The sequence below is a fragment of the Pelmatolapia mariae genome, linkage group LG16_19 (genome assembly GCF_036321145.2).
Source record: "Pelmatolapia mariae isolate MD_Pm_ZW linkage group LG16_19, Pm_UMD_F_2, whole genome shotgun sequence".
In the NCBI taxonomy this organism is placed as follows: Eukaryota; Metazoa; Chordata; class Actinopteri; order Cichliformes; family Cichlidae; genus Pelmatolapia; species Pelmatolapia mariae.
Window position 1 is genome coordinate 28,310,143 of NC_086241.1, and position 72,089 is coordinate 28,382,231.

At 39.7% G+C, this 72,089-nt stretch overlaps 9 protein-coding genes across 9 annotated transcripts; 6 read left to right on the plus strand and 3 right to left on the minus strand.

Annotated features, from left to right (window-relative positions):
• The first annotated feature begins 1,789 nt into the window (after positions 1 to 1,789).
• LOC134644500 (olfactory receptor 6N2-like) lies at positions 1,790 to 2,710 on the plus strand. Its single transcript, XM_063497586.1, has one exon. The coding sequence runs from the start codon at positions 1,790 to 1,792 to the stop codon at positions 2,708 to 2,710; it is 921 nt and encodes a 306-aa protein (XP_063353656.1).
• Positions 2,711 to 10,052: 7,342 nt separating this feature from the next.
• LOC134644501 (olfactory receptor 6N2-like) lies at positions 10,053 to 10,970 on the plus strand. Its single transcript, XM_063497587.1, has one exon. The coding sequence runs from the start codon at positions 10,053 to 10,055 to the stop codon at positions 10,968 to 10,970; it is 918 nt and encodes a 305-aa protein (XP_063353657.1).
• Positions 10,971 to 18,684: 7,714 nt separating this feature from the next.
• LOC134644502 (olfactory receptor-like protein OLF4) lies at positions 18,685 to 19,656 on the minus strand. The gene has a single exon (XM_063497588.1). The coding sequence runs from the start codon at positions 19,639 to 19,641 to the stop codon at positions 18,685 to 18,687; it is 957 nt and encodes a 318-aa protein (XP_063353658.1). The 5' UTR covers positions 19,642 to 19,656.
• A 4,546-nt stretch (positions 19,657 to 24,202) lies between these two features.
• On the plus strand, positions 24,203 to 25,123 carry LOC134644503 (olfactory receptor 11A1-like). The gene has a single exon (XM_063497590.1). It carries the CDS (start codon positions 24,203 to 24,205, stop codon positions 25,121 to 25,123), a length of 921 nt encoding a protein of 306 aa, XP_063353660.1.
• Positions 25,124 to 28,617: 3,494 nt separating this feature from the next.
• Positions 28,618 to 29,532, minus strand: LOC134645812 (olfactory receptor 6N2-like). Its single transcript, XM_063499410.1, has one exon. It carries the CDS (start codon positions 29,515 to 29,517, stop codon positions 28,618 to 28,620), a length of 900 nt encoding a protein of 299 aa, XP_063355480.1. The 5' UTR covers positions 29,518 to 29,532.
• Positions 29,533 to 35,079: 5,547 nt separating this feature from the next.
• LOC134645722 (olfactory receptor 6N2-like) lies at positions 35,080 to 35,994 on the plus strand. Its single transcript, XM_063499277.1, has one exon. The coding sequence runs from the start codon at positions 35,095 to 35,097 to the stop codon at positions 35,992 to 35,994; it is 900 nt and encodes a 299-aa protein (XP_063355347.1). The 5' UTR covers positions 35,080 to 35,094.
• Positions 35,995 to 44,213: 8,219 nt separating this feature from the next.
• Positions 44,214 to 45,062, minus strand: LOC134646374 (olfactory receptor 4E1-like). Its single transcript, XM_063500253.1, has one exon. The coding sequence runs from the start codon at positions 45,060 to 45,062 to the stop codon at positions 44,214 to 44,216; it is 849 nt and encodes a 282-aa protein (XP_063356323.1).
• Positions 45,063 to 53,239: 8,177 nt separating this feature from the next.
• LOC134644504 (olfactory receptor 13C2-like) lies at positions 53,240 to 54,187 on the plus strand. Its single transcript, XM_063497591.1, has one exon. It carries the CDS (start codon positions 53,240 to 53,242, stop codon positions 54,185 to 54,187), a length of 948 nt encoding a protein of 315 aa, XP_063353661.1.
• Positions 54,188 to 63,206: 9,019 nt separating this feature from the next.
• On the plus strand, positions 63,207 to 64,127 carry LOC134646390 (olfactory receptor 6N2-like). The gene has a single exon (XM_063500274.1). It carries the CDS (start codon positions 63,207 to 63,209, stop codon positions 64,125 to 64,127), a length of 921 nt encoding a protein of 306 aa, XP_063356344.1.
• The last annotated feature ends 7,962 nt before the right edge of the window (positions 64,128 to 72,089 follow it).

Below are 72,089 nucleotides of genomic sequence, written 5' to 3' on the forward strand. Positions count from 1 at the left end.
GTGGCGCGGCTGCCCCTCTGTTGGTCTTCCTTGGTCTCTTGTGTTCTGGGGGCCTCTGGATGTCTGGAGTTTTGATCTCCTCCACACCTGCTTCATGCCCTGGAGGACGGGGCAGTGGCCCCCCCACACCCTCTAGCAGATCATTACATGAAGGAACCTTTTAAAAAAATCAAGCGCGTCCATGTCCACAGGTGTACACACGGGTGATCACACACACAAACTACACCCTTTTTGGCTCCTACCTCAAAGCACACTGTGCGCTGTCGATCTTACGTGCTGCACAACAATGTTTAACATTTAATATTTACTGCCATATTCCCATATATCATTGTGATGTTGTTTATGCTATTACTCTTGTTTTCTTCTGCTTGTTTTCTTTTTTCTTTCTCAACAGGTGATCCAGGTGGTCAATATGTATTTTTTTTGTCTGCTTATTCTGTTGGTTTTTGTTTTTTTGCCCTTTTTCCCCGTCCTTCTTCCCAGCTGTTTTTCTTTCCCTCTTTCTTTCTCCCCTTTCTTTCCCCCAGTAAAGTCTGTCCCGCATACAACAAGTAAAAATAAAATAAACAATTAAAGGTGAATCAAATAGACCATTACGGCAAGGCTGGGATGGTCCATTTGGTAAAGTAAATCCGTTGGGCATCTTTCTTCGCCTTTAGACAATAATTCTGATGGCAAAAGATCCAAACGGGACAGGCAAAAAAAAAAAAAGAAAAAAAAAAAAAAAAAAGAAAGATCAAAAGAATGTTTAACCATGTAAGTTTAATCCTACACCTTTCTAAGTGATAGCAGAGCTGTACGTTTTAATTTTTTCAGAAATCTCTCAGTCAGAACATGCTATATCATGTTTTGGTGGAAAGTAGCGAGATAACTTAATGCTAATTTCTAACTCTGTTAAATTTAATAAATTCTGTTTTCATGAATGCCTGGATGTTAAACTTAATTGTTACACTTAAAGCAGAACACTCATTTTATTAAAGATGAAATAATTTAGACAGTTTTTAACTCTCAGTGATGCTGCAGTGTTCATTTGACTTTGAGACCTAAAGCGGACGGAGTTTTGGACCTGTGCTAAGACATTTTTTCACAGATTTTTGAGCGCTGTGTACCACATAAAATTGGTTCAAGGTCAGTATGCACAGCCAGAATTCATACATAAGGCGCACTGTTGATTTTTGTGAAAATTAGAGGATTTTAAGTGCACCTTTATAATAAAAAAAATACAGTAATGTAATGGTCTTCTAACAGGTATCATTCAGAAAGCATTAAATTGACTGTAGATCGTGCAAAATACAGCAGCTAGACATCTTCTAAAAACTAAGAATAATTAACATATTGCATTATGTTTAGAATTGATTTTAAGATTTCACTAATTACCTGTCCTTCATGGCCTGGGCTCAGAATATACACTAGAAGTGCTTCTCCTGTACCAGCAAGCACTTTGGTTTTGGAAAGTTATATACAAATAATAATAATAATATTTTATTATTATTTTATCTACACTACTAAGTCTACCCACATCTGTATGATGTATGATGATAGATCATACAGACAAAAATATCAACTGATAAAGTTTGGTGAAGTTGTTTACATGTTCTTGAAGAACTTAATGAGTCCCATTGAGAATGGGAAGTTTTCTGATAAAACAAAGCCACAGAGCCAATTACTTCTTAGTTCCGTGCTGGAAAAGTATTACTACAATACATTAAGACTTGTCTTTTCATTTGTTTTTTAATGTATACCATTTATGTCATCTAGTTGTATAGTAAATAACATTTTTGTTCATTCAATGGATGTTGAATTAAATGTAACATTGTTAACTCTTGGTGGGTTTGCAGAATTGCACAAATACAGATATCTTTATTTTGTGGTTATATTTACACTTTATATTCTGATTCTCTGCTGTAATTCCACTATAGTGTGCCTTATTTGGACTCACAAAAACCTTCACGAGCCAATGTACATTTTTATTGCAGCTTTGTTAATCAACTCTGTTCTTTACAGCATGATTATCTATCCGAAGCTCTTATCTGATGTTTTGTCTGAAAAACAGATGATATCATATCCACTCTGTCTTTTCCAAGGTTTATCATATTACACCTCGGTTGGTTCAGAATTTTTACTGTTGGCAGCAATGGCATATGACAGGTATGTGTCTATATGCAAACCCCTGCAATATCCAGTTATTATGAATAGAATAATGATATATATCTGTCTGATTTTAGCTTGGCTTATACCTGCTTTTGAAGCCTTGATGTTAGGTGTGTTGTATTCTAATGTCAAACTCTGTAGCTTTACTCTGACAGGAATTTTTTGTAATAATTCAGTTCACAAGCTTCAGTGTGTGCCGTCAGTAGCAATATCTATATATGGTGTGGTCATGTTGATAAACATTGCCCTTCTACCTCTGCTTTTCATACTTTTTTCATACATCAAGATTCTTAGAATATCTTACCAAAGGTGTAGAGAAGTAAGAAAAAAAGCTGTAAAGACATGTTTACCCCACTTGCTGGTTTTAATTCACTTTTCTTGTTTTATTTTCATTGATATAATTATAGTTAGACTGGAAACTGACTTATCAAAAACTCTCCGTTTGATATTGACCTTTGAGTTGATTTTATTTCATCCTCTTTTAAATCCAATTATATATGGACTCAAAATGAATGAAATTTCTAAACATCTCAAGATATTGTTGTGTCTAGTTAAATAACACTGAAATGACTGAACTATTATTTATGGCATTTATGTAAGTGTTCATGTCTATTCTCTTATTGCTGACACATGTAATGGTCATAAAGCAAAGATATTTAACTTTTTAAACTGATGCTGGTAATGCTTAAAGTCTAAACATATTTGGATTTCAGGTTTTTCCTTCTTTTCCATTTATCACACATTATTAATCACTGTTATGAAAATGATTTAGTAAAAAGAGTCAAATTCCGCTGGCCTTGTGTGTGTGTGTGTGTGTGTGGTTCTTACTTTGTGGGGACCAAAGTCTGTAATTTACTACACCAAATCAATATATTATAATAGAATCATCACATGCCAATTACATCTATCCATATATATGTATACAGACACACAGACACACACACACACACACACACACACACACACATATATATATATATATATATATATATATATATATATGACCCCAGTAGGCACCCCCACACTCTGCAACCCACCAGGGAAAAGGGGCCCAGGCCCATCCGGACCGGGGCCCAGTTCAGCAGCGCCGCCCGGCCTCACCACAGAGAAAACTGCACCCACCCCGTCATCCACTTATCTTCCAGACTACACAAGACAATAGACACCCAGGCTGAGTTCTTCCTCCACCTCTCCTATATCTCTCCCCACCTGCAGAGTCAGTTCCTGGAGAGAGGAGACCTCCTGCAAGATGTAACAGCCTCCCCCACCAGTTGAAGAGCCCCCCAGGTGGCTCGATACACCGGCGGCATCCTGCGCCAGGGCTGAGCCCCCATACATCCACCCGCCCACAACCCTGGCGACACACCAACCAGGACCCAAGCTCCCAAGGCCCAGTCAGGGCCCCAGCCCGGAGACGGAACTTAGACATTCACATTACTCACACTCTCATTACACATACATATAGGATCTTGGGGGTGGGCACGCTACACGTCATCCAGAAGACCATCAGGGTGTACGACCTCACCCCTGGTGCCGTTGCCCACCTCTCAATTTTAAATACCTGTATACATTGAGGGCTATCAGGAGGCGCTATGCACTTACCTGCTGCTCTCTGGCAGGTAGCTCCATGCCCTCCTGGGTTTTAAATGCACCTTAGAACACACATGCATCAACACTACATATGAGCGGGCGGAGGGAGGTTTGGAGTTGGCCGTCCGATTGGGGTCTGGAATGTGGGGCCTCCCCGCTGCTGCGGAGTCGGGGCGGTCTGCTTCTCTCCACCCCAGGGAAAAGGGTAACACTACCTGGGTCTGGGTGCAGTTTCCCCCTCCAGGGGGAAGGGTACCTAGACCTGGGGTATAGAGTAGGCTTGGGGAGTGTGATTGTGTGTACAGTGTCTATTTATGTATGCCTCCATGTTGGGTGAGTGCTGAGTAATTGCATATGAGAGCATGAGGTTGGGAATGGATGTTTGTATCTGTGTGTGCCTGTTTGTCTGTGTCTATATGTCAGGTTGGGTATTAGACGCCACCTCTCTAGGGACATCTCAGGCCCTCCAGGGTATGGAGGCCTATCTCCCCCCACCACTCCCCCTGCCAGTGGCAGACGCCCTCAGACATCGGTGCGTTGGTGGTTCTTTGTGTCCGGGAATGGGCGTCCAGGTCCCCAGCGGCTCACTCCTGGTGGCTGCTTGTCAGGGCCTGGGGCTCGCTCGGGCTCCTTCGGGGGTGGGGTGCCCTCGGCCTCTTGGCCTGGGGCTCGGTCACTCTAGCACAGCTGGCTGCCGGCGGAGCTCACGGGCACGTCACTGCAACCCCCCCTGGCTTCTGCTCCGCGGCTGTTGAGTGACCCCTCATCTGGGACTCTCCTCAGCTCTTTCTGGGACAGTGGCGCGGCTGCCCCTCTGTTGGTCTTCCTTGGTCTCCTTTGCTCTTGGGGCCTCTGAATGTCTGGAGCCTTGATCTCCTCCATACCTGCTTCATGCCCTTCATGGCTCCCCACACCCTCTAGCAGATCATTACATGAAGGAACCTTTTAAATACAAGCGCGCTCATGCTCACAGGTGTACACACGGGTGCTCACAGACACAAACTACACCCTTTTTGGCTGCTACCTCAAAGCACACTGTGCACTGTCGATCCTACGTGCTGCACAATAATATTCATAATTTAGTATTTACTGTTATATTCACATAGATCAACGCGATGATGTTGTTTATTATATTGCTCTCTTTTTTTGCTTGTTTTCTCTTTTTTCTTTCTCAACAGGTGATCCAGGTGATTGATATATGTATTTTTTGTCTGTTTGTTTTGTTGTTTTTTGCCCTTTATCACCGTCCCTCTTCCCCGCTCTTTTTCTTTCCCTCTTTCTTTCTCCCTTTTCTTTCCCCAGTCATGTTCAGCAAATGAAAATAAAATAAACAATAAAAGCAAAGGCGAATCAAATAGACCAATATGGCAAGGCTGGGATGGTCCATTTGGTAAAGTAAATCCTTTGGGCATCTTTCTTTGCCTTTAGACAACAATTCTGAATTATATGAGGAGTAGGATTTTGAATTCAATTCTGGAATTAACGGGAAGCCAATGAAGGGAAGGCAATATAACGGTGCATTCACACCGAACGCGATAGACGTGACTAAAAAGCGCCAGACGCCCCTAGCTGGTCGCGTGCACATTCGCACCTAGAAGATCGTCCAACGCGAACTGGTCGCGCTTCAAAATATGCAATTTTCACGCGCGTGAAGCGGAAATGTGGGAGAAAGTATTGCCAGACGGTATGTTTGCAAGATGGCAGCTGTCGATCTAGTGTTTGAAGAGAGAGTCTCCCTTCTCTATTTACTGTGGAGAGCAGAGCATAAAAGGCGTAAAGGACGTCCTCGCCGTACCTGGGTCCATCTGGTCCTCCAGAAGCGTGAGCAGTTTGGGTATTAGACGCCTGGATGATGGCCGCTTTCAGCGGTACCACCGTCTTTCCCTCGCCCAGTCTGAGGAGCTGCTGTCCCGCGTCGGTCCAAGCATCGCCCTCCTAGACACCAACTACAGGCGCTCAATCCCACCTGCAGGTGGGATTTTACTGCCTGCGGTTAGTAAAAATGTTTAATACGGTAGTCCTTTATTGATACCTGTGCTAATATATGCTAAACTATCAGTTTATACACTGATAACATGGATGTGGTAGCTATCAGTGAATGCCGTCGGTGTTTACTGTTAGCAAACTGTCGTATGGAGATGACTGTTTATAATATTTCTAGTGATACTCAAAAGGTCTGATCAAGTCCTGATTTAATTCGATTTATGCTAAGTTATCAGTGTTTGCAATGATAGCATGGCTGTGGTGTCATATCAATGTATGCTCTCGGTGTTTGCTGATATCAAACTGTGGTATGACGACCACTGTTGGTAATCTTTGTAGTGATATTCAGAAGGTCTATCTTATAAAGTCCTTATTTTGCTTTATTTAGATCTGGTTTAATTCTGGCCGTTGCAAGGCCTGGGTTGTGTAGCAGCCAACAACTCCTCCAGAGAGGCTGTCCTGGTGAGGGAGAAGTTCATGGCCCACTTCTCGGCGGAGGGAACAGTGTCTTGGCAGCCAAAAGAATAGCCTATTTGAAGTCCCAGTGACTTCCCCACAACGGCTCTTTTAAGAGCCACCCACAAACCTCCAAAGAGCATTCCTGCCTTTTTAAAAATTTTCTTAATAAATTCTCTCGTCTGAGGTGGCATGCTCTCCAGAACAGGAAAAAGACTGAGGAGGAAATGCTCAGTTGGAGACTGGTGTGGCCTCTTCAGGGACTCCAGGATGGCCAGCTCCACCGCCGATGGACTGTCCTGGGACCCGTCCCTTCTCCGCCTCGGAGCTGTCCTCCTCTGTGGGCCTGTAAAACAAAGCACAAAACAACACAGAAATGAGAAGGCTGCTACTAGATTTTCCTTTTCAACATTGAAAAAAACAGGATATAATCAGGTTGGTTGTAGATATTTAGTAAAGCTAATCACAAGGGAATTCAAGCGAGTAAAAAGCTATCAGTGCTTGCTGTACATCTGTTGCTACAGTTACATACCTGTGAGTGCAGCAGCAGGAGCGGAGGGACCAGGGACTGGGGAGCCAGGAGAAGCAACAGGGGATGGCTCTGCTGCTGAATCAGTTGGCTCTGTCAAGACAATATTAAATGTTAACAGGTTGAAAACAATAGTCATAGAGAAAGTATATACTGTCATGGTCCTGGGTCGTGTGACCCAGTGTTTAAGTTTTTATGTATCTTTTGTATTCATTTATGCTCTAGGTTAGTTCGTCTAGTTAATTTCTAGGTTGCTGTTTAGTCCTTTGTTTCTTAGTTCTTTCTGTCATCCCCCCCTATACTCAGTCTCCCTGGTTCGTGCGTCTTCCTGTCATGCTTCATGTCTGTGTGGTTATGTTAAGTTCATGTTGTGTCTAATCTCCATGTTTCCTGTTTTACTTTGAAAGAGTCCAGTGTTCCTTGTTCATCGTATGTAGTTTCACTTTCCCTGTCCTGTCATTAGGTTCATGAGTATCAGCTGTTCCCCCTCATGTGTTTCCACTTCCCTTAAGCATCCTTGTGGGTATTTAGTCTCAGTGTTTCATGCAGTCCGTGTCGCATCGTCTGTGTTCCCACCCTCCATGTTTTCACGGCCAGTCTTTGTATTCATAGTCATGGTTTTCTGTGTCTTCATAGTTTATCATAGTATCAGTTTCCCAGTTTAGTTATAGTTTAGTTTCGTCACTGTGCTTCTGCCTTGTTTGAACTCCATGTCATCAGCCATAATAAAGGCTCGCTTTGCGTTCGAACTTAGTTTTGTGTCCTCGCCTGTGTCTGCACTGGAGTCCTCCACACACTCTCCACATGGTCTGCCACTGCGGACCGTGACAATATACAGTGGTCCCTCATTTATTGCAGCAGGGGTTCTCACGATAACTAGCCCCTCGCCACGCACTTTATGCACTTTTTTTCACACACACATGAACATTACTCAATGTTCTCACAAGTTGATTCTCAAAGTGCAAACCTTTGTAGATTTTAAAACGTAAAAGTATTATTATGCTGCGTTTATTCTTCGTCTGCGCGCCACTTTTGTGCGCTTTTTTCCCTCCCGGTGCAGGTGTCTATTTTCAAATGAGGGTCATAGTTATGGGTGTTTTTGTGCTGTTTTTTCTATTGGACGTGATAGTTATCAAAACCAAACATAATAAATTTGGCAAGTGGAGGAGACATGACACGGAGGAGATTTGTCAATCAGGCTGCAGAATGCAATGCGCATTGTTGACAGTTGTACTGTGCAATAAAAAAATCTCCGAAAAAGCGAGGCAGTGAAGGATGGACAGCGGGACCACTGTGTGCTGTTTATTAATAATCAATAACATATATTCCTATATGACAACATGCATAAATTAACTGCCTACATTAATTCATTGTAAACATACCTTCTGACTGGGACTCCCCTGCTGCCTCTTCGGGCTGTCCCTGGTCCTCGGGGGGGATGTTCTCCACGGTCCGCACCATATTGCCGCTAGTCTCCCGCGGGGTGAGGAAGGGGTCCAGAAACCCCATGCCAGCGAAGAACTTCCATCTCCTCCCTGATCCTGCTGCAGACCCACTCCTCTTCTCCTTCTCCATTCTCTTCTCCTTGGAGTATGTGTCCCTGAGGCTCTTCCACTTTCTCCTGCAGATGTCCTCTGAATAAGCACATTATCTTGTTAGTGGAAAGGTATTTGTACATCAGTAGGAAAATAGCGGGACAGTAGGCAGGCTTGCTAGCTTTTGCGTGGCTTCCCCGGGTCAGTCAAAAATTTCAAAAGAGAAATGAATGAACTTACCAGGTTGCCCGATCTCTTCACACATCTTCCTCCAAGCTCGGTCCTTTTCATTCCTGGCAGCTGGTGTCGGACAGCTCCAGGTGGTTTGTTACGGCGTTGATGAGCCTTTCCTCCATATTGAATGAAGATTAAATGGCTTTGGCTGGACCTGCCCCTTTGAACTAGGGTCAGAGCATCACGTCACCAGGCTCCTGATTGGTTGTCGCGGCGCGGCTTGAAGCTGGAGTTCAGATTTTTCCAACTCGAGCGGTAGACGCAATATGCGCGAATGCACAAAATGCACCACACAAACTGCCGCACGTACTTTTATTCATGCTTCAAACGTTTTCGCGACGCAAATCTGCTTCTGAATTTTCGCGGGACCCCCAGTCGCGCTTCATCGCGTTCCTCCATTGACTTTACATGTAAACCTGACGCTCTGGTCGCGTCTATCGCATTTGGTGTGAACACATCGTAAGAGAAATATGCACTCTCTTTCTAGGCCCTGTCAGTACTCAGTTAGATTGGATAAGTGTAGTCGGATAATAACGACGAGAGGGCAGGTAGTCAGAACTGAGGGATCGAACTACCAGAAGCCAACATTGCAAGCATCGAGGACAGCCACAAGTACCTGGGGATCACGCAGGCAAATGGGAACCACAAAGAGGCCACTCGGAAAGCTGCAACCACTAAGTACCTGCAGAGGTTCAGGCAAATCCTGAGAAGTCAGCTGAATGGTAAGAACAAGATCTGGGCTATAAACACCTACGCCCTGCCTGTGATCAGGTACCCTGCTGGCATAAAAGGCTGACAAAAAAGGCTGGCAAAAGGAGGAGATAGAAGCCAGTGACATCAAGACAAGAAGGCTCCTGACCATGCATTATCATAGTCCAGGATGAGACAACAAACATCCACGAATACATCAGGAAAATGGCCCCAACAGACCGTGTGCTTAGTGAATACCTCAGGCAGCAGAAACCCAAGTGTAAGAATGAAGTTACCTGAAGTGCCTCAATTCTATGCTTTATATTAACTAAAGTGTTATATAGTCATATAACTTGAGAAAATGTAGAGGGTCACGGCAACAGCGGTTTCTATGTTAATTGGGGCACTCGGGGAAATGATCTGATACCGATACAACATCCGAGATCTCTGTCCGGAAACCCAGAGAGATATGTCCATTCACATATGGAAAACAGAAAAAGAAAATGTTTCCTTTTTAAGAGGTTTCTTTAGCCTTTTTTCATACACTCTAATTTTTGCGTATATAGTAAGCCTATACTAGTTCAATGATTTAAAAACAATGCATGGGCAAATTCAGTGAATTGCACAGTGATATAAACATCAGATCAGATGTTTATAGGTCAGATTTCCTGAAGTTGTTTACATGTTAGTGGAGAACCTAATGAGTCCCATAGAGGATGGAAGGTTTCTAATAAAACAAAGCCATATAGTCAGTCACTTACTTTCTTAGTTTAGAGCTGAAAATATATTATTTCAATACAGTAACAGTTGCCTTTTCATTTGTTATTCTTGAATACCATTTATGTAATATAGTTCCATAGTCAGTAACATTTTTGTTTTTGTCAATGGATGTTGAAATAAATGTAACACTGGTAACTTTTGGTGGGTTTGCAGAATTGCACAAATACAGGTATCTCTATTTTGTGGTTATATTCACGTTATATATTCTGATACTCTGCTTTAATTCCACTATAGTGTGCCTTATTTGGACTCACAAAAACCTTCATGAGCCAATGTACATTTTTATTGCAGCTTTGTTAATCAACTCTGTTTTTTACAGCATGATTATCTATCCGAAGCTCTTATCTGATGTTTTGTCTGAAAAACAGACTATATCATATCCACTCTGTCTTTTCCAAGGATTTTTATATTACACCTCAGCTGGGTCAGAATTTTTACTGTTGGCAGCAATGGCATATGACAGGTATGTGTCTATATGTAAACCCCTGCAATATCCAGTTATTATGAATAGAATAACTATATATGTATGTCTGATTTTAGCTTGGCTTATACCTGCTTTTGAAACCTCAGTGCTGGGTGTGTTGTATTCTAATGTCAAACTCTGTAGCTTTACTCTGACAGGAATATTTTGTAACAATTCAGTTCACAAGCTTCAGTGTGTGACCTCAGTCGCAATATCTATATATGGTGTGGTCATGTTGATAAACATTGCATTTCTACCTTTGCTTTTCATACTTTTTACATACATCAGGATTCTTAGAATATCTTACCATTGTTGTAGAGAAGTGAGGAAAAAAGCTGTAAAGACATGTTTACCCCACCTGCTGGTGTTAATCAACTTTTCCTGTTTTATTTTCTTTGATGTAATTATAGTTCGACTGGATTCTGATCTATCCAAAACTCTTCGTTTGACATTGACGTTTCAGTCAATTTTATTCCATCCTCTTTTAAATCCAATCATATATGGACTCAAAATGAATGAAATTTTTAAACATATCAAAATATTGTTGTGTCAAGTTTAATAACACTGGTATTACTGCCCTATTATCAAATGTATGGCATATCATTTGCAATTGTAATGCAAACTAGATAATGGAGTACCTTATCTCTGATTTTACATACAAGACAGAGGAAAAGACATCAAATTTATAGAAATGTCATGACATTTATGTAAATGTTGATTTCTGTTCTTATATTGATGACAACAAAATGGTCATAAAACAAAGACAAACAATTTCTTAAACTGTTTCTGGTAATGTTTAAATTCTAAACAGCTTATATGCCTGCATTTCACATTTTCCCTTCTTTATTGTCATAGATTATTATTTACTATTGTATATTCACATAAAAATAATTTAGTAGAATGAATCAATTAGTAGAAGTCTCTCTTTGATGCTGACAAGCATGTGAATATTCATCACAGTGTCTTCTGTTTTCTCAGTTATATATATTTATGCAGCTAAATAAGCTGTATATAACGATTAAAATTTACACTTCTCTGGGTAAAAATTTAGATTTTTCTGTTGATCCTATCATCAGAACATTGTGAAGCCTTTAATTTGTCTATCTATCCATTTGGTGTATCTCTTCATGTAATGTGGTAGTATTTGTAGAGGAACGATAGACAGTCACTGACACACGCTCACGTTGTGACTTGTGATGGTCGACGGCTGACCACATGACCATTTGCAAAATCACCTCCATCAGCTACATGAAGTTTACAATACTTAAAAAAATTAGTTTTTTTAATGAAAAATTCTTCTGAACTTTCCATAACTCATTATTTATAAACGTAATATAGTTAAAAATCTTAACAAATGATAAATGGACTGGTACTTTTATAGCACCCTTCTATGCACTCAAAGCACTTTCCACAAGAAGTCTTATTCACAAAATAACATCCATATTCATACAGCACTTTTACCATGACTAAGTGCTTTTTAAAATGTTTTTATGGTTAAAATCTATTGTCAACAAACGTGTTACTGCTAGGAATTTTTTACCCATACCTTAAAAAATTTCACTTGATGACTGCAAATCTGAAAACCATTTTCATCTGAGCATGTCCTGTTTTTTGATTGTGATGTTCGAATTATTGGACAAGTATGACTGGACAGAAATTGTCATGCATTTTCAGCAATTAAGAAATTAAGTTTGTGACGTAACCCTTCGGCAGCGATGCCAGCATAGTTTCTAGCTCTTCAAGAACAACAAAAGTCCCTCAATGCAATAGTTGCCTCGGCAGTCAGAGAAGCTATGGACTCTATCTTGGTCCCTGCTTTACACGACTTATGCACAGAGCTTCAAAAGACCAATGTATTGGTAAATGATGTTAGCGGCGAACTCGAGAGAGTGGCTACAATGGCTAAGTGTACTCAAGACCGAGTGGATTCAGTGCAAGCAGCTGCATGAGAGGACAGACGATTGACTATCAATCTAAAGAAACAACTTGACCAACTCGCTACAAAGCTCACAGATCTGGAGTCCAGGGGTCGCAGGAATAACATCGGACTAGCTGGTTTACCAGAAATGACAGAGGGCTGTTGGCTACATCAAGGCTAATCTCCCTAATGCTGGGCATACACTGTGCGATTTTTGGCTCATTTTGAGACGATTTTTCAGTCGTACAACCATTTTGGTGATCGGCCCGAGTTTCGCCTTCATCGTGTGTCGTGCATCGTGTAGTATACGTGGGGTAACGAGAAGCGATTAACACCTCACGACCAGCTCCCGATCATCAATCGTTTGGTCGTAAGAAAATCAAACCTGTTTGAAATCCTGTCGGCCGTTGTGAGGGTGTCAACGCAGTCTCTCACACTGCGCACGCGCAAACACAGAAATGAAAGTGAAAAGACGGGGCAGCACAGCAGTGCAGCGTGTGATCTGGACACAAGCGATGGAGGCACAACTTGTAGAACTTTGGCAAGCTCATCCGAGCCTTTTCGATGTGGCCTCACAAAATTATCAGGACCACAACAACCGTGAAGATAGTTGGATGGACACTGCTACTCAATCACAGCTGCCTGATCAACGTTTTTCATTAGCAATTTAGCAAAGTTGATGGTGGCGGTGTGCGTGTCTATGTGAGTGAAAGACAGAGAGGGAGAGAGAGGGAGAGCGAGCTACAGATTTTCTTCATGTTATGGACGCACAGTGTGAGCACTCAGGTCACATCAGAGCATCGGGCTGTATAGTGTGAGACCCTGCATCGTGACCTACGAACTTCAAACCCCTGCGGGTCAATCGTGCAGTTTGAGTAGAAGCTGGATAACGCGACTGAAAAAAATCACACAGTGTATGCCCAGCTTAAGTGGATTCCATTGCTGGAGGGCACTTTGACATCGAACGGACACATTGGATGTACGACAGACGCTAACACCAAGAAGCTATGTACCCTTATCTTCAGAGTGCTACGGTGGCAGGACAGATCAGCTATTCTCAAAGGTGCACACAAAGTATATCCAGTGAAGCATTCCACCAACACCATGCTTCTATTCTTCCCTGACTTCAACCCGACTACAACAGCAAAGAGAAAGAGTCCTGTCATGAAGAAGGCTACAGCTATGTGCCTGGAAGCATTCCTCATCTATCCCGCTGTGATGAAGTTAGAGCATGGTGGTAAGAAAATGGCATTCGAAATCCCTTAACTTGCTGAGGATTTCATCAACTCCCTGCTGTGAAAGCTGAATCCTGCAATACTGCAGAGTGATGATGCTCTTCCTCCTGGTCTAAACACCGAGGCCAACTATAATGGTAATCAACATGCAAGAGAAGGCAATACAGTGGACATGAATGAGTGAATGCTAGTTAGCAGTTCTGTCTTCGACAAAAATGACCTCAACTAGGTTAAGCGCAGGATGACTTGCATGGGTTAATGTTGGATAATTTAGTGGCTTGTTTTCCCCCCTCCCCTGGGTTTTTTTTTTCTTTTCTAAGCATCTCATGGTCCAACATTTAATTGCTATTATATTTTATATTTTTTATATTTCATTTTATATAAGATAGTTTTACTCAACTGTGATTGTGAAGGATAAACTCACCCAGTTCATTTTTGTTGACGATGTGTGCACGTCTGACACTGTAGTTATGTGTTGGAGTGGAAGGATCGGTCACGAATCAATCAGAAGTTTGGGTTCTTGTGTAACAGGGTCATAAATTACATATTGTTATAATTACACAAAATGTGTTCTAGACCCCAAAACGTTCCTTTTATACCTGACTTTTAGGACCTCCAGGGCTGTAGTTATGTTCATTATCAGTTAGAGCCCCTCCTCATTCTTCTTCTTCTTCTTTGGTGCAACCCTATAAATACGGAGTACCCCTTTGGCCTCTACCCTTTTCTACAATTCCCCTGTGGGAGAGATTGGTGTCATTTTTTCCCAACACTGTACAAAACACATATAATGTATATTTAGCCATTCTGATGTTACTGATTGTGTGGTTTTTTTAGTTCAATTATTGTCATCATTGCGCCTGTCTTTGCTAGATGCTGTAAATGTGTAATACGTGTGTGCCACATATGTGTTATAGGCACAGTCTATGCGCGTTCCTTTTCATCTCAATACGGATGTATTGTAATTGGTCCAGCCCAGAGTCCATCATGACCAACTGGCAAATCCACCACCTTTCATTGTTTATACCATTACAAAAACAAACATAAAAACAAAAAATTACCATCGGCCCAACGGGCAAATTCCCGGTATGCCCGATACCAGTCCAGCTGGTGGGTAACAGGCATCTCCGAAAAAGCTAGAGCACTTTATCAAATATGTGATGTCTCAATAAATTGAGCAGATATTTGAAGTTTATACGGCAACATCAGTTTATTTTGTGATCCAGAAAGACTAATATTTTAAAGTCTGCCATCCTGCGTTCCTCTGCCACTGCCTCATTTGAGTTTTGGACGAAATGCTGTTATTGTGTGTAATGATAATCGCAAACACTGAAATATATTTCTTGAACGCAGAAATGAATTTTGTTTGGCAAAATAATTTTCTCCTCAACATGCAACATTTGCGCTTGCAATTTTTTTTAGGTGCGCTCAGAATAGAGACACTAAAATAACGCCATAGAAATATAGAGGCAAAATCAAAAGTAGTCAAAAGCAGCCAATTATACCCTGGACCCCAGAGGGTTAATGTCATGGTCCCGGGTCTTGAAACCCAGTTTTTTTTAGTTTTCATACATTTTTGATCATTCTGTATTATTTGGTTCCTAGGTTATTCTGTTCACTATGATTTTGTCATGGTCCTGTGTCATTTTCTTGTGTTTTTGTATTCTGTTCTTTATTTATTCTATGATTCCTAGGTTGTTCAGTTTTGTTTATGAGATTTCCCCTTGTGACCTTACCCCATGTGTCTCCACGCATCTGTGAGTCGTTTGCCTCGTTTCTCCTCCTTTTGTTTTATCCCATGTTTTCCCCAGCCCGTTATGTCTGTGCTCTCCCCGTGTTCTCTCCTCCCCTCCTGTCTGCGCCCCTGTGTACTTCCTGTTTTACTTTGACAGTCTCCCGTCAGTATGAGTCAGTGTTGTGTTACTCCTGCCGTGTCTTGTTATGATTATCAGTGTCAGCTGTGTTCCCCATGTGCTCCCATTTTCCTCGTTGACCCTCTGTGTATTTATGTCCGCGTCTCCCTAAGTTCTGTGTTGCCTTCTCCCTCATAGCTGTGTGATTCTCCCTGTGTCTCCTGGTGCACATTATAATTAGTTTTTCAAAGTTTAGTTTAGTTTTGTATTGTTGGTATGATCTGTTTTCCCTGCTTTTGAGTTTAAGTTCTGTCCCCGTGAGTTTGCGTTTGGGTCCATTCCTGCCTGCCACAGAGCCGAATCATGACAGGTTTATTAGATTTCCCCTTGTGTCTTTGCCCTCTGTCTCCCCCTGTGCATCTGTGTTTATTTAGTTGTGTGAGTCCTTGTGCCTGGTTTCCCATCCTTGTGTTTTATTCCATCACGTTTCCCTAGCCCGTCATGTCTGTGCTCTCCCTCGTTTTCCCGTGCTCCTTCTAGCCTGCCTCTCCTCCACTCACACATCGTGTTTCCTGTTTTATTGTAAAGGTCCCATGTTTTCATGTTCATTCCGTTTAGTCTAGCTTCCCTTGTCTCGTTATGGTTATTCATATCGGCTGTGTGTGTCCTCACATCCCTGTCATCCCTCTGTGTATTTAGGTCAGCGTCTCTCTCAGTTCGGTCCTCCCTCATGGCTGCGTGTCTCTCCCTGTGTTTCCCTGAGTAATTAGATTACATTAGGATTAGAATTTCCCAGTTTAGTTTAGCATTGTCTTGTATCGCCTTTTTTCCCCATTAGTAATAAAGCTGTATTTTGAGTTAAGTCCCGTTTTCCGTTAGTTTGCGTTTGGGTCCTCTCCTGCCAGCACACAGACGTTTCATGACAGTCAAATGAGAAGCTTGGCTCCTAGTGGTCTGAAACACTGCAAAGTAAATACAGGATACTGAGTACTAATTTTGATACTTTTAACTTATAAAGGCAGCTTATGTGGCAGAGAGCCGTGTGTCTTGATTTATCAAATAAATCATCATCAATTTGAAAATTCTGAGCACATTTTAATGACAATTAAATTACCTTCCACAAGAAATAGTTAACACAATAAAACAGACCTGTCAGCTTGCAATATATTTAGGAACTGGGTTTCTTTAAGACTTGGAATGTAAATGTAAGTGTCCTCTTTTCTTTTGGTCAACTTCTGTTGATTATTGTGCTATATAAATAAAGTAAACTTGACAGTCAACACAGAAAGGTTATTATATTCAGATATTTTTCATAATTCCAAATTGAGTAAACATAGGAATGACTGAGTAGATAGGTTTTTTTGGCGGTTACAATTCAATGGCTCATCTCGGTGGAACGGAACCAAAGCTATGAGAGGGATTAGAGCAGGACCCCCCGGAGCCTAGATGCTGGTGGTGGAGATTGCTTGAATGGGAAAGTGAGAGTGATAAAACTTAGATTTAGCTGGCAGCACCTGGGAATGCACAGATATGAATATTCACCTATATCTTGTCATGGAACTTTTTAAAAATAAAATACAAACACTTGATGAGTGTCTTTGAAGTGAGTTTTATTCACGTTGCAGCAAGAGAGAGACTCCAGTCAGTCAAAGTCAAGCCAGCGTCTCTAAAGCGGAAGCAGAGCTGTGCTTCCCTTATACAGTCAGGCACACAGACACACAACTCTCATAACTTGTAGCACAACTTATCATATCCATATAAGGTGTTGGTGGTTTATACCTCAGTTCTTCCTTGGAACACACACAGCATCTACTCCTTGAAAGCAGTAAAGCAGTAACAGTCATACCCAAAGAGGGATATGTTTTGCGGATTATCATGTTCTAGGGTGGTCTTACTAGTGCTGTGATGAGTGTCTGTCCCACTATGGTTCAAATAAGCCTGTTATATATGTGTTATTGTCAGAACAGGTGATCAATACACTAAGGAAAAATACATTTTCATTATCTCTCTCTACACATTAAAATATCATATGAATCTCTAAGATAATTACGGTAAGGTAATCAGTCTGATAAAATAACAGCTATGATGACTAATTGGGTTGTTATAATACTACAATTTCAAACTCGATACATGGAAACCAGGAAAATACTTGATACCATATTTGATATCATGGGGAAGATTCTGAACCCACCCTGTAACGACAAAAGTAATGGCAAAGATGTCATATCATGAAAAAAAAAGTTTTAATTTTCATCTACTTTTCCAAATTATATATTTATTATAGTTAGATCTGACAAAAGAAGAACTTAAGATTGAGTTTAGAAGTTTCATTTGTTTTACAAATTATTTATATAATTTAATTGCAGACTGTGAAGGTAGATTTTATAACATATCTGTCTGTAAAGGTGTTAATATTTTTCATGAAATGGTAAAATATTGTACTTTCATTTCAAAACATTTGATATGTTTTTGATGTTCTGTTGTTAATAATATTGTGGGTTTATGAGATTGGTACATTTTTACATTTCTTTTTTTAAAATTTCTACATACATCTGTTTGGTTAATAACTCACACTGACTGATAAAATGTGACAAGTGGTGAAGATGTCCTTGGGCAACAGTTATAAAGTATTACCACTTATTCCTTTAGTGGAGAATCTATGTCTCACTATGTTCCAATTATAGCATATTGTAAATAAGAATTAGCAATAATTTAAAAATGAAGAAATATAAAAGTTTAAAAACATTAATCTGAAAATTGATTTAATTAGCTGTCATTTTACCTATGGCAGAATGAATATGTTTATGTTAAAACAACTGCATACATTTTTCATTAATTGCTTCCCAAAAGCTCCTAGGTTGTAACTTACCAAAACTCTGCAGCTCTGAAACTGTAGGTATTACATCCTGTTTAGATGAGCATTGTACCGAGTACAGCAACATACAACTTAAAAAAATAAATGTGTGAAATGAATTAAAACTAATGTCATTTATTTTGCTTAAATACATTTTCTTTAAAAAGATTGATTACTCTGTTAGACTTGTAATTATTAGAAACTAAAGAAAAACTTGTTGAGGAATAGTGTATCTACAAAATAAACTTAGAACATGTTTGTCCTATTATCAATATGGACTTAATACACCAACAGTAAATCATAGCAATAATTTATGAATAATTAAATGAGTACAAATGACATTTTTATGTTTTACTTTTTGATTATGTTAAATGAAAAACGTTTTCAGTAACTTCAGCAAACTGATTACATAACAATTACGGCACATTAGCTTTCATAGTTAATACACGTAATGATTCTGGCATGACAAAGAATCTTTTTAGCTGTTTAGAAATTTCCTTCATTTTGAGCCCATAAATGAATGGATTAAACAATGGATGATAGAGCACTATTTGTAATGTCATTAGTAATCGAGCAATTTTGGGAAAATCTGATTCCACTCGAGCTATGCCTACATCATAGATACTTAAACAGGAAATACTGATTAAAACTAACAGATGGGGTAAACAGGTTTCTGCAGCTTTCTTCCTAATTTCTTTACAACTTTGATAAGAAACAATAAATATTATTGTGTATGTGAAAACTATGAAGATCATAGGAAGTATTACAAGATCTAGTAATGCAACCACACCAAAGACGGTAATTAATCTTGATCTTTTACACTGAAGAGTGTAAACTGCGTTGTTACAAAATATTCCCTTTAAATTAAAGTTACACAGTGTTGCTTCAGCACTCTCTGTTGCTTGGACAGCAACATGACAAGCAGGTATAAGCCAGGATACGACCAGGAAAATGCTCACAGTGGTTTTGTTCATGATAGTTGGATATTCAAGAGGTTTACAAATAGCCGCATATCTGTCATAGGCCATGGCTGCCAAGAGAAAGAACTCTGAACTGCCTAAAGTGTAAAACATAAAAAACTGAAAGAGACAGGCTGAATATGTTGTGACTTGTTTTTCAGATAAAAAGTCAATCAGAAGTTTTGGATAAATATTTGTGCTGTAAAGGAGACAGTTCAGTAGCAAAGCTGCAATGAAAATGTACATAGGCTCATGAAGGTTTTTATGAATCCAGATCACGTAAACGATGGTAGAATTACTGCATATTATTATAATGTATAATGTAAAGATAATACAAAAATAAACATATCTGTACTTGTTAACTTCAATGTATCCATCTAGAGTTACATATGTGGTATTTAACTCCTCATCCATGAAATTAAAAAAAATAAAAATTCTACAAAACTAATATGTAGCAGCATAACCAGTTTATATGAAGAAATGAAATCAAAATTGCACTAAAATGCAACCTGTGTTGTCTGTATTATTCTTTTAAAGATATCAGAACTTCAAATACAAGTACACTCATCAATCAATGTATGTGTATGTGGATTGAAGAAGAGTTTTATTGGTTTGCCTCATCCTTGAGGGAGCTGAACTGTGGAAGTCGGTTACATCATTGTTCAGCCTCTTTTACTTGAGGCGTTGGCAGTTACAACTAATGGATCATAAGTTGCAGCTAACAATGACAATGATCAGCCAACTTCTATTAATCTAGTATAGAACTTTAATAATGTAGCAAGATTCTATTGTTGAGTGTATCCTGGCTTTTGTGCAGTCGGGTTCATATCTTATTTCATCAGCAGTTTTTTGGTTTCCAGTTTAGGTGGTGTGGTCTTATGCCTTGTGTACATTTTCAGTGTAAAAAAACTTGGATAACTACCATACTAAATAATAATAATAATCATAAAATAATAATAATGAAAAAAAACTTTAACAAAAACAAGGACATCAAGCTTATGCACTATAAATGTCCAACTTTTCATACGTTGTTTTATTTATAGCCTATAAATAAAGCTTATATATAGCCTCTATATATATATATAAAACACCCATCTCGCCCCTGCGGGCGGTTTATCCTTCAAGCTCGGGTCCTCTACCAGAGGCCTGGGAGCTTGAGGGTCCTGCGCAGTATCTTAGCTGTTCCCAGGACTGCGCTCTTCTGGACAGAGATCTCCGGTGTTGTTCCCGGGATCTGCTGGAGCCACTCGCCTAGCTTGGGAGTCACCGCACCTAGTGCTCCGATTACCACGGGGACCACCGTTACCTTCACCCTCCACATCTTCTCCAGCTCTACTCTGATCCCTTAGTAATTCTCAAGTTTCTTGTGTTCCTTCTTCCTGATGTTGCCGTCATTTGGAACTGCTACATCAATCACTACGGCCATTTTCTTCTACTTGTCTACCACTACTATGCCACCAACATTTTGTCCGTCTGTATGTTGAAGTCCCACAGGAACTTAGCTTGGTCATTCTCCACCACCCTAGGGGGCATCTCCCATTTTGACCTTGGGACTTTAAGGCCATATTCAGCCACTTCCTCTATCCTATTGTCCTTCTATGATGGTGCCTCCTCTTTCTCGGGTTTCTGCTGCCTGAGGTATTCACTGAGCATGTGGTTGGTTGGGGTCATCTTCCTGATGTATTCATGGATGTTTGCTGCCTCATCCCGGACTGTTGTGCTGACACACCAGTCCCCAGCCTCCTTCCTTTCGCTTAGCTTACAGCCTCAGGGTGCTGGATTTGGGGTGAAACCCTCCATGCATGGTCAGAGTCTCCTGGTCATGATGTCACTGGCTTCTATCTCCACCTTTGGCCAACTTATTATGTCAGCAGGGTACCTGATCAAGGGCAGGGCGTAGGTGTTGATAGCCCAGATCTTGTTCTTACCATTCAACTGACTCCTCAGGACTTGCCTGACCCTCTGCAGGTACTTGGTGGTTGCAGCTTTTCTAGCAGCCTCTTCATGGTTCCCATTTGCCTATGGGATCTCCAGGTACTTGTAGCTGTCTTCAATGTTTGCAATGTTGCTTTCTGGTAGTTCCTTCCCCTCAGTTCTGACTACCTTCCCTCTCTTCGTTATCATCCAACTACACTTATCCAGTCCGAACAAAATTCCGATGTCATTGCTGTATATCCTTGTGGTGACTACTGAAGGCTGGAAGAATGTATTTTGGACTGAGTAATCAAAATTTTAAATCTTCCGTTCATCATGCAAGGTCTTTGTATGCCATTGGGTCAGTGAAAGGATGGTTCCAGAGTGTGTACCATCAACTGCCAAACATAGAGGAGGAAGTGTGATATAGAGATTATAGAGAGTGAAAGGCACCCTGAACCAAAACGGCTACCACAGCATTCTGCAGCGCAATGCAATCCCCTCTGGTATGCACCAAGTTGGTCAGGGATTCATCCTATAGCAAGATAATGACCCGAAACAGTCCAAGTCCAAGCTATGCCAGAACTACCTCAGAAAAAAAAGAACAAGAGGGTAAGCTTGAAAACATGGAGTGTGTTACGACCGAAAAGGCCAGGCTTTGTGTGTGAACTCAAGTGCAGACACAGACGGAGGAAAGATTGACGTGGATACATTTATTTACAGTGACTAATTTGATAACAATGAATAGTAATTTTGCAAGAAATTCTGAAGGCTATGAACTATGAACTGTGAGGTTGAGAACTATGAACTATGAGACAAAACTATGAAACGTGAAACCTAAACTATAAACTTTGGCTAGATTCAAAAAGTCCATAAACGGATCCTGGGTGGAAATCCAGGGAATCACGGCCAGTTGGTTAAACGATGTTGTAATGGCTTACGAGTTGCAGGTGAAGACGTTATGGGAGGAGGGAGTCCAAGGGGTCCGGGTGAGCAATGATCCAGAGAGAGTCCAGAATGTACTTGATCCAACAGGCTGGCAGGGAGGCAGGCAGGTGGAGCGCCACAATGAAGGGAGTCTGACCTGATAGCAGAAAACCAGCGTCCAAACAGAGATGAGTATTGTTCCAGCCGTGAAGCATGATGACCAAGTGGTTAACTATGGCAGAGAGAAAATACTATGAAATCAAAATCAAATTAAAATTTTATTTGTCACATAAAAAGTACAACATGTAGTGAAATGTTTGTGTCTGAGCTGTAAAGAGGCTGCAGACATAGCCGTGCCATTCCAGGGCTTGGTTTTAGCATGGGAGGTCTAGCCAGGACCCTTATACTGGGTGGAAATCGAACTTGCGATTCCCTATCCGAAGGTGTGTAGTCTTACCACTACACTATCCAACTCCATGAGCAAAATCACAAAACATTAAAGGATTTAACGAGAGCTTGACGGCATAGCACTAAAATAAGTTAGGTATAGATCTGGCAGAGGTCTGTTGTGAGTGCTGGACTTAAATACCGGTGACTTGATTGCAGTCAGGTGTGAAGGCTGATTGGAGTCTCTTCCGAAGGGGGATCCCAGCGTTGTGTAAAAACCCAGCACTCACCTGGACCATGATAATTTGTTTTTTAATAGACCAGTAACTAAATTAATCTAGAATGCATGATGAAAATGTTCACAAATGGGTAAAAATGTCCTCTCTTTCACAGTGAAAACATCTATCCTAGCTCCATCCTGAGTTGGACCTTCCAGACAATGCAGGATTGCTCCTCAATTGAATCTAGAGGTGAAACCAAACTGAAGTTAGCTGCTTCAGGTTTGGCTAATACTTTACTGTCTAAGTCTGGCCTGTTGCAGTGGTATGCTTCTAACTAACAAACAGTATGGTCCTGACAAGATGCTAACTTGTTGAAATTCTGCTCAGCAGCACAGTGTTTTAGACGCTTGGTTATCTATGCATTCCTGGCTTGGCCACCCAGCCAATGTCCACTTTGTTCAAGACAGTCCTATGAAATCTAAAAACCATTGCATTCTTCAGTTATTCAGTTGTCACCCCATGCTGCCCAACTGAATCCAGTTCTGGGACTGATAGAGTATAACCACCCTTTAACAAAGACGCTTCCTTTAAATCAGTATCAGAATCAACATACTTTATTAATCCCTTGTGAAATTATGTGGGTTACAGGTTGCTCCAGTACAGTGACATTAACAAAAACAATAACAAAAACAGACTAGACGATTAACAATACAATATCTTAGGACCTAAGGAATAGCACAATATATACAAATCACCAAATAATAAATATCCAGGGTTGACAGATGTGATTGCAAATAAATATCAAGAAAATAGACGGAAACATTACCGAGTAAGAAAAGAGCGTGTGCAAAAGGATGTAACTATTGCAGTGTTTACAGTGTATTAGATGGAGGAGTTGTACAGGGAGATGGCCACAGGCAGGAATGATTTCCTGTGTCGTTCAGTGGTGCTTTTTGGTAATCTCAGTCTCTCACTGAACATTAAATGTGATACTACAGAGCTTTAATAACTTTTATCTGCGTAGACTGAGTTTCACTTTAGTGGACCTAAGCCTCCTAGTTTTTTCTCATGAAAGACTGAATAGGTTCATCAAGTGTTGGTTGTTTTTTTTTCTATACTACCCTAAGAGATCAATTGTCAAAGCACCTTAAGTAGATGGTATAATAAATTCGAGCTTTGAAGTAAATTTTGATTCTATTACTTAATGTGCAAAAACAGAATTACGATTTAGCCACACTACTGGCATGCTGACTTGGGGTAACTTAAGGAGCCTAGAGGCTCTTTAAGTTACATATCTTTGCCACTCTTTATTAGACACTGAACTTCTGGACTGCAAAGCTGCCTTAAAGTCAAAACAACTCTTCAGAGTTTAAAAAAGGTCACATGAATGCATGTTGTGGTGGAGGGTTTGCTGAAATCCGTGGAGGGTGAAGTAGTGTGATTAAAAACATACTGCATGGACAGAGCATGCCGCATTAGAACTGTGGATAGGATCTTGTAAATGCAATTCCCAGCCAGGTAACTCAATGGACAATAAACTAAATTTAACTTACATAACACTTAATGGGTATGTAGAGGTGGAAAAGTACAGATATGTCTATTTTCTGATTATTTTTACAATATATGCTGCAGTAATTTTCTCTAATTCCACCATTATTTGTCTTATTGTGTTTCATCAAAGCCTTCATGAGCCCATGTATATTTTTATTGCAGCTTTGCTGATTAACTCTATTTTTTATTGCACAACCATTTACCCAAAGTTTTTGCTTGATGTTTTATCTGAAAAACAGATTATATCACACACAATGTGTCACTTTCAGTATTTTGTACTTTACACTTCAGGAGCTTCAGAATTTTTACTGTTGGCAGTCATGGCCTATGACAGATATGTGTCTATATGCAAACCTTTGCAATATCCTGTAATCATGAAAAAAACTACCATCTCTGTTTTCTTGGTCTTAGCGTGGCTTGTGCCTGCTTGTCAGGTTGCAGGAACAACATCACTAAGTGCTACTAGAAAAGTGTGTAACTTTACACTGCAAGGGATATTTTGTAATAATTCAATTTACAAACTTCATTGTGTGAGTTCAAGAGTCCTGTCTATTTATGGTGTGATTGTTTTGCTCAATATTGTATTTTTTCCCATGCTCTACATAGTTTTCACTTACACAAAGATACTTATAATATCTTATCAAAGGTGTAGAGAAGTCAGGAAAAAAGCTGCACAGACCTGCTTACCTCACCTGCTGGTTTTATTCAACTATTCATTCTTCTGTACATGTGAAGTTATTATACTTCGACTGGAATCTGATATTTCACAGACTGTACGTTTAATAATGACTTTGCAAGTGGTTTTATATCATCCACTATTTAACCCAATCATATATGGACTAAAAATGAAAGAAATTTCTAAACACCTAAAGAGATTGTTCTGCCAAGAAAAGTGATGTACAAAAAAGTATAGTGAGATGTTTGATGTTGATCCCTGAAACAAATTTATTGTTTATTTCATCAGATATTCTTTATATTGATATATCTCCTATATAAATGTTGATTTATCTCTCTTTGTACTTAACAATTTTACTTTTACTTATTTATTTAACAATCTCCCACTTTGTGTGGGAATCAACATTTTATTGATGTGATGAACTCTTCTTTTATAATTTGGTGAGGACTTCTACACTAGCAGTCACATTTATAGCTACATATTGACAGACTTTTCAAAATCATATGCAATAGAAAAAAGTAAACACAAAAAGAAAACAAATTATCAAAGCAGCTCTTCACGTGGGCACTGATAGGAAAAGAAACATAGCTGTTGATAATAATGCAGATTTGGGTCCTGCTGTTAAATGAAACCTTCCCCTTGTATATGTAAGTATTCTTTTGCTATGTTATCAGACTGTAAGGTGACAAATTACTCAAACATAATAAGAAATATAAGAGTAGCACATGGGTGTAGAATTGCTAGCTAACAACAAGCTTGTAATACAGTGTGTTTTCACCATTGGTTTTTCCTGAAATTGGCTTTATTTTGGTATTAAAACAGTTTTTTCTAGAAGTAATTTCGTGTTACCTTAAAACTTCACACATCACCTACAGCAGAGTGCAAAAGCAACCCAAGTTTCTTGTGGCAAAGGAATGATGTTTATGTTACGATGTGCTGCTGGTGAGATTGTTGAACCTTTGTATCCTTAAAAGAAATATATTCAGAGCACTAAAAAAAGGACTCAAGTTTGTTGTGGTTTTTTCTTTTCTTTTTTTTGTGTGGTTTTTTTTCCCATCATCTGGTCCTCTTCATGGCTGCCAGTATATAATCCTATCTAAGGGTTTGTAAACAACAGACCACTATACCTACATTATTAGTAGTTAAGTTAACCGATGTCAAAGTTCTCTGGTGTTGAATATATTTACTAATATAAGCTTAAGGAGCTTAAGGGTCCTGTGCAGCATCTTTGGTGTTATTTGGATTGCACTTTTCTGGACAGAGATCTGGGATGTCCTTCACTACTCCAAGTCCTAAAATTACTATGTGAACCACTGTTTCTTTCACCCTCCACATCTTCTCAAGTTCCTCTCTCAGCCCTTGGTACTTCTAAAGCTTCTCATGTTCCTTCTTCCTGGTGTTGCTATCACTTGGTAAGACCACAGTACATCTATCACTACAGCTAGTAGACCCCATTCCAACAGTACTGCTCAAAGAGGTCCTACCTTAAATTAAACCTCAATCTTAAATATGGGCTACATACCACAGACCTTTAAAGTGGACATGAAACACTTCATGTATAGAGGCTAATTTACATGATGGAGCCCAGCTCTCACAAACTGACACAGTGTGTGTTGCTGGATTTAGGAAAATGGCAGCACAAATGAACAGGTCACCACCATGAGTGACAGGTCACCACACCACATGGACCCTGCTAAGATGAACAGACATATGGCTCAATACACAGAAAGGGAATAAGAAGGAATTCCAGAGAAACAACACACCAGCTACTGGTACAAGGTACCCAAGACTGCAAGACCAGGCTCAGCAACCTATGCATCACCTGGATTGACAAGAAAGCCTATGACTCGATGCCCCACACACAGATCTTGGAACGCATAGATTTGTACAAGATAAAAAGGACACTAAGATCCTCAATCATAAAATTTGATGGGGGTGTGGCGAACTTCAAGCCTATAGCACAAGTCGCCATCAAGTGCGGGATTTACCAAGGAGATGCGCTGTCCCCACTCGTCTTCTGCATATGCCTGAAACCCCTGAGTCATTGACAGTAACAACATCGGAATGTCATACTGGAAAAATGTAGTTGGATGTACCTGGGAATCCCACAAACAAATAACCATGAAGAAACTGCTAGGAAAGCCAGTCTCCAGCAGCCTTGACTGCCTGTTGCCTCTGGTCCTCTGGGACTCACCCTTTGGCAGTGGGCAACTTCAATGGGTAAACTTCACCCTGGCCACTTCACCCTCTCTGGGCCAATTAAAACAATCATAGGGATAGGCATAGTTCACCAACTAGGCAGTCCTCTCCAGAGTTTATTCACATTTCTGTTAAAAATATAAAACTGTAAAATCATTTAAAAATAAGTCTTATTATCAAGGGCTCTAACATTAAAAAGACTAAACTTAGCAAGGTGAATGGAGGTAGCAAAGAAACTGTAGGTTGTAGATGAACAACAGTTAAAAAACTAGATGAGACAAGAGATTTCCTACGCCTTGCAAAAACTGTCCTATTAGTTATTAAGGCCAGAATACCAAAAACGTCACTTGAGGGTTCAAGTCCAGCTGTATTGTATATCAGTCTATTATAATCAACAGGTATGGTTGTTCACGTCTGAGGTTTTTGTTTGTTTGTTTTTGTTTTGATACCCCATTCTGTGTCAGTGAAGGGCCTGTACTATTTCTCCAATTGGTTAACACTCTGCGTGGAAGCCTGGCTGGCCCTGAAGGCCTCTATAGATTGAAATCATCTCAACATAGACTTCAGGTTACAGAACAAAAACAGTAAAAAATGACCAAATAAAGGATCCTTTCCAGACAAAAAAAGTAATAACTAGTAGCTAAATTACATTTTGTTACACTCCACAGAAAACAAACTGGAAAAAAAATCAAGATATACAGTTTTCAACTGTAAAATAAAATGTATTTTGAGGTGTCTGAACCTTATGCAACACAAGATTTTAATGCTATTTCATTTATGCAGAGCCACAGCGCAAGATAAAAACTGACTGGCATGGGGGTGGGGAGGGGGAGAAAAGGGACTTAGGGTTTGGGGTAATGTTCTCTGGAAACCAAATATATTGTATGTTTGTGGTGTGCTGTATAAGACAGTTTCCTTTTGTTCTAAAAGCAAATAAATATTGCATTATAAAAAAAAAAACCTGACTGGCATGATAACGGTCTCATTTTTTTAAGTACTCGATCTCATGTTACTCTACTTCATCCCTTTTTCATTTCTCCTGAGGTTGTGTTAGTATCCATTAAGAAGGATATTCACATTTGATTTCATTGTGAAAATCAATAGGGGCAATCACATTAGATGAAACTATTAACAAATGTATTATTAAGAAATATACATGAGGAGAGTGATATCAGTCATTCATTTTAATATCTGTTTACTTTTCATTTTGGTTTTTAAATAATGATCAATTATTTAAAAACATTAAGCCAGTTTTTGAACATCAAACTGTGCTGTAGTGCAGTTCAAATGATCCTGTGCTCTATATTTAAAAAGAATAATTAGAACACAACTACAGAAAGTAATATTTTTAATGATTAATCTAAAAATTTGAATGACAACACAGTAAAACATTTTTTAATAGTTGCAGAAGCTTATCAGTTACTGCTGAAAAAGGTGATTGTCTTTAGTGTTCTTCAATTCATAAAAAATGAGTAATAAAAAAGACTATAAATTAATAAATTGGTTTACTTGCAATTAACTGAACAGTATTTTGAGGTGTTTAGAAATTTCTTTCATCTTTAGTCCATATATGATTGGATTGCAGAGAGGGTTATATATTACAAACTGTAATGTCATTATAAAACGTGCAGTTTTAGGAAACTCTGATTCCAGTCTAACTATAACCATATCATACATAAGCAAACAAGAATAGTTAATTAGAACTAGCACATGAGGCAAACAGGTTTGTGCAGCTTTTTTTCTGACATTTCCACAACTCTCATAGGCAACTATAATTATCTTTATGTATGTAAAAAGTATGAAAAACATAGGAGAAAGTGCAACACTAAATAGAACAACCATACCATATATAGATAATTCTCTTGAATTGACACAATAAAGATGGTTGACCGAATTGTTACAAAAAATACCTTTCAGAGTAAAGTTACAGAGTGGTGTATTTGCATTTCCTACTATTGGCACTGCAACCTGAATAGCAGGTAAAAACCAGCACAAAACCAGGAAAATATTGACCCTTGTTCTTCTCATGATAGTTGGATATTGCAGAGGTTTACATATAGACACATATCTGTCATAAGCCATGGCTGACAGCAGTAAGAATTCTGAGCAACTTAAGGCATAAAACAGGAATACTTGAAAGAGACAGGCTTGATACAAAATAATCTGTTTTTCAGATAAGAAGTCAATCAAAAGCTTCGGGTAGATGACAGTGCTCAAAATAACAGAGTTCACTAACAAAGCAGCAATGAAAATGTACATAGGCTCATGGAGGCTTTTTTGAACTACAACAAGCCACACAATAGTGGAATTGCTGCAAATTATAAGAACATACACCATAAACATGATCACAAAATAAAGATAACGGTATTTCTCCACTTCCACGTGACCACCGAAGGTTATATATGTTAGATTCATTTCAGCATTCGTAAAGATCAGAAACTGAACTAAAATGTAAAACAGGTAGAACGAGTAACAAGCAGTGTATATAAAATATTTGTTTTATGTAGATTGTCTTATTGATAGATACCTAAACTTGGTGTGTGTTCATTTTTTAAAAGTGAACAACTCAAGTTACATCAACTATATAATGAAACTTCAGTCTCTATGGATCTCATTAAACCCTCCACATGGACTTGCTACTATGTTGACCACTTTAAGAGAGTGTTAGCTGTTAGACCTTACCTACATGGGTGCACATTCTTTTTTTATCTTCCTAACCACACTTTGCACTTTGAAAAAAAAAAATTATGCCGCATTAGGTGCACTAAACACAGCAAACCATGCGATTCTCATAAGTAAATGTATTTTAAGAAAATTCTATTGCTTATAGGAATTTATTATAGAGAGCAAAACACTTGGAAAAGTTAGTAAAAAAGTGTGGGCTCTAAATAATGGAACACTTTGGTTTGTCAGTCTATTCTGCCACAAAGAAACTACACCCTTTATAGAGTTTGCAATAATAGGCCCAAATTTGTTGTCGTTGCTGAGCTTTTTGGTGTGTATATTGAAAACCAGAGATCTTGTAGTCTATGTGGTGCTGCCTTAGCGGATTCAATCATTTTCCATGCAGTAGTAGTTCTAATAGCAGGGCTGTACTGGGACAAAAAATTGGCCCGGGCATTTTGACTAGAGACCGGCCCACCATTTATTATAGGAAAAGCCATAAAGCCTTTGGATGAAAAGAAACGCTGTCGTGACAGTGATGTACCCTGTCTTTTTGGTATATGTATGATTTCTATACATTTTACTTCATACTAAAAACTTTGGTTGTAAGATTCAGATAATTATTTATTAAAAGCTAGACATTTTAAATGAGAATAAGAAAGAAAGGTATTTCTTTGTGCCCCCCTTTCCCTGTTAATGCCCTACCTGGCCCCCTGGCAAAACTTTCCTAGACCCGCCCCTGCACAGTTACCAGCTGTCAGCTACGTAGAAAAGGATCCTGGTGTTATTTGTTCATAACTTCCCTTCAACTCATCCATGTCACCTAAAAGGTAAACCTGTTTCTCCATCATGTGTTCAGCTGTGATGATTCAGTAAGGACATCTCCTGGTTTCATCTTCATGTTTCCCTCTCACCACATATCATGACCAGCAGCTTTTACAACTGTGGCACTAGCAAACATCAACTGATACTAGAAATTAATATTAAATAAATTCTAACAACAGCTTATCACGCTTAAACGTGCTGCTGTTGTTTAGCGCGACATCCGCTGGTTTCCTCTTTATGGAGCAAAGTGGGCGATAAACAAACGAGAGAAGAAGAAGCAGCTGACAGCGTAAAGACGCAGAATAACAGTGATGGGATTTCTGGCTCTTTTTAGAGAACTGGCTCTTTCGGCTCGACTCACTAAAAAGAGCCGGCTCTTTCGGCTCCGAACCGGCTCTTCAGGTTGTTTTGTTGCTTTAATTAATTTATTATTAACAATAATATAAAATTATGCACAAAAGGAATTACTAATGTAAAAAAAACGTGGTTTTATTTATATATGTTTATATATAAATATATACGGTGGCCCCTAGAGATAGGGTTGCCAACCGTCCCTTAAAAAACGGAATCGTCCCGTATTTAGAAACAAAAGTACACGTCCCGTATTGAGCTAATAAGGGACGCACTTTGTCCCGTAATACAGTGAGAATCAAAAGTAGTCTATAAATGTTAATGGAATTAACGCTTTGTTTGAAAACATAATTCCCAGCCCCTCTCCTGCTTTGTGACCAATGAGCTGACAGCACACTTATGACAGTTCGAGTATGACAATTCAGATTACCGCTTATCTCATTGGTCGAGGAAAGGTCGCTTACGGAGAAAATACCGGAAGACAACAGATGACCACAACAAGAAGCATGGCCAACAGGGAAACAAACGCCGACACTGCGGTGCAAGTCTCGGACGACAGTACACCTAAAGCTGGGCATACACTGTGCGATTTTTTCAGTCACGTTATTCAGCTCCTGCTCAAACTGCACGATTGACTCGCAGGGGTTATAAATTCGTAGGTCACGATGCAGGGTCTCACACTATACGGCCCGATGCTCTGATGCGACCTGAGTGCTCACACTGTGCCTCCATAAAATGAAGGTTATAACAGAAAATCTGTCGCTCACTCTCCCTCTCTGTCTTTCACTCACACAGACACGCACACCACCACCATCAGCTTTGCTAAATTGCTAATGAAAAACATTGATCAGGCAGCTGTGATTGAGCAGCAATGTAAATCCAACTATTTTCACGGTTGTTGTGGTCGTGATAATTTTGTGATGCCACATCGAAAAGGCTTGGATGAGCTTTCCAAAGTTCTACAAGTTGTGCCTCCATCGTTTGTGTCCAGATCACACGCTGCACAGCCGTGCTGCTCCGTCTTTTTCACCGACGTTTACGTGTTTGCGCGTGCGCAGTGTGAGCGGCTGCGGTGACACCCTCACGAGCGATTGATGATCGGGAGCTGGTCGTGAGGTGTTAATCGCTTCTCGTTACCCCACGTATACTACACGATGCACGGTGAAGGCCAAAATCGGGCCGATCACCAAATCGGTCGCACGACTCAAAAATTGGCTCAAAATGGGCCAAAAAATCGCACAGTGTAAGCCCAGCATTAGACCAGCAATGTTTGTTCCCCTCAGAGAAAGAAAAAAAAGGCTGCAAAAGTACTGGGAGGAATGGGAAAAGGAAAACACCTGGCTGGAAAAGTGCACGATAACACCTATAAAGCGCACTGCACTGTGTGCCGGCGCACTTTTTCCATAGGCATGCTTCTAATGGTGGGCACATGAAGAACATGAGGCGCGTGAAAGCTCCGGGAACCCTTAACCAATTTTTTGTCCACCAGGCCACGGCAGAAGCAGATATGGTCTGTAAACATTGGTTTGTTTTTTAAACCCTCTGGTTAAGGTTAATATGGGCATGTGCAGTGAATATCAGCGCTATGTGGCCAGAAGTGTGATAATATAATTTATTTTGTGTAATAAACAACTGCAAGGATAAATGATTACAACAAATAGATGACTAATACATAAAAGTAATACATAGATGAATAATGATGATGAGTTATGATGCGTAATCATGGGAACAAGTGGGTTTACAAACGGGAGCAGCTGATTAGCATTAGAAAAGCTGAAATAATACCTCAACTGAAGCCAATCATACTAAATGCACTATATGTGCACTGTTACAAGAATGTTTTTCAGAGTTCTTTTAAAGAAAGATTTACTTATACTCTCAAAAGTTAAGCATGACAGGCTTCTGTTTAAGAAAGAGACCTATTTTATTGTGTTAATGTTGTCATTTTGAGCTAAAAATAAATGGCTAAATGATCATTTGTTTCCCATATGGTCATATCACAAAGAATATGCATCTACTTAAATCAAATTCAAGCCAAATGGTTAAAAAAAATAATTTCACACACACAAAGAGCTACAAAATTCACCACACTGGGAAGGGTGAAGACAACTGGGTTGCCCGGCCCTGGCCACGAGGTGTCCCTTATTTATTTTTCAGGGAGTTGGCAACCCTACCTAGAGACAAAGCACATACAAACTCCAAAACACATTTCTAGCGTTAACTGGACTTCCAAAACAGAGCTACCTAGATCACTTAAATTACACAATTGAAAGCATATGTGTATTGTTTGTGTATTTATACACAAGCACTCATATATATTCAAATAATTAAAAAAAATGTTCATTTACCTGTTACTACCACACACCAAATCCGGTCATTGGTACTTCCTGGCTTGTGTAGCCACTAGGTAACAAAAGCTCAACACTGCCTCTAGCATCCTGGAGCACTTCTGTTGTGTTTTGTACGTGCTTTGGAGTTTGTACGTGCTTTGGAGTTTTTATGTGTTTTGGAGTTTTTACGTGTTTTGGAGTTTTTACTGTTTTGGAGTTTGTACGTGCTTTGGGGTTTGTACGTGTTTTGGAGTTTGTACGTGCTTTGTCTCTAGGGGCCACCGTAAATATACTTTTATTTATTCACTCCACATAAAATGTAATAAATAAATTATATAATACAAAAACCAACTATTTACATTTCAACTTTTAACTATTTAAATTTTCAGCTTTTTCCTTTTAAACAAATTTAAAGTGAAAAAACACAAAACACTTGCAAACCACAACACAATTAAATATAAATATGAAAAAATATGAAAATAAAAAGAAGATGCACATTCTCTGTCATATGGGCCTGCATGAATACACTTTCTGAATCCTTTATCATCTGCAACTGAAAATAGTTGTGGATGATTACTATACCTTTCTAATGTGACGTTGTTGTCCCTGGCTCTCTTTCTCTCTCTTTCCCTCCTGCTCTGTTCCTGTGCTACTGCGAGTGTAACCACCGCACCTCCCCCCTTTTCCCAGCGCAAAGCACAAGGCTGGCGTGCGGAGTGAAGCGGAAAAAAGTGCGAGAGAGAGGGTGAGAGAACGAAAAAAAACCCCCACGTTGTTCACTTCAAAGAGTCAGCTCTAAGAGCCGTTTCATTCGCGACCGACACATCACTAATTTGTATTCAGCCAATCTTGATATCTGATCACTCAGCTTTATTATGCAGCGTTGACCTGCCTAACACTAAGACTAGGGCCTCAACATAGTCAAAATGAACATACTGTCATGTCTTAATTTCCTTTTATTCATGTTGCCACTTCTCCCTCCTCTGACTTACTTTAAGGATCTACACTCTGTGGTGTCTAAATTTATTTGGAATGGGAAAAGGTCTAGGATACGTTTGTCAACTTTGCAGCAGGCCAAATTACTTGGTGGTTTGGCAGTACCAGTTTTACTACTGGTCATTCAAAATCAGGGTGCTTAGGGGGTTGTTTATGAGGCTACTACTGCATGGAAAATGATTGAATCCACTAAGGCAGCACCACATAGACTACAAGATCTCTTGTTTTCAATATACACACCAAAAAGCTCAGCAACGACAACAAATTTGGGCCTATTATTGCAAACTCTATAAAGGCTGTAGTTTCTTTGTGGCAGAATAGATCGACAAAACAAAGTGTTCCATTATGTGTAGAGCCCGCACTTTTTTTTTAACTAACTTTTCCAAGTGTTTTGCTCTCTACAGTAAATTCCTATTAGCAATAGAATTTTCTTAAAATACATTTACTTATTAGAATCGCATGGTTTACTGTGTTTAGTGCACCTAACGCTGAATTATTTTTTTTTTTCAAAGTGCAAAGTGTGGTTAGGAAGATAAAAAAAGAATGTGCACCCATGTAGGTAAGATCTAACAGCTAACACTCTCTTAAAGTGGTCAACGTAGTAGCAAGTCCATGTGGAGGGTTTAATGAGATCCATAGAGACTGAAGTTTCATTATATAGTTGATGTGACTTTTGCTGTTCACTTTCAAAATACGAACACACACCAAGTTTAGGTATCTGTGAATAAGACAATCTACATAAAACAAATATTTTATATACACTGCTTGTTACTCGTTCTACCTGTTTTACATTTTAGTTCAGTTTCTGATCTTTACGAATGCTGAAATGAATCTAACATATATAACCTTCGGTGGTCACGTGGAAGTGGAGAAATACCGTTATCTTTATTTTGTGATCATGTTTATGGTGTATGTTCTTATAATTTGCAGCAATTCCACTATTGTGTGGCTTGTTGTAGTTCAAAAAAGCCTCCATGAGCCTATGTACATTTTCATTGCTGCTTTGTTAGTGAACTCTGTTATTTTGAGCACTGTCATCTACCCGAAGCTTTTGATTGACTTCTTATCTGAAAAACAGATTATTTTGTATCAAGCCTGTCTCTTTCAAGTATTCCTGTTTTATGCCTTAAGTTGCTCAGAATTCTTACTGCTGTCAGCCATGGCTTATGACAGATATGTGTCTATATGTAAACCTCTGCAATATCCAACTATCATGAGAAGAACAAGGGTCAATATTTTCCTGGTTTTGTGCTGGTTTTTACCTGCTATTCAGGTTGCAGTGCCAATAGTAGGAAATGCAAATACACCACTCTGTAACTTTACTCTGAAAGGTATTTTTTGTAACAATTCGGTCAACCATCTTTATTGTGTCAATTCAAGAGAATTATCTATATATGGTATGGTTGTTCTATTCAATGTTGCACTTTCTCCTATGTTTTTTATACTTTTTACATACATAAAGATAATTATAGTTGCCTATGAGAGTTGTGGAAATGTCAGAAAAAAAGCTGCACAAACCTGTTTGCCTCATGTGCTAGTTCTAATTAACTATTCTTGTTTGCTTATGTATGATATGGTTATAGTTAGACTGGAATCAGAGTTTCCTAAAACTGCACGTTTTATAATGACATTACAGTTTGTAATATATAACCCTCTCTGCAATCCAATCATATATGGACTAAAGATGAAAGAAATTTCTAAACACATCAAAATACTGTTCAGTTAATTGCAAGCAAACCAATTTATTAATTTATAGTCTTTTTTATTACTGATTTTTCTATGAATTGAAGAAGAATAAAGAAAATCACCTTATTCAGCAGTAACTGATAAGCTTCTGCAACTATTCAAAATATTTTACTGCGTTGTCATTCAAATTTTTAGATTAATCATTAAAAATATTACTTTCTGTAGTTGTATTCTAATTATTCTTGTAAAATTTAGAGCATAGCATCATTTGAACTGCACTACAGCAAAGTGTGATGTTCAAAAACTGGCTTAATGTTTTCCTCCTATAACTGAGAATTGATCAATATTTAAAAACCAAAATGAAAAGTAAACAGATATTAAAATGAATGTCTGATATCACTCTCATTAATAATACATTTGTTAATAGTTTCATCTAATGTGATTGCCCCTATTGATTTTCACAATGAAATCAAATGTGAATATCCTTCTCAATGGATCCTAACATAACATCAAGAGAAATGAAAAAGGGATGAAGTAGCCCATATGGAAAAGAAATAGTAAAAACTTATAAAAGACTTGCATAAAATGTGGCCTACTTCATATAGTGAATCATATAAGGCTTATATGATTTACTCATGAAAGTGGCCACTTTCTCATTACTTTCATATATTGTTTTAGTAAGTATCCAAAACATATAAGTTTCATTTATATAATTTTTCAAGGGATCTTATATCTGTTTTTACTCTTGTATGCTTTTCATACAAGGTTCACACAAGACATATACAAACTGTATAAGATTTATATATATCTTTTCCATATGGGAGAGTAACATTGGGTCGAGTACTTAAAAAAATGAGACAGATATCATGCCAGTCACTTTTTATCTTGTGGATCTGTGTAAATGAAATTGCATTACAATCTTGTGTTGCATACAGTTCAGACACCTCAAAATACATTTTATTTTACAGTTGAAAACTATATATCTTGATTTTTTTCCCCAGTTTGTTTTCTTTGGAGTGCAAGAAAATGTAGTTCAGCTAGTAGTTATGACTTTCTTTTTCTGGAAAGGATCCTTTATTTGGTCAGTTTTACTATTTTTATACTGGAAGGCATGGGTGTAACCTGAGGTCTCTGTTGAGATGATTTCAATCTATAGAGGCCTTCAGGGCCAGCCAGTCTTCCACGCAGAGTGTTAACCAATTGGAGAAATAGTACAGGCCCTTCACTGACACAGAATGGGGTATCAAAACACAAAACAAAAACAAACAAACAAAAAACTCAGACGTGAACAACCATACCTGTTGATTATAATAGACTGATATACAATACAGCTGGACTTGAACCCTCAAGTGACATTTTTGGTATTCTGGCCTTATTTTTAAATGATTTTACAGTTTTATATTTTTAACAGAAATGTGAATAAACTCTGGCGAGGACTGCCTAGTTGGTGAACTATGCCCTCCCTTTATGATTGTTTTAATTGGCCCAGAGAAAGTGGCCAGGGTGAAGTTTCGGCTGTAGCATTTATCAAATGTTCACTTTTTAAGATTGATGAAGTCTGTATCTCTGAGGTTCTGGTTTTTGAACTAAAATGTGAAAAAGCTACTGTGTGTACAGTTATGTAACAATCTATGTAACAATCTGTTATCTGTGGGATAATAAAGGTTTATTCTATTCTATTCTATTCTACTATATTAGATATTTTTATCAGGAAGGCCCAGATGGGTTGCCCACTGCCAAAGGGTGAGTCCCAGAGGACCAGAGGCAACAGGCAGTCAAGGCTGCTGGAGACTGGCTTTCCTAGCAGTTTCTTCATGGTTATTTGTTTGTGGGATTCCCAGGTACATCCGACTACATTTTTCCAGTACGAATGACATTCCGATGTTGTTACTGTCAATGATTCAGGGGTTTCAGGCATATGCAAAAGACGAGTGGGGACAGCGCATCTCCTTGGTAAATCCCGCACTTGATGGCGACTTGTGCTATAGGCTTGAAGTTCGCCACACCCCCATCAAATTTTATGATTGAGGATCTTAGTGTCCTTTTTATCTTGTACAAATCTATGCATTCCAAGATCTGTGTGTGGGGCATCGAGTCATAGGCTTTCTTGTCAATCCAGGTGATGCATAGGTTGCTGAGCCTGGTCTTGCAGTCTTGGGTACCTTGTACCAGTAGCTGGTGTGTTGTTTCTCTGGAATTCCTTCTTATTCCCTTCTGTGTATTGAGCCATATGTCTGTTCATCTTAGCAGGGTCCATGTGGTGTGGTGACCTGTTCATTTGCGCTGCCAGAAACTCATGGACTCTAGTCAGCTTCTTTAGCGTTTTAAGCACTATTTTCCTAAATCCAGCAACACACACTGTGTCAGTTTGTGAGAGCTGGGCTCCATTATGTAAATTAGCCTCTATACATGAAGTGTTTCATGTCCACTTTAAAGGTCTGTGGTATGTAGCCCATATTTAAGATTGAGGTTTAATTTAAGGTAGGACCTCTTTGAGCAGTACTGTTGGAATGGGGTCTACTAGCTGTAGTGATAGATGTACTGTGGTGTTACCAAGTGATAGCAACACCAAGAAGAAAGAACATAAGAAGCTTTAGAAGTACCAAGGGCTGAGAGAGGAACTTGAGAAGATGTGGAGGGTGAAAGAAACAGTGGTTCACATAGTAATTTTAGGACTTGGGGTAGTGAAGGACATCCCAGATCTCTGTCCAGAAAAGTGCAATCCAAATAACACCAAAGATGCTGCACAGGACCCTTAAGCTCCTTAAGCTTATATTAGTAAATATATTCGAAACCAGAGAACTCTGACTTCGGTTAACTTAACTACTAATAATGTAGGTATAGTGGTCTGTTGTTAACAAACCCTCAGATAGGATGATATACTGGCAGCCATGAAGAGGACCAGATGACGGAAAAAAACAACCACAACAAACTTGAGTTTTCTAGTGCTCTGAATATATTTATTTTAAGGATACAAAGGTTCAACAATCTCTCCAAGAGCTTAACATATCTTAACATTAACATCATTTCTTTGCCATAAGGAACTCTTGGGTTGCTTTTGCACTCTGTTGTAGGTGATGTGTGAAGTTTTAAGGTAATGCTACATTGTAAAAAAAAAATTTCCGTAGAAAAACGAAAAATGTCCTGGTAATTTTCTGCCAGTACATTTTCTGTTTTTTTACGGAAGTTTGACGGACTTTTCTGTAAATGATAAAACGGAAAATTCTGTAGATTTACAGTATACTCTCTGTACTATTTACGGACATTTCCTTCAGCTACAAAATGGAAAATTCCGTTTATTCACAGTATATTTTCTGTATCATTAACTGATATTTTCCGTTAGTAGAAAAATTAAAATTTCTGTTTATATTACTATTTCCAAGCACTTCTTTTCACTGTAAAGCATTAAATATAGTTCTTTATATCCTTAAATGTACATCTCTATGCAATTACAACCTAGTACACCATGTGCTCAAAAATTCATGAATTAAAACTTTTTAAATTAATTTGTGCTTCGTGCACAACAACATTGGTACAATTAATGTTAAATATTCTTTTATTTTCCTCAACTCAAATACTATACTAAAATATAACGACAGCATCCGTCTTGTCATAAAACGACTAAACAGCTGATACATGAACAAAATAACTCACAAGCTTTCAAATTTGAGCACTTTTATTTCCTTGAAATCAGGTTGCCCTCGTGTAAATGTTTTTATTTACATTCATTCAAGTGGCTACCAAGTGTTTTCTTCAAACAGGACACCTGACAAACAAAAAATGTAATATTTAACGATATGTTCACATTTAATAATATCCAGAGTACCTTTTAGTTAGAATCACTTCCTTGTGGTAGTTTTGCCTCAGCCAAATGGTTAAGGTGTGGTTTACATCCATGTCTATACACTTATGATACAGTATACACATGTAGTCAGTTATAGCCAAACACCTTTGATTACTGAATTACATTCACTTCATTAATGAAGCGAATGTAATTCACATTTGTGTGAATATTTGTCCGAGATTAACTCTTTGGGGTCTTTACCTTACAATATAACATACTTGAGTCAAAATTTGTTGACTGTTTAAGTGGTGCTACATGAATAAAACTGAACAGATCTAAAGAAGATCTTCCTGAACTTTGGGTTTATTCGAACAGGACGGATGGATAACCACAGGACTTTTCCCCATATGATAACTACAACACAAAATAAATTAAGACAGATCGCTGTTCCAAACTTAAAGATAAAAGTGCATTTACTGGACTTGTTTTGTCAGTGAGGAGCAAAGTACAATTAGAAGTGCTTGTTCTGTTGAAAAGTTAAACTGTAAACAGCAGCCTAGTGAATAAGGATCTGTGTCCGCGAATCCTCAGCAGTGACAACACTTGAACATCATAGTTAGAAATCCTTAATGCACACCTTTCTCTCCACTGTGTTCAAATGCTCTTAGCTGTTTAAGTAGAGGAAAAAGTCTGACATATTTCATGACCATTAAATGTTAGACACAGCTCTGAAAACGAGGTTACGGTTACAAACAAAAACCTCTGTTTGTGCGCACACACCCTAAATCACAACAAATAAGACAATAGTAAGACAAATTACTACAAAGTGACACCAGAGGCTGGAGAAGAGCAAGCATAAAGTGACACATTGTGTGTGCACAATTTCTCTTGTTCCCGCTCTTCATATACCAGTGTGACAAAGTCCTGAATGCAGCCTGCATGTTAGTCCATCAAGGTCCATCTCAGCTTTAAATAAAATACACTCAGCTTTTCCTTGGATTTTCAGAGTTGCTCAGTTCATACAGGAACTGCAGCAGTCGGGGTTAACGTGTCGCTGTGTTGCTCCTCCATCTCAGCCATTGAGACTAGTCGCAATTTATTCTGAGGAAAAAAAGAGAAACAACAAGACATTTTTAAAAAGTTTGTATTTTTATATATTTTTTACCTTGAACATAAACAACAGAAACATAAAAAGGATTAGGGCTGTGCGATATGACGATATGTATCAGATGACGATATAAAAATGTCTATCGTTTCATATTATACGCTATTGTTTGTTTTGTGGTGTTGCAAAATAAACTGTTTACAGCAATATTTTTTTCATGGTTTTGATGGTCACTGTATTTCTTAAAGCTCTCTCCTTCTCTTATACTTACAATAACCATACTATGGACGGACAAGCGACTGTTTTTACGCGTACTTTCGTTACCAACAATGATGGTAAAACCATTGTGTGGTCCGCTTGTTTATTTTCCACATAAACCTTTCACAATAAAGCTCGGGTTTCTGTTGAGACTTTTCAAAATAAACTGAAATGATATATATTATTCTCAAACATAAAATTTCAGAATATCCAGCAAACAAATGACCACAAATAAAAACATCAAGTAACTATAAATGGCGCTTACAGTCACCACGCAGATGAAGGCACAGAGAATACCAGCATGGCCAGCAAGGATGAGGCAGAACCAGGTAGCTCCAAGCAGAAGGACCAGTCAAAACAAGTAGAGGACCTTATTGTTAAACGAGGGGCTACCTCTGTAGCATGAACATGGTTTGGTTATGAAAAGTCTGACATGGCCCAGAAAACTGTACTATGCAAATTATGCCACAAACTGGTCCCCACCACCACTCAAACACGGCAAACTTCTTTAACCACCTACACAAGAATCACATGAAAGAGTTTCAAGAGAGTTTACGAATGAAAAGCAAAAAAGAGCCGTCGGGTGCTCAAAATAATCCTTAGACTCAAATGTTAGAACAGGCTTTTCCTCGCAGCACACCCTGTAATAAATACTCAGAAAGAAAATGGCGGCCATTTAAACTCATGTCTAAAAATGTATAGTTTCATGCATCGGTCAAAACACTCGACTCCAGGTACACGACGCCCAACTGAAAACACTTCACATAAGTCGAGTTGCCCGAGAATCACAGAATTGACAGAAAATGCACTATTTTGTGATATATATCGGTATCAGGAGAGAAATGTCTTATATTGGGATATGAGATTTTGGTGATATAACACAGCCCTACAAAGGATTATAATTCACGTAGAGTTGCATACACATAACAGCATTCTGTTGCAACAAAAACAGTTTATAATTAAAGCAACATGCATACCTTGAAAGACTAAATCAACCACAACATTAAACTCACCTTGTGTTTGTAGAGAAGGTGATCAGGGTTTTTCTTCATTTCCTGAGACCAGCTGCTCTGGATCATCACCAGCTTGTATCTTCATCTTTTTTTTTCACTCAGGGAAGTTGTTCCTTTTCTTGGCCATTGCTCTGCACTGGAAAACCAAAGTGTGTGATCAAAGGTGAAATAAGGGATATTTTTCCACTGCAGGATTTAGAGTGCTTCAAGTAGTGATAACTGTTGATCCATTTCTCAAATATTCTCTAAGGATCTGAATTTTTAAGAAAGATACAAATATCTCTGCTTATATTTGGCTAAAAGCTTGATATAGACATAACAGTTTATAATATGCCAGCATCCCCCACAAGGCATATAAAGCCCCTGCACACCAGCACTGCACTTACATTATACTTCAATCAAGATATAGTTATTATTGATTTATTATTGATTTTTTTTAGTAATAATTATTAGTATTTAATCACAATAGCACAGTGGGGTGACAAAAATATTCCACATACTAGAAATGCTGCTCAGCATTTCATAAATTACATTTTCAAAAAATGTTGGAGTTTAAACACAGGGAAAATGTGTCTGTCTGCAAATATTAACTAAACATTTCTATGTGCTACAAAATAGACATAATTGTAAATGTGCTGAGGTGAAACTATACTTTCAATAATATTACCACTACAGTCTGTTAACCACCGAAATAATCTATGCTGGTCAGCTAGCTAAAAGTCTTTACTTTAGCAGCCCAAATCAGAGGCTAACATTAGCATTTGCTAGCGTCTGCCAGGAAGGTCTGAGGCTTAAATAAAATAATTTCTTCCTCCCTATACATTAGAAGAACCAGTTATCTACATCGCTGACTTTTGCTAATTTGCTAGTTAGCACTCACAGCTGTGTAATATCCAGAGAGACACAGACAGCTAACTATAATATTTATGAAAACTGGTTCAGCCACTGAAGGGCGAAACTGGTGGTATCACAGTAAAAATTATTTTAACATTAACTAAAATGGAAAGCTTAAGTCATGTTAAACCTAAATAACGATTATTTAGAAAATGAGTCAGCAAAATATTCCTGACTTGTCTGGAGACAGCCAAAACCAGTTAACAAATAAATTAACAATTCTTTCTAAATAAAAATACGGAGTCTTTTGAAAAACATAATTTTAATAAAAGAAAACATGAGTTGTAATACTTACCACAGAAATTTGAAGGCAGTTTCTCTAACTCCAGAGTCCAAAATCCAGATAAAGCCTGAAAGAAGTCTAATGGCTGCTCTTGCTCTTACTTTTCCCTCCTTTTCGGTTTTTTCCCCCCACAATGCATTGCAGTAGTTAAGAAATACAGAAAAATACCTGTAAATGACTAATACGGAAAATTCCTTCACGTTTATACGGTAGATTGTACTGTATTTTTACAGATTTTTTTACAGTGTAAATTACTTCAACAAAAAACAGTTTAAATACCAAAATAAAGCCAATTTCAGGAAAAACCAATGGTGAAAACACACTGTATTACAAGCTTGTTGTTAGCTAGCAATTCTACACCCATGTGCTACTCTTATATTTCTTATTATGTTTGAGTAATTTGTCACTCTACAGTCTGATAACATGGCAAAAGAATACTTACATATAAAAGAGGAAGGTTTCATTTAACAGCAGGACCCAAATCTGCATTATTATCAACAGCTATGTTTCTTTTCCTATCAGTGCCCACGTGAAGAGCTGTTTTGATAATTTGTTTTCTTTTTGTGTTTACTATTTTCTATTGCATATGATTTTGAAAAGTCTGTCAATATGTAGCTATAAATGTGACTGCTAGTGTAGAAGTCCTCACCAAATTATAAAAGAAGAGTTCATCACATCAATAAAATGTTGATTCCCACACAAAGTGAGAGATTGTTAAATAAATAAGTAAAAGTAAAATTGTTAAGTACAAAGAGAGATAAATCAATATTTATATAGGAGATATATCAATATAAAGAATATCTGATGAAATAAACAATAAATTTGTTTCAGGGATCAACATCAAACATCTCACTATACTTTTTTGTACATCACTTTTCTTGGCAGAACAATCTCTTTAGGTGTTTAGAAATTTCTTTCATTTTTAGTCCATATATGATTGGATAAAATAGTGCAAAGTCATTATTAAACGTACAGTCTGTGAAATATCAGATTCCAGTCGAAGTATAATAACTTCACGTGTACAGAAGAATGAATAGTTGAATAAAACCAGCAGGTGAGGTAAGCAGGTCTGTGCAGCTTTTTTCCTGACTTCTCTACACCTTTGATAAGATATTATAAGTATCTTTGTGTAAGTGAAAACTATGTAGAGCATGGGAAAAAATACAATATTGAGCAAAACAATCACACCATAAATAGACAGGACTCTTGAACTCACACAATGAAGTTTGTAAATTGAATTATTACAAAATATCCCTTGCAGTGTAAAGTTACACACTTTTCTAGTAGCACTTAGTGATGTTGTTCCTGCAACCTGACAAGCAGGCACAAGCCACGCTAAGACCAAGAAAACAGAGATGGTAGTTTTTTTCATGATTACAGGATATTGCAAAGGTTTGCATATAGACACATATCTGTCATAGGCCATGACTGCCAACAGTAAAAATTCTGAAGCTCCTGAAGTGTAAAGTACAAAATACTGAAAGTGACACATTGTGTGTGATATAATCTGTTTTTCAGATAAAACATCAAGCAAAAACTTTGGGTAGATGGTTGTGCAATAAAAAATAGAGTTAATCAGCAAAACTGCAATAAAAATATACATGGGCTCATGAAGGCTTTGATGAAACACAATAAGACAAATAATGGTGGAATTAGAGAAAATTACTGCAGCATATATTGTAAAAATAATCAGAAAATAGACATATCTGTACTTTTCCACCTCTACATACCCATTAAGTGTTATGTAAGTTAAATTTAGTTTATTGTCCATTGAGTTACCTGGCTGGGAATTGCATTTACAAGATCCTATCCACAGTTCTAATGCGGCATGCTCTGTCCATGCAGTATGTTTTTAATCACACTACTTAAACCTCCATGGATTTCAGCAAACGCTCCACCACAACATGCATTCATGTGACCTTTTTTAAACTCTGAAGAGTTGTTTTGACTTTAAGGCAGCTTTGCAGTCCAGAAGTTCAGTGTCTAATAAAGAGTGGCAAAGATATGTAACTTAAAGAGCCTCTAGGCTCCTTAAGTTACCCCAAGTCAGCATGCCAGTAGTGTGGCTAAATCGTAATTCTGTTTTTGCACATTAAGTAATAGAATCAAAATTTACTTGAAACCTCGAATTTATTATACCATCTACTTAAGGTGCTTTGACAATTGATCTCTTAGGGTAGTAATCAGAATCAGAAGACTTTATTTATCCCCAAGGGGCACTTAACATACAACAGAGCAGCATAACGTTGAAGATAAGGACAGTAAAAACAGGGAATAACAGTGAGATAATAAATATACAGAATATACAGTATATACAGTTTTAAAATTACACAGTTTTAAAATTAAAGTGACTGAAAAAACTGCTCAACTGACTGGCCAGTCGACCGCACGAGCAGCGACCCGGAACCAGTATCCAGAAAAAGAAAAGAAAGTAAAGAAAAAAAACAACCAAAATTTGATGAACCTATTAAACTAGGAGGCTTAGGTCCACTAAAGTGAAACTCAGTCTACTCAGATTAAAGTTATCAAAGTTCTGTAGTATCACATCTACGTTCAGTGAGAAACTGAGATTACCAAAAACCACTGAACGACACAGGAAATCATTCCTGCCTGTGGCCATCTCCCTGTACAACTCCTCTGTCTAATACACTGTAAACACTGCAATAGTTACATCCTTTTGCACACACTCTTTTCTTACTCGGTAATGTTGCCGTCTATTTTCTTGATATTTATTTGCAATCACATCTGTCAACCCTGGATATTTATTATTTGGTGATCTATATATATTGTGCTATTCTCAAAAAGTTGAATCTGTTCATCTGGACGTAGCGTTTTGTGGGAGAAACGTTTCGTCACTCATCCAAGTGACTTCTTCAGTCTCAGCTGACTGCAGGTTTCCCCAAACCTTATAAACAGTACATTTGCATAATGACTGAAACCAGCCCACTGAGGGAACAATGGGCTGTGAGGTCAGTTCCTTAATCATAATTATGCAAATTCCCATGACCATTGATCAACAGTCACTGATCAAAGCCCACTGATCAATGGCCATGAGTACCATTCACAGAGAGTTGGGGAATGGCTGCAATCACAGCATTGTAAGATGGCGAAAGATGTACCCTTAGGCGCCCTCCTCGATTCAGAGATGGTCTTTCCCTTTTCACGTAAATGGCCTCCTTGACTCCGCGCTCAAACCAGCGTTCCTCCCTGTCCAGGATGTGTACATCCTCATCATTGAAAGAGTGTCCATTGGCCTGTAGGTGTAAATAGACTGCAGAGTCCTGGCCTGACGAGGTAGCTCTTCTGTGTTGTGCCATCCGCTTCTCTAGAGGTTGTTTGGTTTCCCCGATGTATAAATCTTGGCAATCCTCCTGGCACTTAACAGCGTACACTATGTTACTCTGTTTGTGTCGGGGGACCCGATCCTTGGGGTGGACCAGTTTTTGGCGCAGTGTATTTTGGGGTTTAAAAGCCACAGAGACCCGGTGTTTAGAAAAAATGCGTCTCAACTGCTCCGATACTCCTGACACATATGGGATCACTACAGGTTTTCGCCTGGGCAGCGGTTGTCCCTTCTCTCCTGGATCGGCTGGAGCTTTCTTTAGGTGTCTTTCCAGCTTTGACAAAAGTCCAGCTGGGATAACCACATTTACTCAGGGCCTTCTTGATGTGCTGTTCTTCTGCCTCCCTGGCCGCTGTGTCAGTGGGGATGGTGTTCGCTCTGTGTTGTAGCGTCCTAATGACACCCAGTTTGTGCTCCAGTGGATGATGAGAGTCAAACCTTAGATACTGATCCGTATGTGTAGGTTTACGGTACACGTCAGCTTTTAGATGTCCCCAAATCTCACAGTCTAAGAAGGCTAACCTGCCACTTTTCATATCCTCCCTGGTGAATTTGATGTGTCGGTCCACCGAGTTAATGTGATCCGTGAAATGTAGTACGTCCTGAGATTTGATTTTCACCCAGGTGTCATCCACATACCTGAACCAATGGCTTGGTGGTGTTCCAGGGTAGGATAGCAAAGCCCTCTTTTCCACTTCTTCCATGTACAAATTGGCCACGATGGGTGAAACTGGGGAGCCCATGGCACACCCATGTTTCTGCCTGTAGAACTGACCCTTGTATGTGAAGTAAGTGGAATGAAGACACAGTTCCAAAAGCAAACACACTTGGTCGATGCTGACAGTGGTCCTGTTGCTGAGGTTGGTGTCATCCTGTAATCTCTTACGGACTACCTCCAACGCTTCCGTGACTGGGATGCAAGTGAAGAGAGATGTAACGTCGTACGAGACCATGGTTTCATCTGCCTCCATAATGACATCTCTCACCTTCTCAACAAAATCCAGGGTGTTCTGGATGTGGTGTTCAGAGCTGCCCACCAGCGGGTTGAGGATCGAAGCCAGAAACTTGGAGATGTTATAGGTGACCGAGTTGATCATGCAGACAATTGGTCTTAAAGGTGCACCCTGCTTATGTATTTTCGGTAAACCATACAGACTTGGTGTAGACTCCCCTGGGTACAGTCTGTGGTATTAGGTCCTGTCGATAGCCTTGTCTTGTTCCAACTGCTTCAGACAGTCTATCACCCTCTTCCTGTAACCACTTCCTGGGTCTCGTTTCAGGGGCTCATAAGTATTTTCATCACTGAGTAGTGACAAAATCTTCTCATGATAGTCTTTCTGGTTAAGCAATACTGTGCACCTACCCTTGTCTGCCGGAAGGATGATAATGTTGTTGTCATCACTAAGTGATGTGAGTGCCTTCCTCTCCTCGAAGGTGATGTTGGATGCTGGGGGCTTTGCACTGCTGAGACAGGCCAAAACTTTCGTCCGTAGTTGCTCTGCTTCCACTTCTGCAATATTGTTGCAAAACGCTACGTCCAGATGAACAGATTCAACTTTTGGAGATTTACTTTCCTGGATGATTGAGAATGCATCAAGACGTTTTAACCCACTTTGGCAAGGACTGCCTAAAACTTGTACGTCAGTATGAGCAAACAGCACGTAAGATGGCGGACTACAGGAACCACCTGAGATTCAGCCTCAGATGCCGACAAAACAGGATTACTCCTTAAAGTCTGCAAATGAGCTCTTCAGTTCAAGGCTTCCGGGCAACAAAAATCCTCCAGAAGGCACAGCATCAGTTGCTTAATGAACGGGTGAGGCAGACAAATTTTACCATCGACATGCTAAAGTCTCAAGAGGAGCGGACCCGACGGAGACTGACAATGCTTAGATGAGAATACTCTTAAAAAGGTCTTTGACTTCACTGAGAAGGCTCGTCTAGCACAGCACAAGAAGTCTAAGACCAGGCAACAAAAGAAGTTTGACTTACTTGTTGTACGTCGGAAACCACCGCAAAATACGGAGAGTGTCCTCAGTGGCCAGAAGAGACAAGGATGCGACATGGAGGATGTGGACAAGTGGGTGAAGAATTTGTCTGACAGACAGCTCACCCAAACAGAGAAAAACATCCTTGCTAAAGGGTTGAATTTTGCCGTCACACCGAGACAAATCCCGCTAGTGGAGCTGATCACAGCCACAGAAACAGCAATTCGTAACAACAATATTGCAGAAGTGGAAGCAGAGCAACTACGGACGAAAGTTTCGGCCTGTCTCAGCAATGCAAAGCCCCCAGCATCCAACATCACCTTCGAGGAGAGGAAGGCACTCACATCACTTAGTGATGACAACAACATTATCATCCTTCCGGCAGACAAGGGTAGGTGCACAGTATTGCTTAACCAGAAAGACTATCATGAGAAGATTTTGTCACTACTCAGTGATGAAAATACTTATGAGCCCCTGAAACGAGACCCAGGAAGTGGTTACAGGAAGAGGGTGATAGACTGTCTGAAGCAGTTGGAACAAGACAAGGCTATCGACAGGACCTAATACCACAGACTGTACCCAGGGGAGTCTACACCAAGTCTGTATGGTTTACCGAAAATACATAAGCAGGGTGCACCTTTAAGACCAATTGTCTGCATGATCAACTCGGTCACCTATAACATCTCCAGGTTTCTGGCTTCGATCCTCAACCCGCTGGTGGGCAGCTCTGAACACCACATCCAGAACACCCTGGATTTTGTTGAGAAGGTGAGAGATGTCATTATGGAGGCAGATGAAACCATGGTCTCGTACGACGTTACATCTCTCTTCACTTGCATCCCAGTCACGGAAGCGTTGGAGGTAGTCCGTAAGAGATTACAGGATGACACCAACCTCAGCAACAGGACCACTGTCAGCATCGACCAAGTGTGTTTGCTTTTGGAACTGTGTCTTCATTCCACTTACTTCACATACAAGGGTCAGTTCTACAGGCAGAAACATGGGTGTGCCATGGGCTCCCCAGTTTCACCCATCGTGGCCAATTTGTACATGGAAGAAGTGGAAAAGAGGGCTTTGCTATCCTACCCTGGAACACCACCAAGCCATTGGTTCAGGTATGTGGATGACACCTGGGTGAAAATCAAATCTCAGGACGTACTACATTTCACGGATCACATTAACTCGGTGGACCGACACATCAAATTCACCAGGGAGGATATGAAAAGTGGCAGGTTAGCCTTCTTAGACTGTGAGATTTGGGGACATCTAAAAGCTGACGTGTACCGTAAACCTACACATACGGATCAGTATCTAAGGTTTGACTCTCATCATCCACTGGAGCACAAACTGGGTGTCATTAGGACGCTACAACACAGAGCGAACACCATCCCCACTGACACAGCGGCCAGGGAGGCAGAAGAACAGCACATCAAGAAGGCCCTGAGTAAATGTGGTTATCCCAGCTGGACTTTTGTCAAAGCTGGAAAGACACCTAAAGAAAGCTCCAGCCGATCCAGGAGAGAAGGGACAACCGCTGCCCAGGCGAAAACCTGTAGTGATCCCATATGTGTCAGGAGTATCGGAGCAGTTGAGACGCATTTTTTCTAAACACCGGGTCTCTGTGGCTTTTAAACCCCAAAATACACTGCGCCAAAAACTGGTCCACCCCAAGGATCGGGTCCCCCGACACAAACAGAGTAACATAGTGTACGCTGTTAAGTGCCAGGAGGATTGCCAAGATTTATACATCGGGGAAACCAAACAACCTCTGGCGAAGGGGATGGCACAACACAGAAGAGCTACCTCGTCAGGCCAGGACTCTGCAGTCTATTTACACCTACAGGCCAGTGGACACTCTTTCAATGATGAGGATGTACATATCCTGGACAGGGAGGAACGCTGGTTTGAGCGCGGAGTCAAGGAGGCCATTTACGTGAAAAGGGAAAGACCATCTCTGAATCGAGGAGGGCGCCTAAGGGTACATCTTTCGCCATCTTACAATGCTGTGATTGCAGCCATTCCCCAACTCTCTGTGAATGGTACTCATGGCCATTGATCAGTGGGCTTTGATCAGTGGGTTTTGGTCAGTGATTGTTGATCAATGGTCATGGGAATTTGCATAATTATGATTAAGGAACTGACCTCACAGCCCATTGTTCCCTCAGTGGGCTGGTTTCAGTCATTATGCAAATGTACTGTTTATAAGGTTTGGGGAAACCTGCAGTCAGCTGAGACTGAAGAAGTCACTTGGATGAGTGACGAAACGTTTCTCCCTCAAAACGCTACGTCCAGATGAACAGATTCAACTTTTGGAGATTTACTTTCCTGGATGATTGAGAATGCATTAAGATATTGTATTGTTAATAGTCTAGTCTGTTTTTGTTATTGTTTTTGTTAATGTCACTGTACAAGGAATTAATAAAGTATGCTGATTCTGATACTGATTTAAAGGAAGAGTCTTTGTTAAAGTCTTCTCATGGATTTTCCAACACGGAGCTCCTGGGTGGTCGTACTCTATCAGTCCCAGAATTGGATTCAGTTGGGCAGAGTGGGCTGAAAACTGAATAACTGAAGAATGCAATGGTTTTTAGATTTCATTGGACTTTCTTGAACAAAGTGGATGATAATGAAGAGAGGGAAGGTAGTCAGAACTGAGGGGAAGGAACTACCAGAAGGCAACATTGCAGACATTGAAGACAGCTACAAGTACCTGGAGATCCCACAGGCAAATGGGAACCATGAAGAGGCTGCTAGAAAAGCTGCAACCACCAAGTACCTGCAGAGGGTCAGGCAAGTCCTGAGGAGTCAGCTGAATGTTAAGAACAAGATCTGGGTTATCAACACCTACGCCCTGCCCTTGATCAGGTACCCTGCTGGCATAATAAGTTGGCCAAAGGTGGAGATAGAAGCCAGTGACATCATGACCAGGAGACTCTGACCATGCATGGAAGGTTTCAACCCAAGTCCAGCACCCTGAGGCTGTAAGCTAAGTGGAAGGAAGGAGGCTGGGGACTGGTGCGTCAGCACCACAGTCCAGGATGAGGCAGCAAACATCCATGAATACATCAGGAAGATGGCCCTAACCAACCACATGCTCAGGGAATACCTCAGGCAGCAGAAACCTGAGAAAGAGGAGGAAGAGGAGGCACCATCATAGAAGGACACGAGGATAGAGGAAGTGGCTGATATCCAGAAATCCTACCAGTGGCTGGACAAAGCTGGACTAAAACACAGCACAGAGGCACTAATCATGGCAGCACAGGAACAAGCTCTGAGCACAATATTGATAGAGGCTATGGTCTATCACACCAGCCATGACCCCAGGTGCAGGCTGTGTAAAGATGCTCCTGAGACATCCAGCACATAACAGCAGGGTGCAAGATGCTAGCAGGCAGGGCATACATGGAACACCATAACCAAGTGGTTGGCATAGTATACACAAACATCTGTGCCAAATATGGCGTTAAAGTCCTGAGGTCAAAATGGGAGACGCCCCCAAGGGTGGTGGAGAATGACCCAGCTAAGATCCTGTGGGACTTCCAGATACAGACGGACAAAATGGTGGTGGCTAACCAACCGTACATAGTGGTGGTGGACAAACAGAAGGAGACGGCCGTAGTGATAGATGTAGCGGTTCCGAATGACAGCAACATCAGAAAGAAGGAACACGAGAAGCTCAAGAAATACCAAGGGCTCAGAGAAGAGCTCGAGAAAATGTGGAGGGTGAAGGTAACAGTGGTCCCAGTGGTAATCGGAGCACTAGGTGCGGTAACTCCCAAACTAGGCGAGTGGCTCCACCAGATCCCAGGAACAACATCGGAGATCTCTGTCCAGAAGAGCGCAGTCCTAGGAACAGCTAAGATACTGTGCAGGACCCTCAAACTCCAAAGCCTCTGGTAGAGGACCTGAGCTTGAAGGATAAACCGCCCGCAGGGGTGAGCGGGGGAATTTTTTCCATGTATGCTATATATAGGCTTTATTTATAGGCTATAAATAAAACAACGTATGAAAAGACATTTGTACTGCACAAGCTTGATGTCCTTGATTTTGTTAAAGTTTTTTTTTAATTATTAGTTTATTATTATTATTGTTTAGTATGGTAGTTATCCAAGTTTTTTTTACACTGAAAATGTACACAAGGCATAAGGCCACACCACCTAAACTGGAAACCAAAAAACTGCTGATGAAATAAGATATGAACCCGACTGCACAAAAGCCAGGATACACTCAACAATAAAATCTTGCTACATTACATACATTACAAGTTCTATACTAGATTAATGGCTGATCATTGTCATTGTTAGCTGCAACTTATGATCCATTAGTTGTAACTACTAAAGCCTCAAGTAAAAGAGGCTGAACAATGATGTAACTGACTTTCACAGTTCAGCTCCCTCAAGGATGAAGCAAACCAATAAAACTCTTCTTCAATCCACATACATATGATTCACTATATGCATTTGATTAATGAGTGTACTTGTATTTGAAGTTCTGATATCTTTAAAAGAATAATACAGACAACACAGGTTGCATTTTAGTGCAATTTAGATTTTATTTCGTCATATAAACTGGTTATGCTGCTAGATATCTTTTTTGTAGCATTTTTATTTTAAATTCATGGATGAGGAGTCAAATACCACATATGTAATTCTAGATGGATACATTGAAGTTAACAAGTACAGATATGTTTATTTTTGTATTATCTTTACATTATACATTATAATAATTTGCAGTAATTCTACCATCATTTACGTGATCTGGATTCATAAAAACCTTCATGAGCCTATGTACATTTTCATTGCAGCTTTGCTACTGAACTGTCTCCTTTACAGCACAACTATTTACCCAAAACTTCTGATTGACTTTTTATCTGAAAAACAAGTCATAACATATTCAGCCTGTCTCTTTCAGTTTTTTATATTTTACACTTTAGGCAGTTCAGAGTTCTTTCTCTTGGCAGCCATGGCCTATGACAGATATGCGGCTATTTGTAAACCTCTTGAATATCCAACTATCATGAACAAAACCACTGTGAGCATTTTCCTGGTCGTATCTTGGCTTATACCTGCTTTTCATATTGCAGTCCAAGCAATAGGGAGTGCTGAAGCAACACTGTGTAACTTTAACTTAAAAGGAATATTTTGTAATAATGCAGTTTACACTCTTCAGTGTGTAAGGTCAAGATTAATTATTGTATTTGGAGTGGTTGCTTTAATAGATCTTATAATACTTCCTCTGCTCTTCATAGTTTTCACTTATACAAACATTTTTATCATCTCATATCAAAGTTGTAAAGAAATTAGGAAGAAAGCTGCAGAGACCTGTTTACCCCATCTGTTAGTTTTAATCAGTATTTCCTGTTTAAGTATCTATGATGTAAGCATAGCTCGAGTGGAATCAGATTTTCCAAAAGCTGCACGATTACTAATGACATTACAAATAGTGCTCTATCATCCATTGTTTAATCCATTCATTTATGGGCTCAAAATGAAGGAAATTTCTAAACAGCTAAAAAGATTCTTTTGTCAAGGCAGAATCATTACGTGTATTAACTATGAAAGCTAATGTGGCGTAATTCATTATGTAATCAGTTTGCTGAAGTTACTGAAAACATTTTTCATTTAACATAATCAAAAAGTAAAACATAAAAATGTCATTTTTACTAATTTAATTATTCAAAAAGCATTGCTATTATTTTCCGCAGGTATAGTTCATATTGATAATAGGACAAACATGTTCTAAGTTTATTTTGTAAACATACTATTCCTCAACACGTTTTTCTTTATATTCAAATAATTACAATTCTAACAGAGTAATCAATCTTTTTAAAGAAAATGTATTTAAGCAAAATAAATGACATTAGTTTTAATTCATTTCACACATTTATTTTTTTAAGTTGTATGTTGCTGTACTCGGTACAATGCTCATCTAAACAGGATGTAATACCTACAGTTTCAGAGCTGCAGAGTTTTGGTAAGTTACAATCTAAGAGCTTTTGGGAAGCAATTAATGAAAAATGTATGCAGTTGTCTTAACATAAACATATTCATTCTGCCATAGGTAAAATGACAGCTAATTAAATCAATTTTCAGATTAATGTTTTTAAACTTTTATATTTCTTCATTTTTAAATTATTGCTAATTCTTATTTACAATATGCTATAATTGGAACATAGTGAGACATAGATTCTCCACTAAAGGAATAAGTGGTAATACTTTATAACTGTTGCCCAAGGACATCTTCACCACTTGTCACATTTTATCGGTCAGTGTGAGTTATTAACCAAACAGATGTATGTAAAATTTTAAAAAAAGAAATGTAAAAATGTACCAATCTCATAAACCCACAATATTATTAACAACAGAACATCAAAAACATATCAAATGTTTTGAAATGAAAGTTCAATATTTTACCATTTCATGAAAAATATTAACACCTTTACAGACAGATATGTTATAAAATCTACCTTCACAGTCTGCAATTAAATTATATAAATAATTTGTAAAACAAATGAAATTTCTAAACTCAATCTTAAGTTCTTCTTTTGTCAGATCTAACTATAATAAATATATAATTGGGAAAAGTAGATGAAAATTAAAACTTTTTTTTTTTTAGTGATATGACATCTTTGCCATTAATTTTGTCGTTACAGGGTGGGTTCAGAATCTTCCCCATGATATCAAATATGGTATCAAGTATTTTCCTGGTTAATATGTATCGAGTTCGAAATTCTAGTATTATAACAACCCAATTAGTCATCATAGCTGTTATTTTATCAGACTGATTACCTTACCGTAATTATCTTAGAGATTCATATGATATTTTAATGTGTAGAGAGAGATAATGAAAATGTATTTTTCCTTAGTGTATTGATCATCTGTTCTGACAATAACACATATATAACAGGCTTATTTGAAGCATAGTGGGACAGACACTCATCACAGCACTAGTAAGACATGATAATCCGCAAAACATATCCCTCTTTGGGTATGACTGTTACTGCTTTACTGCTTTCAGGGAGTAGACGTTGTGTGTGTTCCAAGGAAGAACTGAGGTATAAACCACCAACACCTTATATGGAAATGAGAAGATGTGCTACAAGTTATGAGAGTTGTGTGTCTGTGTGCCTGACTGTATAAGGGAAACACAGCTCTGCTTCTGCTTTAGAGACGCTGGCTTGACTTTGACTGACTGGAGTCTCTCTCTTGCTGCAACGTGAATAAAACTCACTTCAAAAACGCTTATCAAGTGTTTGCATTTTATTTTAAGTTCCATGACAAGATATAGGTGAATATTCATATCTGTGCATTCCCAGGTGCTGCCAGCTAAATCTAAGTTTTATCACTCTCACTTTCCCATTCAAGCAATCTCCACCACCAGCATCTAGGCTCCGGGGGGTCCTGCTCTAATCCCTCTCATAGCTTTGGTTCCGTTCCACCGAGATGGGCCATTGAATTGTAACCGCCAAAAAAACCTATCTACTCAGTCATTCCCATGTTTATTCAATTTGGAATTATGAAAAATATCTGAATATAATAACCTTTCTGTGTTGACTGTCAAGTTTACTTTATTTATATAGCACAATAATCAACAGAAGTTGACCAAAAGAAAAGAGGACACTTACATTTACATTCCAAGTCTTAAAGAAACCCAGTTCCTAAATATATGGCCAGCTGACAGGTTTGTTTTATTGTGTTAACTATTTCTTGTGGAAGGTAATTTAGTTGTCATTAAAATGTGCTCAGAATTTTCAAATTGATGATGATTTATTTGATAAATCAAGACACACGACTCTCTGCCACATAAGCTGCCTTTATAAGTTAAAAGTATCAAAATCAGTACTCAGTATCAGTAATGCTGAACCTGTGTTTACTTTGCAGTGTTGCAGACCACTAGGAGCCAAGCTTCTCATTTGACTGTCATGAAACGTCTGTGTGCTGGCAGGAGAGGACCCAAACGCAAACTCATGGAAAACGCGACTTAACTCAAAATACAGCTTTATTACTGAATGGGGAAAAAGGCGATACAAGACAATGCTAAACTAAACTGGGAAATTCTAATGGTATGTTACTCAGGGAAACACAGGGAGAGACACGCAGCCATGAGGGAGGACCAAACTGAAAGAGACGCTGACCTAAATACACAGAGGGATGACAGGGATGTGAGGACACACACAACTGATAGGAATAACCATAACGAGACAAGGGAAGCTAGACTAAACGGAATGAACATGAAAACATGGGACCTTTACAATAAAACAGGAAACATGATGTGTGAGTGGAGGAGAGGCAGGCTAGAAGGAGCACGGGAAAACGAGGGAGAGCACAGACATGACGGGCTAGGGAAAGATGATGGAATAAAACATAAGGATGGGAAACCAGGCACAAGGACTCACACAACTAAATAAACACAGATGCACAGGGGGAGACAGAGGGCAAAGACAAGGGGAAATCTAATAAACCGTAGTGAACAGAATAACTTAGGAACCAAATAATACAGAATGATCAAAAATGTACGAAAACTAAAAAACACTGGGTCAGAAGACCCAGGACCATGACATTAACCCTCTGGGGTCCAAGGTATAATTGGCCGCTTTTGACTACTTTTGATTTTGCCTCTATATTTCTATGGCGTCATTTTAGTGCCTCTATTCTGACTGCACGTAAAAAAAAAAAAAAAAGCAAGCGCAAATGTTGCATGTTGAGGAGATAATTATTTTGAGCAAACAAAATTAATTTCTGCGTTCAAGAAATATATTTCAGTGTTTGCAATTATTATTACACACAATAATAGCATTTCATCCAAAACTCAAATGAGGCAGTGGCAGAGGAACGCGGACTTTAAAATATTAGTCTTTCTGGATCACAAAATAAACTGATGTTGCCGTATAAACTTCAAATATCTGCTCAGTTTATGAAGACTTCACATATTTGATAAAGTGCTCTAACGTTCGGAGATGCCTGTTACCCACCAGCTGGACTGGTATCGGGCATACTGGGAATTTGCCTGTTGGGCCCATGGTAATTTTTTGTTTTTATGTTTGTTTGTTTGTTTTTGTAATGGTATAAACAATGAAAGGTGGTGGATTTGCCAGTTGGTCATGATGGACTCTGGGCTGGACCAATTACAATACATCTATAACGAGATGAAAAAGAACACGATTTGTCCCGTACTTCAGCTAGAATGAAAAAAAGAAAAGCTGGAGTTATTCTGTGTCTTTATGCTGCACAGCTGCCTCTTCTTCTCTCATTCTCCCGCCCCTCCTACTCCTGTTGCTACTTCAATCATGAAACTAGTCAATGATCAGCTGATCGGCTTATTTCTTTTGTTTGTTTATCGCCCACTTTGCACCAGAAAGAAGAAACCAGCGGATGTCGCGCTAAACAACAGCAGCACGTTTAAGCTTGATAAGCTGTTGTTAGAATGAATTTAATATTACTTTCTAGTATCAGCTGATGTTTACTGGAGCCACAGCTGTAAAAGCTGCTTGTTATGATGTCGGTTTGGATATCTGGTGAGAGGGAAACATGAAGATGAAACCAGAAGATGTCCTTAAGTGGTCATCTGATGTAAACTGTTTAGAACTCATACATATATACCAACAAGACAGTGTACATCACTGTCACAACAGCGTTTCTTTTCATCCAAAGGCTTATGGTTTTTCCTATAATACCTGGTGGGCCTGTCTCTAGTCAAAATGCCCAGACCGATTTTTTGTCCCACTCCAGCTGACCAGGTGGTCAAGGCACGGACTCAAGGCACATCGTTTTCAACCCCCCCAACCCCCCTGCGGTCTTTCGCTACTCGGGTTAAACATGATATAAGTCACTTAGATAACTTCTAAATGTCAATGTTTGGTTTATTTCAGTGTTTGATTTGTTCCTGAGTAAATCGGTTTTGGCTTAGATTAAAGTTCAACTTCATAACTAGACCGTTTTATTTAATACTGAAGTCTTACTTGGAGAGCTGTCAGTATATTTTGAATTTCACCTGTTATATTATGAAAATGTTTCCTCCTGAATTTAAATATTTGTTAATGTTAGATTTAATTCGAAGTCAGCTGTTTAAATGAGAACAGAACATTTTGCATCAGGGGATATGATGGGTGAAATTCAAAAAAAGAATTGTCCGATTTCCTCCATAAGACAGTAGAACCGCTGCAGTGCAGACCTCCAACTGAGCCATCTTACGTCATTGTAATACACAACATCTCTGTATTCTGGATGTTGAGTAGAAGCTGTTCAAACTGGCGGTGGCACAGGGCTTTGGAGAGAATATAATTAATAGCCTTTATCACCGGTTTCATAACATGGTCATATTTTAAATGTTTAGCACAGTGTACTTGTTGGTGAATAATACAGTGGAGTTTTATAGCTTTACCTCCTTCTTTGCTGACTTTGTTACAGACTAGGGTTGTTAATTCCTTAGTGAGTACTTCAGGCAGCAGAAACCCAAGAAAGAAGAGGAGCAAGGAGAAGAACCATCATGGAAGGATAGGCCCCTGCATGGTATGTACCACTAGCAGATAGAAGAAGTGGCTAACATTCAAAAAAATCCAACCAGTAGGGCATGGCTAGTCAACTAAAAAGTTGGTTGGGCCAGATTTTCAAAACAAGGAATTTATCTGGGCCAGATATTTTTTAGCAGCCATTAAGCAGCATATCGTGATAAATTTAAAACCAACACAAACGTATTGAAAAACAAGTAATGTTTATTCATTTTGTCCCTTTTAAATCTGGTGACATCTCACAAATGCACACCAAAAACTCCATCCTTCTCCACTACTTCTTCTTCGCATGAAATAAAAAAAAAAAAAAACATTTTGAAAGTTCCATTTCAATATATATGTGACCCAGACACATCTTAAAGTGCATTTAACACAATTAAAATAGAACAGTCAATCCTATCAAAGCTATCAGTGCACAAACCCATAGCAGTAACACATAAGAATACAACATTTACTGCTGCACACTGAGGTAATACAGTTTTGCTTTATATCAACCCCTGTAATTAGGCATGGCTTGTTAGACATTCCACATTATGTTGATATGTGGCTACAGTTACCCTGACATTATTAATGGGAGAAGTGACTTTTTTTTTTCTGAACAATTGCGGCAACTGTTGGCTCATAAGATGTCAGTGCAATCCGAAGGCAATGGTGAAGCGTGTTGTCAGTCAGTGAACAACGAGAGCTGCTTTTTATTGAGTTCATGTGTGAAAAGCTTGATTCACATGTGTACGTTGACCCAAACATACTGAGGATGACGACTGCTACTTTCATAACGTTAGGGAACTGGTGTGTATTGACATCAGTCCAAAACTTTGCAGGTCCGTTAGTGCGAAGATCCTGTGCCATGGCTAAGGATGACTGCATGTCAACAAGTTCCAGTATGAACTTCCCCTCGTCAGTGGAAGGGACCACTTCCTTTGCTCTGATGGACAAGTCGCCTTCTGTTGAAACACTAAATGGGTCTCTGGCAAAACTCATCACCTCTGTGGGTAAAGCAAGTCCATCTAGTCGACCAGAAAAGTTCTCTTTCAACCTCGCAATGAAATCAGTCATCACATCCGTGACTTGTGTTGGTGATTAGATGCATTTGCGGAGTGTTGGAAAATGCAGCAACCGGCCTGTGCTCAAGTCAGTTTCGAAAAGGTTCAACTTGACTTGGAATGCATGCATCTGTTCCACAAATTCAGTGACAGTTTTGCCTCTGGCTTGTAGTCCCACATTGAGGTCATTCATATGTTTGAATATGTCAGTCAGAAAGCAGACACTGGCCATGAAGCTGTTGTCCATTATGCAATTCAAGTATGTTTCTGCTTTTTTTTGCCTGCTGTTGCAGAGGAAAGCTGTGATCTCCTCTTTGAGATCACAGAAACGCTCCAGTGCCCTGCCTTTGGACAGCCACCTGACATCATTGTGCAATAGAAGGTCATGGTGCTTAGAGTCACAAAACGGCCAGAGGCCGAGCACCAAAAATCAAACCCACGTGCAGAAAACCCAAGGCGGAGGCAGAGTAAAGGGTTTAACAAAGGTTTATTTACTAACACCAAAATGACGTTTACGTTAGTACTTGACTTAAGGCTTGACACATGGGGCGTGAGGGTTCTGGCCAGGGGAGAGGGATAAGCAAGGGGACAGGTCCAAGAAGGCAACGGCAGCTGGCTGGTAATTAGGTACGTATGTGCAGGTGGGAGATGGAAGCGTTGAGGGAGAGGTGGTGCGATCCAGATGGGTTTGGTGGTGTGTGGCAGCTGTCCTGAGCGGCGAAGGTCCTGAGGTGGTGTAAGGGCAGGAGGGCAGGCAGGTGAAGCAAGGAGATGACTCCGAAAGCAGGCGGGTTAACCAGATTTCCAAGACGAGTGGTTCAGTGTGATGGAGTTTTCCTGGAGTAAATAGGGTAGTTGATGAACTGGCGAAGAAGCAGTGTCAGCAAGCAGCTTAAATCTCCAACCTGATTGCCTCAATCAGCTTCAGGTGAGGGAGGCTGTAGGCCCTGCCCATGGGTGGATACCAGGGAGGTCCAGACCTTCAATGGAATTTTACAGCCACACCCAGACCATTTCTGAGAGCAGCATGCGGAATAAGCGGTGCTGGAGGCTTGATGTTGAGCGAATAAAATTAATTGTAGCCATCACGCTGTCCATTGTCGTTTTGAGCTCTGCGCTTAGTTTTGCACACAACACAGTCTGATGAACAATGCAGTGTAAGGTTCTCATCTGAGGTGCAACAGCCAACCACCGCGCTGCCAAACCACTCACTTTTCCTGCCATGGATGGAGCCCCATCCGTCACTAGCATACAGACACGCTTCATATCCAGACAATTATCCTGGAAAAAAGCTGAAATCTTCTCAAACATTATTTCGCCAGTTGTGTGTCCCTCTAGTGGCAGTAAGCCAAGCAGTTCCTCTCTGGAGCATTTGCCATAAAAAAAAAAAACGGACATATATGCACAACTGTGCATTATCAGTTCTGTCTGTGGACTCATCTACTGCTATAGACATTACATCAGTTTTCTTCAGGTCATCTAACAGCATTTCAAACACGTCTGAAGCCAGAACTTCAATCCTACGAATATTTGAACTGTCTGACAGGGGCACATTTTCAATAGCAGATGTCACACTCACTCGTTTATCACCTCATCCACCACGGCCAGCATGCACTCTTTCACGGTTTCAGAATCTGTGAAAGGTCTTTTCTTCTTCGCCAAGATTCAGCAAACACGAAGGGAAGCTGCTGCAGCTCTCTCTTCGGCTGTACATGACCTCACCATGGTAGTACAACTCCGGTTGTAAGATGCAATTAAACTCTGTACTTTTACAGCTCTCTCCTGAGATCCCTCTGGAAAGTTTTTGCAGAAAGTCTGGTGTTTGTCATTGTGGTGTCTTCGTAAATTGTAATCTTTAAGTACCGCAACACATTCACTGCAAATTAAACACATTGGTTTGGCATTTGGATTTTGCGGTAAAATGAATAAGTACTTGTCAGTCCAGGCAGGGTTAAACCGACGGTTTTCACTGTCAATTTTACGCGTGTGGATTGAGAAAGACATGCTGTTGTCACATCATACATTACGATGATAGCTTGATATGTTTACAACACGGTGCATTGTGGGTCGAATATTGCTAGGCTACTAGGAGTGTTGCATTCATAGTCCACACTATGCTGTAGGAATTTCTATTTTTTTTTTTTTTCGTTTTCTCTGCGTTTCTGCTAGGACCACGGGCAGGGCCACTCGGAGGTTGCTTCTGGGCCGCATGTGGCCCGCGGGCCGCCATTTGAAGAGGCGTGCAGTAGGGCATACATCGAACGCCATAACCAGATGGCGGACATAATATACATGAACAGTTGTAGTGATAGATTTCTCTATACAAAGTGATAACAACATCGGGAAGAAGAAACACGATAAGCTTGAGACTAAAAAACTGAGAAAGGAACTTGAGAAGATGTAGCGGTTGAAAGCCACAGTTGTTTCTGTGATAATCAGAGCACTCAAGGCAATGATCAGATAGCGAAACGGCATCTGAGATCTCTGTCCAGAGGAGCGGAATCCTAGGAACATTAGAAATACTGCATAGTACCCTTAGGTTCCCAGGTCTCTGGTAGAAGACCCCAGCTTGAGGGGACTCGCAGGTTGAATAGAGTTAGAGGTCCAACCCACAGCTATAAGACTTTGATCATCCTCATTCACATATGGAAACAAGAAAAAAAGACCTTCTTATTTAAGGTGTTTCTTTAGCCTTTTTGTCATCAACGCCGACCTTTTGCCTATGCTACTAAGCCTTTTCTAGTCCCATAGATTGAAAAAATGTGTGGGCAAACACAATGAAGGGCATAGGACTATAAATGTCAACTGGTTAGATTTCATGAAGTTGTTTACATGTTAGTGGAGAACTTAATGAGTCCCACAGAGGATGGAAGGTTTTCTGATAAAACAAAGCCACATAGTCAGTCACTTACCTTCTTAGTTTAGTGTTAGAAATATATTACTCCAACACTCTAACACTTGTCTTTTCATTTGTTATTCATGAATACAGTTTATGTAATCTAGTTCCATGGTCAATAACATTTTTGTTCATTCAATGGATGTTGAATTAAATGTAACATTGTTAACATTTGGTGGGTTTGCAGAATTGCACAAATACAGGTATCTCTATTTTGTGGTTATATTCACACTTTATATTCTGATACTCTGCTTTAATTCCACTATAGTGTGCCTTATTTGGACTCACAAAAACCTTCACGAGCCAATGTACATTTTTATTGCAGCTTTGTTAATCAACTCTGTTCTTTACAGCATGACTATCTATCCGAAGCTTTTATCTGATGTTTTGTCAGAAAAACAAACTATATCGTATCCGCTTTGTCTTTTCCAAGGATTTTCATATTACACCTCAGCTGGGTCAGAGTTTTTACTGTTGGCAGCAATGGCATATGACAGGTATGTGTCTATATGCAAACCCCTGCAATATCCAGTTATTATGAATAGAATAACTATATATGTCTCTCTAGTTTTAGCTTGGATTATACCTGCTTTTGAGACAGCAGTGTCAGTTGTGTTGTATTCTGAAGTAAAACTCTGTAGCTTTACTCTGACAGGAATTTTTTGTAACAATTCAGGATATAAGCTTCAGTGTGTGACCTCAGTGGCAATATCTGTATATGGTATGGTCATGTTGATAAATATTGCCCTTCTACCTTTGCTTTTCATACTTTTTACATACATCAGGATTCTCAGAGTATCTTACCAAAGTTGCAGAGAAGTGAGGAAAAAAGCTGTAAAGACATGTTTACCCCACTTGCTGGTGTTAATCAACTTTTCCTGTTTTATTGTTTTTGATGTAATTATAGTTCGACTGGAATCTGATCTATCAAAAACTCTTCGCTTAATATTGACTTTTCAGTCAATTTTATTCCATCCTCTTTTAAATCCAATTATATATGGACTCAAAATGAATGAAATTTTTAAAAACCTCAAGATATTGTTTTGTCATGTTAAATAACACTGGTATTGCCGCCCTATTATCAAATGTATGACATTTCATTGGCAATTGTAATGTAATTGTAAAGTTAGATAATGGATAATTATGCCATGGCATTTATATAAATGTTAATGCCTGCTATTCTACTGATGACATAAGTAATGGTCATAAAGCAAAGATAAACATTTTCTTAAACTGTTGCTGGTAAAGTTTGATGTCTAAACAGCTTATTTGCCTGCATTTCACATTTTCCTTTTTTTTGGTCAGAGATTATTATTTACTATTGTTGGTTGTAAATGCACAAAAACAATTTAGTAAAATAAATCAAATGCTACCGGTCTCTCAGTGATGCAGAACGCCCTTTTTAGTATTGTCACCGACATATCAATGTCAATGAAAGGGGAAAACCCCCCTTTTTTTTCAAATTCAAATTGTGGTAGCACTTTCTATGCGATTACCAAAGTAATAACCACTTAATAATCAAGTAATATCATGGTAGCAACAGTGGTTGCAGCTGAGTAATATTACCTTGAAATTTATGTAATAAGATAATAAGAGCCCCAAAACTTGGGGTAATAGTATGGAAATACAGCTCTGTAAAAACGTGGTAATAGTAGAGTAACAAGGACAAAACAAGAGTGATTACCACTCAGTTACATGTGGTAGATTCTGTGTAATAAACAGGAAACAGAGTTGCAAAATGCAAAATTGCCTGTTTCTATTTGCTAACATATAATAACCCATTAAAGCAAACTTAAAAAGTGTGCGATTATTACCTGGATACACCTGTGGTAGTTTCTGTGTAATAAGTATACATAAAAACAGCCTGCAAAGAACTGGCTGCCAGTAGGCGGCAGACTGCTGTCCAATGGGAGTCTGCACTTTCTATTTTATCCCTAGATAAAGACAAAGAAGAAGTGGGGTGCCAACTGCTAACTTTAGCGTAGTGGTAATACTATATGCCTTGGGAACAAGAGCCATAGGTTCAATTCCTGACCGGGTGTCTGTATCCACTAAGGGTCTTAGGCTAGACCCCCCATGCTAGCCAAGCCTACCTTAGACATGAGCAAGAGACACAAATATTAAGCCATACCAGCTCAGTCTGCATAAGCTTTTAGGAACCAGGAACCAAGGACACCCTGATGAGAAGTGGGCTACTGGAACGAGACGGCATCGGTGGACAGCTGAAGAGTTGGATAGCACCAGACCCCAACATGATTCACGCCTAGTACTACTACTAAAGAAGCCAATTGCTTTCTGTCAGCACAAATGAACCTGCTGCTAGTCGAGAGACACCCAGAATGGCTAACCAAAGGTCAAACAACCCTGATCCCCAAGGACCCCCAGAAGGGACTGGTCCCATCCACCTACTGGCAAATAACCTGCCTCAGTACCACATAGAAGCTCGTGTCAAGCATCATAGCGGCAAAGATGAACAGGCACATGCGCGGGGTACAGAAAAGAATTGGCAAGAATACCAGAAGCACAAAACACCAGCGCCTGGTAGACAGTGTAGTCACCCCAGACTGGTTAATCTGTGCACTCCTTGGATAATTACAAGAAGGCCCATGACTCGATGCCCATATCCAGATCAACCAGACGCTAAGAGCCTTCATCAAGAACTCAATGGGGATGTGGCGTACAACACTAGAGGCCAACTTCAAGCAATAATCAGCCATCTCCTCTACAAGATGACATCAAGCTGCAAATGGACTGATTCTTATATATTTTCTACTCCCTCAGAGTACTCAAAGCGCTGTATACAACTTGCCTCATTCACACCCACTCATACAAGCACTTCTAAACACCAGTGCAAACTAATCTACATTCACACTCTGATGAACGCATCGGAGGGCAACTTGGGGTTAGTATCTTGCCCAAGGATATTTGACATGCAGACTGGGAAGCCAAGGATCGAACCACCAACCTTCCAATCAGTAGCTGATCCGCTCTACCATCTGAACCACAGCCACCCTTTGTATTCCAAGAGTCCCTGATTCACTAATCCACACCATCAGGATATACATCGGAATGTTGTTCAGACTAGAGAAGTGTAGTCGGATGGTAACAAAGGGAGGGAAGGTAGTCAGAAGCAAGGGAAATGCACTATCAGAAGGCAACATTGCAAACATTGAGGAGAGCTAAAAGTAACTGGTGATCCCACAGGCAAATGTGAACCATAAAGAGCCCGCTAGGAAAGCTGCAGCCAACAAGTATCTGCAGAGGGTCAGGCAAGTTCTGAGGAGTCAGCTGATGGTTAAGAACAAGATCTATCAACACCTACACCGTGATCAGGTACCCTGCTGAGATAAGAAGCTGGCCAAAGGAGGCGATAGAAGCCAGTAACATCAAGACGAGGAAGCTCCTTACCATGCATGGAGGGTTTCACCCCAAGTCCAGCACCCTGAGGCTGTATGCTAAGCGGAAGGAAGGAAGCGGAGACTAGTGAATTTCAGTACTACAGTCCAGGATGAAACAACAAACATCCACGAATACATCAGGAAGATGGCCACGACCAATAGGGCTTTGGAGCGTGATGTCACGGGGGTGGGCGTGGAAATGATTTTGGCCTGATGCGCCATTTTCGGGGTCAAAACAAAGCGCAAGCGAAAAAGGAGCGAAGGCACACACAACAGCCATGGTTCATATTTGCTGTGTGGTCGGCTGCAATGTTCGATCGCACGACCGGCAAGAGAATAAGCTTGAAAATGGTTTATCTTTTCATTCTTTCCCAACCTGGAAGCAACACGAGGCAGCTCGTGTATCGGATGTTACCAAACGAAGGCGTCTAGCCTGGATAGCAGCTGTGAGACGAGCTGATATCCAGTTCTCTTCCATCTCCAAATATCTGTTGGTGTGCTCCAGACATTTTCATTCCGGTAAGTTCTAAATATGTTCATATCACTCTTTATAGCCTATTAGTTTTATTTTCGATGCACTCTGAGGTCATAGCAAATTAGAACAAACATCCTAATGAGTGATGTTGCAGAACTACCTTCTATTTATAGAGTTGCTAATTATTTGGCATTATTGCAGCAAACCAGCCTATGAAATGGATGAAACACATCGTGACTGGGTTCCAGCGCTACACAAGGGACCTGCTTCAAACAAACCACCATGCCAAGCAGATTACTTCTTCCATGTGAGGTGTTAGAGTGAATTGTTAAATGTTTGTCATTTTTATGCTTACCATCCCTACGAAAGGAATTTCACTGTCCCCCTCCCCAGATTCTCGAGGTTCTGGGTGGGGGGCTGTAGTCTTTTATTACAGTAATCCTTGTGAAGGTCCTTGTGTTGTAAGCTTCCTGTTTTTATGACCCTTTTGGTCAGCAGGAGGCCACACACACACACACACACACACACACACACACACACACACACACACACACACACACACACACACATTCTTACTTACATACAGAAGTTCACACACAATGCCTTGTCTTAGAAACTATGTGGGCGTTACTTTTTGTGTGAACTGTGTGCTCAATAAAAGGCAGCGAGAGGAGGCCGGATTTGGGGTCATTTTCGTGCTGGACACAAATGAGGCTTCCCTTGCGCAAGTAATCGATCGAACGCTGTTGCCTTGTTTTCTTTCATGATGAATAAGTCTCTAGAACTAGCGGGTTTGTGGGAACAGACCCAACATGAGGGTGAAGAGGTGACCCTTCTGGATAAGATGGTGAAGGTTTGCTGCCGTTTTGGTGAACAGTGTGGTAGTAAAACCAGGGAAAAATGAAACTTGCTCCTGTTAAATATTCTTAAGTCTTTTGCTGTATAAATAGCGGTATTTTTTTCCAAAAGATACAGTAAATAAAGTAGTGTTAGTAGTGGGTGATATCATGTAAACACTGTCATGATTTTATGTAAACATTTTGTCATTTGTAAACTATAAATGACATGGATTCTACATTGTAACTGATGTGATGTTCTATAAAGTGGTTTTAATTTAAAAAAAAAGAGTTTGTTTCTTTATTCAATTTTTGAACAGTGGTACTCAGTCAGTACATATTTAGTAAATGCAAATTATTTACATGGCAGTGCACTACAAGCATAAATCTAGACCCCTAGATAAAACATTATGGCATTATAGCGGTGACAACTCCTCCACAGTAGCAGGTGGGATTTTTCTTTTTGAGGACGGCTCCTTTTACCTTTCAATACGGATGGTCTGTTTATGTTTTGATCAAGAGCCTTTTTTTGGGCAGCTGAAGAGGAGAAGTCTATCTTATGGCCAACCACTGACTGTATCTTGGTCACATTACCCAGCAAAACCCAGGTTCATCTGTAACAGTCCTTGTGCCACAGATCAGCACTTTTGCTTCTACATTAAACAGAAGAGCAGCGACATGGCTGCAGGTCTCCACGACTCCGGCCATACAGGTGCAGCGGGCGGCTGTGATGCTCACAGTGACCCATGGCTGCAATGCTGGTTCATTCAGTCTTTGAGAGTGCAGTACCTGAAACACACACAGACAAAGTTAATTTAAAGACAAGAACTTTAATGAGTCAAGGCCGACATAAATGTGTTTTATCTACTTTATCATAAATGTAACAAAGTGTTTAGAAAGTTAGCACATACATGTAATTTTTCATTTTTTTTATGTATCCATCTATAGAACGCTGCATGTTATATTCCAAATCTGCCTGTTCTCTCTCAGAAACCCGCCTGCAGAAAATGAACCTAAAGTATGTAATGCAAGGATGTCATCACTTTCAAGATGGAGAAAGCATAAAGTGACAATTATGAATCACTTAATATGATAAGGAGATTCTGCAGGTCATTAATCAATGTATAAAACTAAAATAAAATGAATTTTTAGTGACACAAGATACAAATATTGAAGCAAGATGTATAATTAGAATTATTTATAATAAATATGAATAAATCATTGCAATTTCTTTAACCATAAAGAATAACTAAATCGTTCAGGACAATGTCACATCAATGCACTGAACTAACAGAGCCTCCACATGTTCTCACTGTAATTTCCCCCTCATGAATGAATTTATGCTGCACTAATCTGAATGTTTGGAGAGAAATCAAACGCATTTCACTCGCAGTACTCAAGCTGACTTACCTTTGTTTGAATGACGACTTGTACTCGCTGACTCCACAGACAAGGTACGAAAATATGTCAGGCTACGTCAATAGCGGTAGGTCTTCAGGGTTTCTACTCCACGGCCGTATTTCATACGGGTCCACATTTCCAATGCACGCTATTTTCTGCAAGTACCGCTGCTTCGCTTCTGAATGCAATCGGTCTCTATACAGTCCATTCTCTTTTGAGCTGCTTTTAAGCATCTTTCTTGTAGTTGTCGTTCCAACAGTGTGTTTTTTTTAATTTCTAGACCCCGAAAATGGCGCCGCGCTCCCACAATGCATTGCGGCGTGACATCAACTCCAAAGCCCTATCACGTGCTCAGGGAATACATCAGGTGTCAGAAACCCAAGAAAGAGGAGGAAGAAGAACCATCATGGAAGGATAGGCCCCTCTACAGTATGTACCACCGGCAGATAGAGGAAGTGGGTGACATCCAAAAATCCTACCAGTAGCTGGACAAAGCTGGACTGAGAGACAGCAAAGAGGCATGAATCATGGCAGCACAGGAACAACCTCTGTGCACAATATTGATAGAGGCTGGGGTCTATCACACCAGGCAAGACCCCATGTGCAGGCTGTGTAAAGATGCCCTGAAACAATCCAGCACATAACAGCAGGGTGCAAGATGCTAGCAGGCAGGGCATACATGGAACGCAATAACCAAGTTGCCGGCATAGTATACATCTGCATCTGTGCCAATTACGACCTGGAAGTTCCAAAGTCAAAATGGGAAATGCCCCCTAGGGTGGTAGTGAATGAGCAAACTAAGATTCTGTGGGACTTCCAGAAACAGATGGACAAAATGATGGTGGCTAACCAGCCGGACATAGTAGTGGTAGACAAGTAGAATAAGATGGCCGTTGTGATAGACGTAGCGATACCAAATGACAGCAACATCAGGAAGAAGGAACACGAGAAGCACCAATGGCTCAGAGAAAAGCTGGAGAAGATGTGGAGGGTGAAGGTAACAGTGGTCCCAGTGGTATTCGGAGCACTAGGTGCAGTGACCCCTATGTAGGGCGTGTGGCTCCAGCAGATCCCAGGAACAACATCCGAGATCTCTGTCCAGAAGAGCACAGTCCTAGGAACAGCTAAGATACTGCACAGGACTTTCAAGCTCCCAGGCCTCTGGTAGAGGACTCGAGCTTGAAGAAGGATCTGCAGGGGCGAGAGGGGATTTTTATAAAAAGGTAAATACAAAAAACCCACTAGAGAATAAATAGATTTTTTTATTTGAATGGTGTTTTAAATACAGTTTATGAAGTAAAGCATATACTCAACAATTTCATCTTTTTGCTTGATTTTCAATCCAAAATTCACCCACAACCAGTCACAGCAGAACCTGGTTCTGCCAGAGGTTTCCTGATAGAAAGGAGCTTTTCCTTCCTGCCATCGCCAAATGCTTGCTCAATGGGTATCATTTGATTGTTAGCGTTTCTCTTTATTGTTGTAGGCTGCTGCAAACCTTACAATGGGGTGTCTAAATTCATAGGCTGCATTCTCCTGAGGCCACATTTGAAGGCCGATTACATCACAGCGACGCGACAAACGCTGTCCAAATTCGTAGACTTCTCCAAATGCAGCCGATAAATGCGTTTCCTTTTCCCCAGATTTGAAGGATGGGTCAGGTGTATCCTTCGTGGCCCACCATATCTCAGAATTCATAGCCAATTCCAGTTTCCAACAATGTCGGCAGCTACTTAGTTTTAATATTACTCTTTCTGGGTCACAAAATAAACTTTCAAGATATTTTCAGGCGAGAATGTACATGTGTGAACTTCAAATATCTGCTCAGTTTATCAAGACATCACATGCTTGAAAAGTGCTCTGAAGTTTTCGGAGACGTCTGTTACCCACCAGCTCAATAGCTAGCCAGGGTGAGAACAGCAAACTCCTGGCACATCGTTTTCAAACCCCCCGCGGTCTTTCACTAGTCAGGTTAAACATGATATAGAAGTCACTTAGATAACTTCGAAATGTTATTCTTTGGTTTGTTTCAGTGTTTTATTTGGTCGTGAGTAAATTGGTTTGGCTGAGATTACAGATGAATACACGTCAAATGGAAAGTGTCTTGTTGCATTCTCAATCATTCAGGTAAGTAAATCTCCAAAAGTTGATTCCGTTCATCTGGAGGTAGCGTTTTCAGTGGGAGAAACGTTTTGACACTCATACAAGTAACTTCTCCTGAAGAAGTCACTAGGGTGAGTGATGGGCGACTGTGGTTCAGGGGGTTGGGAAATTCATTTTGTAACTGGAAGGTTGCCGGTTCGATCCCCAGCTTTGTCTGTCTTGGTTGTTGTGTCCTTGGGCAAGACTTCACCTGTTGGCCAGAGGGGCCGATGGCGCGATATGGCAGCTTTGCTTCTGTCAGTCTGCCCCAGGGCAGCTGTGGCTACAATTGTAGCTTGCCTCCACCAGTGTGAATGAATAGTGGAATTGTAAAGCGCATTTCAAAGCCTTTCATTTATCCAGCCATTTGCTGTCTCTCAGCATGAAATGTGGTAGTAGTATTTGTAGTGGATCAATAACACACACTCACATTGTGGCTTGTTTACATGTACTAGTCTACAGCTGACCACATGACCAATTGCTACATGACTTCCTTCAGCTACACGTTTACAGTACTTAAGAAAGGTGTGTTTTTTGAATGAAAAATTCTTTTGAATTTCCCATAAGGCATTCTTGCAGACATTCTGCAATTTCAGCAATTAAGAAATTGTTTTGTCTTCAAAATATCAAAGCCAAAATTGAAGATGCACTTATGCACTCTTAACCACTGCTGTAAAGCTGTATCATTTAGGAAGTCAAGAAGGTCATTTGGCAACGTAATATGTGTGTGTGTGAGTGTGTGTGTGTGTGTGTGTGTGAGTGAGACCAT

Excerpts from the sequence above, each read along its gene's own strand:
- LOC134644500 (XM_063497586.1), top strand. The coding sequence starts at position 1,790 with ATGGATGTTGAATTAAATGTAACATTGTTAACTCTTGGTGGGTTTGCA.
- LOC134644501 (XM_063497587.1), top strand. The coding sequence starts at position 10,053 with ATGGATGTTGAAATAAATGTAACACTGGTAACTTTTGGTGGGTTTGCA.
- LOC134644502 (XM_063497588.1), bottom strand. The coding sequence starts at position 19,641 with ATGGATGAGGAGTTAAATACCACATATGTAACTCTAGATGGATACATT.
- LOC134644503 (XM_063497590.1), top strand. The coding sequence starts at position 24,203 with ATGGACAATAAACTAAATTTAACTTACATAACACTTAATGGGTATGTA.
- LOC134645812 (XM_063499410.1), bottom strand. The coding sequence starts at position 29,517 with ATGAATCTAACATATATAACCTTCGGTGGTCACGTGGAAGTGGAGAAA.
- LOC134645722 (XM_063499277.1), top strand. The coding sequence starts at position 35,095 with ATGAATCTAACATATATAACCTTCGGTGGTCACGTGGAAGTGGAGAAA.
- LOC134646374 (XM_063500253.1), bottom strand. The coding sequence starts at position 45,062 with ATGGACAATAAACTAAATTTAACTTACATAACACTTAATGGGTATGTA.
- LOC134644504 (XM_063497591.1), top strand. The coding sequence starts at position 53,240 with ATGGATGAGGAGTCAAATACCACATATGTAATTCTAGATGGATACATT.
- LOC134646390 (XM_063500274.1), top strand. The coding sequence starts at position 63,207 with ATGGATGTTGAATTAAATGTAACATTGTTAACATTTGGTGGGTTTGCA.